At 46.5% G+C, this 72,089-nt stretch overlaps 1 protein-coding gene across 1 annotated transcript; it reads right to left on the minus strand.

Moving 5' to 3' along the window:
- Nucleotides 1-828: 828 nt before the first annotated feature.
- POU2F2 (POU class 2 homeobox 2) lies at nucleotides 829-38,389 on the minus strand. Its single transcript, XM_060275619.1, has 16 exons — nucleotides 38,304-38,389; nucleotides 26,096-26,161; nucleotides 23,372-23,406; nucleotides 23,193-23,249; nucleotides 17,854-17,973; nucleotides 17,142-17,342; nucleotides 15,637-15,742; nucleotides 13,525-13,616; nucleotides 12,533-12,694; nucleotides 10,867-11,008; nucleotides 9,757-9,905; nucleotides 7,920-8,096; nucleotides 6,728-6,794; nucleotides 4,132-4,303; nucleotides 3,747-3,820; nucleotides 829-2,068 (listed from the first exon to the last, which is right to left on the minus strand). Exons 1-16 carry the CDS (start codon nucleotides 38,329-38,331, stop codon nucleotides 1,716-1,718), a joined length of 2,001 nt encoding a protein of 666 aa, XP_060131602.1. The 5' UTR covers nucleotides 38,332-38,389; the 3' UTR covers nucleotides 829-1,715.
- Between the last annotated feature and the right edge of the window lie 33,700 nt (nucleotides 38,390-72,089).

Consider the following 72,089-nt stretch of genomic DNA (forward strand, 5'->3'; position numbering starts at 1 on the left):
TTTCTGTAGTGATGTCTATCAATTTTTGGTTTTTTTCTGGAAAATGTAAAGAATGCTGAAATTCCCGTTTTTTTGTTTTGTTTTGGTTTTTGTCAGGCACTGGAATATGAGTATTATTTTTTTCAGAACACAGATATAAAAATAAAAAGAATAAGAATAAAAATTACACATCCCGTTTTCAGAAAAATAACCCCTGATACTAACCCCAAGGCAAAAATCAATTTAGAAAAGAAAAGCTACAGAAAAATTGAACACTGGTGAAAGAAAGAAAAAGCTGATAAAACAAAATGTACACGTTTAGTGCTGCCCATCCTGAAACAGTTGAAGGCTGAGACTTTCAATAAGGCTTCTTGTCTTGCAAAGACATGAGTATTTACATTTTGTACCCTGTGAGTAACCCAGGTGTTACTAATAAGCCTACTCCTGAATGGATGCAATTTATTCCGTCAAAGTGGGGTAACGGAGAGGGCAATGCCTAGGCTCCTCCATCTGCATTCAATACACTAGATCAGGATGGGGAAACTGTGTCCTTCCAAATGTTCCTGGACTCCAGCTCCCATCAGCCCCAGCAAGCATGGCCGATGCTCAGGGATGAAGGAAGATGTAGTACAGCAACCTCTGAAGGGGCACAGAGTTCTCACCCAGGCACTAGATCCTCTGGCCTTATGATGAATCAAAATCAGAGATAAGGAACTAGACAGGCAGCAGTTTCCCCACCACCAGCTCTCCTTTCAAGCCAGAAATGGCTATATATATGTAGGAATGCATTGGCAAGCAAGCTGGTCAAAGGATGCTGTGGTCTAGATGGGTTTTTTTTGGGGGGGGGGGTAGTTCATTGCAAGGGTGAGTCAGGTAGAAGCAGAGATGCAAAATAATAATAATCATTGCAGGACATCAGTTAGGAAACCATCATGGGAAGTTGGTACCTAATTCTCATTATTGCCTTTTGAAAATCCTAGCCTTCGTATCTCATGAGAATCCCTCTAAACTATAAAGTTTGTTCCAAAAAAAAAAAAAAAAAACACAGCAGAAAAGGATATTATTTTAGCATTTAAAAGGGGGGGAATATTTATAGATTCTGAAATTAAACCAATATACCCCCACCCTGTCCAACCCTTTCTGGATCCCAAAGAAAAGTAAAAGAATAAATAAGAATAAATAAGAGTTTTGAAAGACATTCGACCAGACACAGAAGTTAGAAAAGTCTGTAAAAAGCTTTGGGTGAAGCTAGGACTGGTTATTTTTGGTGTGAGATTCATTTTCCCCTTAAGGATTTTAAATGTGTTTTTGCTTTTTTTGCTTTTTCTTACAAAAAAAAAAAAGAACAACCGATCGCCATTTATTTGTTTCCTTTCTGAAACTGTCCAGGAAACTAGCGAATAATAAAAAGAAATCAATGAAAATAATTCAAGCAAACAATTGACAAAGTCACCTTTTGCAAGGCATTTTGTTCTGAACATCGGAGGGGAAAAAGAAAAAAGGAAAAAAAATAAACACTAAAAGTTTGGGGAATTCTTTTTGGTTTCTTCCTTTGTCCCTTTTTGCTTTGCTTGTTTGGTTGCTTTGGGTTATTTTTTGGTTGGTTTTTCGTTTGGCTGTTGCTGACAATTCTTTGTTTGGTTTCTCTTTTTTTGGTTTCACTCGTTGGTTTGTACGTCCGCTCCTTACTACCCCCACGTGTTGAGAAGGTAGGGAGGATGCTCCCCCCTCAGCCCTCATTCCGTCTTGGCATCCGGCTCGGTGGATCCGGGACCAGCCTGCCCCAGAGTCTGCGCCACTTCACTGGAGGAGCTGCATGAGGAACAGGAGGAGGAGGAAGAGGAGGAAGAAGAGGAGGAGGTCAGGGTGGGCGACTTGCTGGGCATGGAGGCAGCCACAGCAGCAGCTGCCGCCGACACCAGCCCCACGCCTCCCGGGGCAGCACTCAGCAAGGGCAGGCCTGCATGGTTGAGGAAGAGCGACGAAGTCACGATGCTCTGGCTTCCAGTCGTGCCTCCGCTGGTACTGAAGACCAAGTTACCACTGGCATCAAGGCTGGTAATTGGCAGGCTTCCACCACTGGCCAATGCTGCAAAGGAGGAGGGGGAAAGAACAGCAGTTAGGGCGCATGTGCACCAGCATGATGCCAGTAGCTTCTGGTCACAGAATCGTAGAAACATAGAAGTGTAGAGTTGGAAGGGATCACGGGGGTCATCTAGTCCAACCCCTTCCAATGCAGGACTCTTTTGCCCAACGTGGGGCTTGTGTGAGGAGCATAAGAGCTGCTAAGGGTCTTTTGACTGAGCTATCCCAGCCTCTAGCATGCAATGGGCCCATAGGAACTGCATTAGCGCTATTGCTCTCCTCTTGATGTGTTGATGTGGGGGTCATCTCTCATCAGACCACTCGTTATTTTCTCAGGAGCCTCCAAGGCCCCCCCACCATGACAAAATGGTAGCAGCACATTTTAGCACAGCCGCAGTTCAAACGACACCTTCTCCCAACCACAGCTCCACATCGCTGTCTCCCTCCCCCAGCACATTTCACATAGAAAAGACACATGGTGTGTGGAGAGAAGGGTGAGCACAGATGATTAGCAGGTGCAATGTTACAGACTGATGTTATGAAGTAGGATGCTTTTTACCATAGGTAAGCTAAGGAATGGGATGGAGAAGAGACCTCAACAGGAATGAGATGAGGTTGTGAGGGACTCCACTGACCTGTTGCACCCATGCGCATCTGCACAACATTTGCACAGCAGCTCACACACACTTTCACCTAGACTCAAATGTTTCATGCTTGAAATCAGAGGGGGAGGCCTGCACATGGGGATGGGCCCGAACTCAGTGGTAGAACGCATGCCTTGCCTACAGAAGGACACAGTTTTAATGCCCTGCACCTCCATCTAAAAGGATCTCAGGGTTGAAATAACCCTGTTTGAATCCTATAGGAGCTGCTGTTGAATAGACAACCCTGGGCTAGACAGACTAGGGGTTTGATTCAGGGCAAGACAGCTTTATCTGCTCAATCTGTGACCCATCAAGGCAAAACACAGGCACACCAGTGATGCGCCATGGGCTCGACAATCCCATTTTTGTAGTTTCAAGTAGGCGTTAAAAACTGGTTTCAATGAGTCTCTGATAAGCCATCATGCATGATGGCATTGGGCATGTTGGGTAACCAGTTGTACAGGCTGGTTTTAGGCACTTCTACAAGTGTGAATACTGGCTGGTCACTGTGGGGAACAGGATGCTGGACTTCAGCCTTGGACACAGAGTTTTACATCACAGACCCTGTGGCATATGATGACCTCAGTGAGCAGACAACGCAGGTAAACCAAATGAAGTGGGCAGAGAAATTCATGGTTGGCTCAACGCTGCCACCTGTTGAGAATAGGAATGAGTGAATATCTCAATTTCTCTGTCTCTCATTTTCCGAGTTTCAAATTCAGTTCTCCACATTAGTTTGTGATTTAGTTTTTTTTTAAAAAAAAAAATCCTCATGAAAATTCACCAATGTTTTTGTGTGAATTTCTCCTAATATGTAATCAGCTTTGAAGAATGGCTGTGTTTTGGGTTTATGTATTCTTTCTGTGTGTATATGTTCACATACACACACTTTTTGCTTCTCTCTCTCTCTCTCTCTCTCTCTCTCATACTCTCTCTCTCTCTCACACACACACACAAACACACACACAGTCTTGTACAGACAGGCCAGTGGAGCAAATGGCAGTGATGACATCATGTCTGATCTTCTTTTTCACAAACCTTGTATGGTGGCCAGCGGGTTGGTGGCCATTAGCGCTGGGTTTAACCCTGCATTCACCCCTAGCACTGTGCTTCTGAAATCAAACCAGAGGCAGCAGGTTAAAGTTGGGGATCTACAGTGCAAACACTAGAGTGTCCCACCCCCCACGATCACCTCTTCAAAATGGATCCAGAAGGTAGCTTAAAATGATGTGTGGGACATTGTTTTATGGAGATTCTATTATTTCAGGTGAGTTCTAATTCCCTTACTGTTTGGGTTATGTCCCCCAAGGCCCCCTCCCTCTTACGATGTGAGCCTAGCCAGGTTCAAACCTCTTCTCCCACAGTCCAACCATTGAGGAAGCTGGGAACCCCCCCCCCAAGATCTCTCTCTCATGCCACTTACCCCGTACTGGGATTCAGGCCTTGCAAGCTGATAGCTGGGTGACTGCTGCTCTGGGGGCTGGGATTTGTGCTGTTGCTTGGGGGTGGCGTGACCGAGTTGAGGGTGGTGCCCCCTGCTCCCACCGCTGTCCGACTGGGGGTCAGGGAGCAGACTGTGGGGGACAAGGTAGTAACTGTCCAAAAGAAGAGCAAAGAAAGTGAAGGAGAGTTGCCAAGGCTCCATTCTGCTGGTGGTCAGAAGCAGGAGCCCACAGGCATGGTAGCCAACCATTATTTGCAGCTGAACCAACTCTGCCTCTCCCCGCAGAGAGGGCATCCCCCTAACGGCACCCAGAAGTGCAAGATCTCCACATGTTTCCCAGAGTCAAGACAAGACTAAGTACATCTTTGCAGAGCACGTAATTAAAATTTAGATCTTGCTACTACCTGATACAGTGTGGCGTGGGGTGAAACTGCCTCAGTTCTCACCGCAGGAGCAGAGACGCTTTCACCCCCAGCGCCTCGCAGGCCGTGACAACTCATTTGTGAGGCATTTTTGCAAGGCTCAGCTGAGGGGCGGGAAGGCTCCCCCCGCAGCTGAGCATTAAACTGCTCCTGCCCCCCCCCCCAGCTGAGCATGCTCTATGCTTCTCCAGCTCAGCTGAGGACAGGTTTAAAGAAGCCAAGGAAGGAACAAGCTGTACTGGCCCGGCAATACAGCTTGCTCCTCCCTCTGTGGTATGAAGGGCAGAGTGATAGCAGATTCCCCTGGCAGTATATTGCAGGTGAAACTGCCGCTGCTCCTGAGTCCCTCTGCTACCAGCAGCCCAATGTTGAAAGTGGCACTGGTAGCAGAGGGATTCAGGAGCAGCATCCGTTTCACCTGCGATATACCACTGGGTGAAGCCACCATCGCGGTCTGCCCCTCATACCAGTCCTGGGTGATGTATCGATATTTTGCCCAGGCCTCATGAAGACCACATACTAACTCCAGTACTGAAGGCAGTATACCTCTGAATCACAAGTGGGGAGGAGCGCTATTGCACCCAGGTCCTGCCCTAAACTAACACCTCCATAGATTGTTTTCCACTGGAGGAAGAGAAGAGCAAAGCAGGAGAGTTCAAGCTGCATGTAATTTGTATAACTATGGTTTGTGACTTAGGGCTTATCCACACTTTCCATGCACAGTCCGCACTTTAAAACTCTGTGTCCAAGTGCACCCACCCACCCCACCCTTTTTTTCTTTCCTTTTTCTTTTTTTGATGCAAAGCGTTCTCTGCAAAAACCTGCTCTTTCAATTGGAGAAAATATAAATCTGCAGATAACCCAAATTGATGTTTGCTTTAGAAAAGTGCTAAAGAGCAGGTTTTCTCAGAGAAAGATCCAGAGACACTGACCTTTTAAAGACAGACCTGTGTCTCCAAAGAGCGGGGCAAAAGGGAAGTGTGGATAAGCCCTCTGTGTTTCATCCAAATACCGTAGTTGGACAGTTTCTCCAAAATAGCTTTTCTCTCTGCAGAATGCCAGATGAGAATTTGCAGGGGTAAACACATTAGGAGAGCTATGGAGAGCTAAGCCAGCTAAGCGCATATGCTTTTGAGCATAAAAATAACCATCACACAAATAGTTAAGATCCTCCTCGTCACATGTCACTTGTCTGCCCAAAATTGCAGCTTCCTAAGACTGTTTTTCATTAAAAGAAAAAAAGTTTTTGTTGGATGTTGTTGCACATATTCATGCGCTAACATGTCATTGAATATATCAGCACTAGCTCAGGTTGGACGGCTTCACATTGGTTTGATGCTGTGGTGTAACCAGACAATACAACTGCCATCACCTGTTGATGGAACATTGGCTGAGCATCACCCCAGAATCCATGCTGCAGATCTCACCAAGTTCGACACAATTCCTATGTCTGCATCTGCCATAGCATTGCCAGCGGCATTACAAGTGCCAGGTCATCGGAGACAATTTCCCAGTGTGTGGGGTACGTGGTAGCAGCAGAGGGAGCAAAGCACAACTTTCTTGTGCTCTTTTGGCCTCACAGGCACTCCAAGTCTTGCTTCCAAGTCCCCTTAAGCATGTAGCAAGAAGTTAAGTTTTGCAGAGCTAAAAGGAGAGCATGAGAGTGTTGCACTGTTTCCACACCAGGTATGGGACTGGGACAACTAGCCCCATCAGCTCAAGTGAATAATATGTGCATAGCAGCATTTTCTTACCTGGTAGTTCCAGTCCTTCCCTGACATGGAAACATGCTCTCCTGGGGCCTCTGGAGCACCTGCTGCCTTCTCTGCCATTGCCACCTCTTGCTGTGCCAAGGTAAGGTATACAGGTCAGGGCTAGGGAAGGAGGTGGCAATGGAGGCAGCAGGTGCTTTGAATGACACTAAGCATTTTGAAAGTGCCCAGAGTGGGTCCTCAAAAGCGCTTGGGCCTTTGGAAGTCTAACATCAGGATGCATTCTCACTCATAACCCAACAGACTGCTCTTGTGTCATTCCCACAACCTCAATACCTTGAGCTCTCAGCAGCCCACCACTCGACAGCTGTGCTAGAAGGAGGCAAAGGAAAGGGGAAAGGGGGTCCCAGGGAGAAGGGAATGTGTCACCAAGACAACTACCTGTTGTGCTCAGACTACTGGAAGCCTGGGAGAGGGGCAGACTTGTGCCGGTGCCTGGGCTGGTCACCTGGAGGAGATGCAGCAGAGAAACGGACTGTCAGAGACACAATGGATAAAATCCACATAAAGACCTTTCTCCCCTGACTGGGGATCATATCTAAGATGCCACTAGCAGACTAGGCTGGGGCAACACTCATGAACGATTTAAGTATTTTAGACACAAATTCTGTAACGTGAGCAATAGGAATGTACATTCTTTGAAGAAGTTAAGGTAAGAAGCCTAGGGACCTGGAAAGTTTGTACCATGTAAGGTTTTATCAAATGGGGTGGCAAGTGGATTGGTAAATGCAAGCTCAGTGAAGTTGCAGTGAAAGAAGATCAGGTAGGCAGGCAGAGTTTTGTATGAGCACATGTAAAAGGATATATCAAGTAAAATGATCCTTTTACATAATGTAAAAGGATATATCAAGGAAGGAAGCTATGTACTGTATCATATGGGGGGGCAAATAATGTAGGTATTGTCCATTAGGGGGAAGTAGTGGGGGTGGGGTTCACACTCCAAACTGTGAAGCTAAATGTATGATTAAATGTGCAGTGCAGAGGAAAACAATACATGTATTAAATTTTATTCATTTTTATTTATTAAATGTCTATTCTCTTAAAGGAGCCCAGGGCAGCAAATTCAGAAAAAGTAGCACTATTAAAGCATCTTACAAATAATCCTGACACACATGCAGACTTGGATAAAGGCCACTAATTAAAAGGCTTGCTGGAAGAGCAAAGTCTTCAGTAGGTGCCAAAAGGACGAACAGAGCTAGCACCTGTCCAATATTTAACAGGTAGGTACCACAACACCTCTTACTATTATTTTAGCACATCACTGGTTTAATTTTTTTGCAAGTTTTAAACACTTGCTTTTATCTTTTCTTTAAAGCAATAAATTTTATTGCTTTTTTGTAAAGGGCTTTGAGGATTTAAAACAAAAACAAAAACAAAAACAAGCAGCATATAATTTTACTGAAATAAGTAAGTTCTAAAGGCCAAATTCAACTATTGTGCAGAATGGACACCCTGATAAGATGGTATCTGCAAGAGGCCCTCACTTGCACAGCACAGAAGGCATGTTCCATACAGGCATATTCCATGGAGTTTTGTGCAGGGGGGTGGGGAGTGAACGTGTGTAGGCACGTACCATGTGAGGGCTGTAGCCAGGAGGCTTGCCCTGGGCAGGCAACATGGGAGCAGAGCTGCAAGGGTTGATCCGCTTCTCTTTCTGGCGGCGGTTGCAGAACCAGACGCGAATCACCTCCTTCTCCATGTTCAGTTGCTCGGCAATAAGTAGGATCTCCTCTGAGGTAGGCTTCTGGTTCTGCAGTTTGGGGGAAGGTGTTGGGGGGGGGAAACAGGATGGTGTGACATTGGGGCAAGTCACAGCATGGAGTCCCAACAGGAACAAAACAAATCATAGAAACATGTAGGGGGGTATTGTACTCATTCTAAATAATGTTAGATCTGCTGCCAAACTATCACATGAACCTGAAATACAGGCAGCGGATGAAACTAGAAAGGATGAGGCACAGAACTGCTGCTGCTCTGTGTCACTTTCTCTGCTCTTTCTGGTACACAGCACATGACAAAATGTTATCCTGCTGAGAATTTCCCTGCCTTTGCTTCTGACAACCAATAACGTAAGGCTTAGTTAAATGCAAGAGAGGTAAATGAACTCAAAAAACAACCCAGAACACACACTTAGGCTGTGTACACATCTTGCATTTAAATACACATTTAAAGCACATGGTTTTTCAAGAATCCTCGGAACTGTAGTGCTGTGAGAGGTAAACTGCGTCTGCTAGGATTCTCTGGGGGAAGTAATGTGCATTAAATGTATGGTGTGGACACACCTCCATCAGCTGGAATCAAATGGGAAGAGTCAGTCATTCATTTGGGAGATCTGGGTTCGAGTGGTAGCTCAGCCAAAGACTAGCATAAAGACTTTGGGCAAGTCATACTCTCTCAGCCTTGGTTTCCCCTTTGTTGTAAAATAGGAGTGTCATTAATTACCTGGGCTAAAACCAGGAGCCCTTGGCTCTGTGTGAGCTACCAGAGCAGCAGTTTGGAGCACCTTCTAGGTAGGGCAATGAAGTCTTCTCAAGCTCTTCCTAGGATGGCCATTGGGCCCTCCTAAATAGGAAGAGCTATAGAGGGCTTCCTGTTTGGGTCAGGGGTTTGCCAGACCAAAGTGGATTTCCTGGCTCTCGGGTTTTCTTTGATTCTGACTCATGCCTGGTCCATGGATGAGAAACCTCAGGATCAAGTGCCGAATGTGAGCCTCCATGCCACTCTCTCTGGCTATGCCTCCTTTCTCCAGGCCACATGCATCACTGGCCTTGATTCTCACAAGTGTTTTTTGCCCAGCAGGAATGAGTCACCACAAAAATGCCTCTTGCTTGCCTGGGTTGAGGTTAGAGAGGTGTGTATAGAAAATTGCCTACTGTACAAGGTTTATTATGTACATTGATTGCCTCACTCACTTTTGCCTGTGGCCCCACCCACCATTAAGGTTGCCCTGAAGGGAATGTGGCCCTTCCTTTGAAAAAGGTTCCCCACCCTTGCTTGGTTCCTCAGATTCCCATTCCCTGGCATAACCCCTGTTTTTCTTGCAATTGCTGCCAAGGGCAGTAAGAATGCATTTTTTTCCCAACAGCTTTTCCCCATGAAGAACTAGAGATAAGGAAAAGTTGCTGAAAGCCTTGGGAAGCAATATATAATCTAAATGAACACATTGTAAAATTGCTTAATTTTGTCTTTATTCATTTACTTATATGTCACACACTTCCTGAGAATAAAACCGGGGTGGGTCATGCATGGGCTTATCTGCTTCTGTCCTTACAGCAGCCTTGAGATGTGGGTTCAGTGAGGAACTGTACTAGCCAAGGTCAGAGTTTTGCAGGAGAACAGGAATTTGAAACCTGGCTTTTCCATATCACTCTGTAGGTACATGGGGGGCTGGACAATGGGAAATGCCTCACCGCGAGAAAGCTTTTTTCCAATGCGAAGCGGACATTGGTCTCAATGCTGGTCCGTTTCTTGCGGCGCCGGCCTGGCAGCCCATCAAAGCCCATGTTGGGACTGCTCAGCTGGTTGGGGCTGGGAAGTGTGGAGTCCACAGACATTGTCTCTGAAACATGAGGTGTGGGGGGAGCCATTTAGTTGCCTTGCAAACATCACCACCCAGTGTACAGCACCCTACCTGGTGTGTCACCTCCATCCTGTGGCTTGATCCAGTTTCGCTGTCTTCATCCTTCCCTCTACTGGGCCTAGTTTCCACTTGCTTGCCTTGAGAAGTGACACCACTCCCTTGCGTCTCTGCCATCTCCTTGTGACTTTAGAGATGGTGCCCTCCAGATGTTGTTGACATTACAACTCCCACAAGCTGTGGCCACTGTTCATGCTGGCTGGGGCTGATAGGAATTTAGCAACACCTGGAGGGGGCTATGCTGGAGTCCTGCTTTAGAGAGTTCACACTAGATTGGCTTTTAAGCAGCCTGTGTAACAGTAGTTTCTCAGCTCAAAAAAACAAAACCTTTAAAGATCTATCTTAGTAGCAGTCAAGGGGCAATTTTAAAGTTGAAGGTATATGCTGATTAAGCAAATGAGAAAATACTTTCCCATGCTCTGCCTTACTGGAAAGTAACCTGCAGAACTTTGAGCCCATAAAGTGAATTTTCCTCAAGGCCTAAAGTGAATTTTCCTCTGTCCTTGGAGGCTTGGGCCAGGCCCCCTGTCCACCCACCAGCTCCCCAAAGGCCTGTACAGGCCTATCTGACACCTGCATTAAACCAGACATGTGGGGACCATTCTTAGATAATGAAGTCAGCCTTTTCTATTCTGTTATGATCTCCCCAGCCCTGACAATGATTTCCCTCACACCTGCTCATTTCCACATCTTTCCTCTCCACCAACTCAATCAAGGCTTAGCTTCCTCATCAGAAAATATCTCAGATCTTGAGCTCCACCTTCCTTCTATTCACTTGTTCCCACCCACCCCAAAAGCTCTTTTATTTTTGCCTCTAAGAAGCCTTAACCCCTCCTCCAGCAGACCTCAGCTTGTTCCTGCTCGCTTCCTCCTCTCCACTTACCAGCGTCATTGAGCCATTTCTCCAGTAGAGGTTTGAGTTTGCACATGTTCTTAAAGCTGAGATTGAGTGCCTCAAAGCGTGAGATGGTTGTCTGGCTGAAGTCATTCCCATAAAGCTTCCCCATGGCCAGCCCCACATCACCCTGTGGAGGAGAGGGACAGAGGTGGGGAGAGGCGCTGTTACCGAGAGCATACAACCTGCCAGGGCATTAAGGTCCTTCTCCAAGTTCCATCTCTAGCAGAAATACACCATGTATAAACATCAGAGGGTGCCTCAACTGTAGAGAACTCCCCTCAGAGAGGTAAAGGTGACACCAACATTTTCTTCTCTTCGGTACATGCTTAAAACCTTTTTCATTTGCCCAGGTCTTTTAGATTATGGAATTTTCAGTTGGCTGGGTGATTTTATTCCTCTTCAATTTTATTGCATTACTGATATTGGGTTGCATCATACTCTGAATAGACCCACCGAAATACAAAACTAACTACAGCCCACTGATTTCAGTGGGTCTAATTGCTGAATAAAACCCACTGTTTTATAATGTATTACTACTGTTAAAAAATCTTTAAAATATTACTGGTTTTGTACTGTGGATGCTTATAAACTGCTTAGAAAGGCATATTTGGCTAAAAGTAGTAAAAAAAGCCTGTGTATTAAATAAATAAAATAAAATACTTTAGGCTGTGCATTTAAACTTTGCTTGATCTCTGCCTTACTCCTCAGGTTGATCCCAAAGAGAAGGTTGTGTTTATGGCAACAAACCATCACATTCAGGCAAGTTCAGGTTGCATAATTAAATGTGATTTGGAGATACTGATCAACATGACCACCTTCTCAAAGATCAACATGATCTAGCCTCCCTGTGAACAATTAAGAATGAAAGCTAAATCACTGAATTATAGAATTGTAAAGTTGGAAGGGTCTCCAAGGGTTCTCTAGTCCAACCCCCTGCAATGAAGGAATCTCAACTAAAGCTTCTAATGTCTAACAATGTCTAACCACCCCACAAACCTTGGGCAAACAAATTGGAATGAATGTTCAATAAACAGGTCATCTGGAAGTGACCTTAGTCTCTTTTTTCCAGGAAACATTGCCACCTCAATCCCTGATGCTTCTTTTATATGAACCAACTTGGACCCTGCGATCATCATCCGAGGCTCTTCTTTCCTGCATTGCAGGCGGTTGGACTAGATGACCCTTGAGATCCCTTCTAACTCTACAATTCTATGATTCTTTGGGTGCCTCCTCCACAATAGCTCTGGAGGGTGACAACAGGAGAACAGGCCTTTTCTGCATTGGCTCCCCACTTGTGGAATGCTCTCCCCAGAGAGGCTTGCTTGGCACCTTCATTACATATCTTTAGATGCCAGGCAAAAGCATTCCTCTTCTCCCAGGCCTTTGGCTAATTAAACAATTGAAGGCCTTTTAAACTGAGGGGAGAGTTCTTATTTTTGTTTGTTACTATGTTATGTGTTCTTGTGTTTTTATGTTGTAAATCGTCCTGTGGTCCTTGGATGGAGGACGGTATAGAAATTTAATAAATGGAACAATAATTTCACAGCAGAAATGTTCACAGGGCAACATCTGGCACAGCCCCCTAAAGGAAACCAACAACATCCCACTCTTCCATCGTGGACTAGCCTAAGCCAGACACCTTGGCCTGTACCTGTGTGAAGCCCAGCTTGATACGCCGCTGCTTGAAGGTGCGGGCAAACTGCTCCAGCTCCTCCAGGTCGCTGGGCTCCTCAGGGTGTGAAGGGGTCTCCAGGCATTTGGGCGGCTGTGAGTGAGCGAGGTGGGACTCGGGGAGGCCAGGCCGAGTCACTTGCTGGGGAGCAGAAAGAAGACATGGAAATGCTGAACCAAGATGCACGAAAGCACCAAACAGAAGGCATAGAATAATGTATGAACAAAACCTCAGTGAAACAGCTTGGGGCTCGTCCACACTTCCACCAGTCCCATGCCTAGAAAGCACGGGGCCAAGCAGTTTTCTGCTTGACCCATTCCTTTCCCAGGGAACCCCTGCTCTCTAGCTCCAAATTGGAGCGAATCTGGAGAAAACCCAAATTGCTGTGTGCTTCAGTTGAACACTAAAGAGTGGTTTCCCCCTCCCTGCCTCCCGGGCCAAGCAGTGGGACAAAAGGACACTGCTTCCCCGGTGGTATCCATATTACCATATGACTTTTATCCCATTGTTAGCTCTGGTCAGACATTTCTGCAAGTCTTTGAAACAACACCTGGGAAACTGTTTAAGTAGAGGCAAAGGTGAGATGACTGATCACAACCCTCATAGTCCCAGGCCAGGGCACAAGATACAGAGCCACCATGCTGAAGCTAAGCATGAACAGTGCCTGGTTGGAAGACTGACTGGGAAAGGACCCCCCCTCCCCAATGCACACCACCATGAAGTTCCATAATGGAAGGGATGTAAATGTACTAAACAAATAAACAAATTCCTGATCGAAACTGCCTTCAAGGGTCTGACAAAATGATCATTGCATTGCATTAACTGTGGTGAAACAGTCTTTTCTTCAAAGCAAGATAAACTGGAGCAGACAAGAGTACAACCTTAAAAGATTAAGAATGAGACTGCCAGACCAAGGCTGGCAATCTCTGCATTCCCACTGAGTATTTTACGCACTGAACCCACTCACTCACCTGTGCTGGGAGTCCTGCACGAGGCTGGTTCGGCAGGAGGCTCCCTGGGTTTTGCTGAGGTAGCTGAAAGAGATTTGGTGTCGAGAGCAGCCCTGTGAAGGAAAAGATGTAGTGAACAGCTCAGCTTCGCAAAATCAAGCACCACCTTGTTCCACTGTGTGAAAAGTTACTGATCAAAGTCAAACACAGAATAAAAACATGCCAGTTTGGTGCCATTCTTCAGGCCCCTAAAAACCTCCAATGTTGTTATTTAAGCAAAGTAAAATCCTACTCCTTATTGGCTGAAGATAAAATAAAAATTCACAATTGCAGCTACTGCTGAAAATGTGCAGACAAGAAAAAAGCCTAGCTGGACACTGCAGCATTTAGAAAATGTGGCTTTTCTATTCTTCACAGTCTTTTCTTGCAGACTGGGGAGGAACTTGAAGGTGAGCCTATTTAATTCACACTTTCTGAAACAATGTGTACACTGAAATACACTGAAACACAGCCATTTGTTGAAATTCATACTTCTCCAAATTCTGCAACGCAGTTCTCCAGCTAGGTTATTTAGCACTAAGATTCATATATGAGAGTAAAGGCTGCATATAAAATCATATATTTGTGAAAATAACATAGAAATGTAGCGTTATATTAAGAAAATTGCTCTGCAAAAATATATTTATTAGGATAAATTCATACAAAAATGTTGATGGGATTTTCATGAGGACTGTTTTTAAAATTGCAAACTGGTGTGGAAAATTAAGATTGGAAAAATGAAAAACTGAGAAGAAACAAACTTGGCAAATCAACTCACCCCTACCATCCAGCACATGATTCTAACTTGAGATAATAAAATGCTTTATGCTGAGGCAAAGTGGAACAGATTTCTCCAGCTAATCTGCCTCTTCATTCCAGAATGGGAGGAACAAGTGGGGAATTATGTGGTGAGGGAAAACTACTTTGAAAATATTCAGACACATAATTTTATCAACTCTCAGGACTGAACATAATTCCTGGTAGACCTGGGCTTGGTGAGGGTGGGGTAAGCAAATGCAGACTAACAGTGAACCCTGGTTGTTGTTGTTTTTTGTCCAAGGCTTACAGCAGGGATGAGGAATGTGTGGTCCTTCAGATGTTGCTGGACTACAACTCCACCATTCCTGACCATTGGCCACATTGGCTGTAGTTTGGTAGATCGAAGAGCATCTGGAGGGGGGAGGGTACAGATTCCCCATCCCTGCCTTACAGTGCTTCCACACTGGGTGCTTACTATCCTCAAACTTGGTTCGCTCACTTTTTATAGGGCATCTACATGACATCATCAACTCATTGTCTCCCCCCTGTGTATTCTCTGTGCTGCTTCTTCTGGTTTTCGGCAGACCACAAAAAATCTAAGTTGTTGTTGTTGTTGTTGTTGTTAATAATGATGATGATGATGATAAAAACACTAGTGGAATATTTACAGGTGTAAATCACCATAGTATTGTTACTCTTCCATTTTCTTTTCCATCTGGTTTAGGGAGGTTTTTAATTTTTAATGCTGTGTTGTTTTTAACACTTGATTGGGAGCCGCCCAGAGTGGCTGGGGAAACTCAGCCAGATGGGCGGGGTATAAATTTATTATTATTATTATTATTATTGGCATCTGCAGGGATGCCTAAAGCAGCTGAACCTATTGCCATTTCACCTACACTGTTATTTTTCAGTCAGCGTCATTTCATTACATTGTTGTTGATGTTTTTTAAAAAATGTTTTAATTAACACTGAAAATGCCTTTAGAACCATTTTTAAATATTAAAATATTCATGCCGTGGCACTTCTATGAAAGAGTATTATAGCACTGATTTTCAAATGCTGCTATCTTTTCATCCTGTGCCAATGTTTGATTTTTCAGATTTATCACAACGTTTTAGAATGTTTTTCTTATACATCTCAAAAGTTGTTGGGAAAGAGCACTTCATTGAGCTTTCCCCTATCGGGGCATAAAGTCAATGGCAATTTCATCTGCAGCTTACAGCGGAAAAACAACGGCTCGTTGCACTAGGAACTGCTTGCCTGCAAATACCCTTTTGCCAGGAGAAGCGAAGTGTGGCCTATGCAGTCTCTTTTTCACACACAAGGCATTCTTACCTTGCTGTCCCTGCTGGGCCTGTGGCAGCAGGAACTGTGCAGACGGCTGGAGGTGGTGCCCTGGAACGAGGACTAACTGCTGGAGCTGGAGCAGCTGCTGGATGTCCTAGAACAGAGAAGCGAGTGGGAGGAAGAGTGTGGGTATATCTACCATGCAAATTTATGCCAGTTTAATGCTGGGGACTGCAGTCCGGTAAAGGTGTTGAGGATTCTCCTACAGTTGACCAGGGTCTGTTTTGGCAAGTGGCAATGACTATTACACCAGTTTGTTTTGTTGGTATGGCTAAGCTATGCCCTACGGCTCAGGATTCCCTTGCAGACAACGCAGTACCTGGAGACAGGAAATCAAGCCATGTATCCATAGCATTGACCAGAGGAGGAATGACTGCTGGGAGGAATGCAGAGATGTGGAATATTTACAATGCAGTCAAATCAACAATGTGTGTTTGCTAGAAAGGCACACACAGAGGAAGTTGGATCTCACAGGGTCTACAGAAAATCCTCCCTGTGAGAGCCACTTCCAGTGTGTACAGCCAGGTAAAAGGGGCACAGCCTATATAAGCTTGTCATGTTCCCAACCTGCTCTCTCTCTCTGATTCCTGATCTCCGATCTCTCTCTTCTCTTCTCTTCTCTTCTCTTCGATGCCTCATCAGTGACTAGGGACTAGTCACAGCTCAAACTCCATTTTGATCTAAACTACTGTATATGTCTGCAACAACATTTTCAGCCTGCCTCAAGACTGCTACTGTGAAATGTGAGCGAGTAAATCTATCTTTACTTATAAGAAGACTGTTTTGCATGTCTATTGTTTTTAAGGGGGAGAAAGGGGGAAATAACAGGAAATCCAGTCTGCAAGAAAGCATTCTGGATTACTAAAACTAAAGGTTAAAGCTAACCTATCAACAGATTCCTTATTTTTTGCTGACAAGGAAGGATAATACTGTATATTCCGGCGTATAAGACGACTGGGCGTATAATACAACCCCCAACTTTTCCAGTTAAAATATAGAGTTTGGGATATACTCGCCGTATAAGAAATATGACCCGGCGTATAAGACGACCCCCAACTTTTGAGAAGATTTTCCTGGGTTTAAAAGTAGTCTTATACGCAGGAATATACAGTATCTAACAAACACATCCTCTCCTAGTTTCTATACACATCCCTACAAGAGAGAAGAAATGCCGCGGCGCATCTGCAGCAGCTTAACTGAACGCCTTCACCTATCCCAGTTGCAACAAAACATGTCTCTCCCACATCAGTCTCTAGAGCCACAGCAGGCACTGCAACTTTCCAACAGTTTGACCTCGCCCAGAAAGGTGCACCCCTCCACTGTCTACCAAGACAGATGGATGCCAACCATGGATCAGGCCACATCTGCATGAGCAGCCTGTCGTGTGCTTTAACTTCTGCCCTGTTCTCTGTGTGGTGGTGAGCGTGTAATGCTGGGCAACCCATTCTGGCCAAACCCCCGGCAAGCTGTGCCTCCCGTGCACAAGCCCTTACCTGTGCAGTGAGCTGGATTGGCTGCGACAGGGCAAGCTGCGGTGTCTGGGGCTGGTTCTGTGGCGCCGTCAGCTCAGCCCCAGGTTGCTGAGAGGAGGCTGCGGCAGCTGCGGCATTGGACTGCTGCACGGCGGCTGCCAGGAGCTGCGCTTGGGCCTGCTGCAGAAGCAGCTGCTGTTGGGCAGGCATCAGGGCTGTAAGCTGGGTTGGGGGAAGGCAGAAAAGAGGTGTACCAAGGGCAGCATAGCAAATGGCAGGCCAGGAGGGGGTGACCAGGCAAAAGGGGAGTAGAGGCGAAAAAGGGAAGGAGGAGAAATCAACCAGACAGAGAGAAGGAAGAAGCTGGTTAGTTGGGTCCCTCTCCCACCCAGGCCATCAGCAGAGGTATTAGAGCCCCAGCAAGCAGAGAGCCAAGCAATATGTTCCTCTTGGTTGGCAACTCCTTTCCTGACGGCAGTGCCTGTGCTTATAATTCAACTCAATAGGACAATTTCACTAAGCAGATGAGGGCTGTTGTTCTTTCACATGATGTTCAGGGACAGGAAACCCTGTGTGTGTTGAATTTCTCCTTATCCACTGGGAAAGGTACAGGAGAAATGTAGAAAACTGGTCATGGAAACAGCCCTTTGTTTGTATCCACCTCCCTGCCACCCCCTGGGCCACTTAAGCCAAACTCCATAATCTATGTCTGCCCACAGGACCTTCTACTTACCCCAGCCAGCTGGCTGCCAGCTAACATAAGCTGGGCCTGGGGCAGGTGTGGCTGCTGAGGTGGGGGAGCTTGGACTGGGACTGGAGCTGGAGGAATTTCTGTTGGGTCTTCAGCTTTGATCTGGAGGGAGAAAACAAGATGAAAGAGAATCACTACGACTCTCTCTCCAACTGTGTATGACAGACATCCTTCTGCTCTTGTTGCAGCTCAACATCGCTTGTTTGAGACACAAATTTGATGCTGTCCACCTTCTCCTCTCATGCTTCCTGACCCCCTCTCCTGTGCCCCATATCTCCCCTTCCCTCACATCTGAGCTAACAGCCTGGAAGAAGCGCTTAAACAGGAAGCAGAGCTATGGCAATGGGTAGCTTTCACAGGGCAGCGCAAAAGGATCAGGTTTTAAAGCTATCATTGAAAATACGGAGTCCTATCTGTGACACTGCAGGGAGAGGATGATGGCCCAATGGAACTGAGGAACATTGTCCAGGGTGCTAGGTGCTGCTAAGAAACACCAAGGAAAACAAAAAAATTCTGCAACTTGAATACATTATGCTACGTAAGCAGCTCTGCACGTGTTTAATTCACTCTGCTGCTGCAAGCGACTTGCTGAAGGGACAAAGAGCAACACAAGCACCAAAATCCCAACAACTGGAAGCTGATGCTATCTCTCTGACTCATTGCTAGGTTGGCTTCCTGTTTTGCTGCTGTGCCTGAGGCACAGGGAATTTCCCGCAAAACCAAACTTGATTCATGAGTCTCTACCACACTGACTACAAAAGTACAAAGCTGCCCACAGTTCTGACCCACCCAACCTTCCACTCAGCTATATATATTATACAAAAAAAAAAAATTCTTCGGTTACTCAGAAATCAATCACCTGGGGGGTGGGATACTGAATTACTTCATTATTCCAGTCCTGGTACAAAGTGGGTTTTTCAGGTTTCTGTTATGCTTCAAAACACAGCAACATTTGTTTAACCAGAAAATATAGAGGGACCCAGAGTTTTAAAGCTAAGTGGGTACCAGGAGGTCTGTGACCTGATGGGAGGACTAGCCTGAGGGATCTATAAGTTGCTTTCCAAATGAAGACTGGAATAGAAATGTAGTAAATAATACTTCCATGGCACTTTTCCTTACAATTCACTCATCTACAACCACCATAGCTGGTTCTGGGGTAGGGATGGGGAACCCGTGGCCCTCAGATGTCATTGGACTCCAACTCCCAGAATAATGGGAGTTGCACTACAGCATTTAGAGAACCACAGGAGATCTGGAGGAAACAGCAGTCAGCTAAGACAGATAAACACACAGAGGTGGAGAACGTTTTCTGGCCTTTTCTGGCGAGTGGGTCAGATCCTTGTCTCGCCAACCCTGCTGGACCAAATTTGACAGATGGGTGGCAGGTCATGCTACCCTCTGCAGCCCCAGTTATTGGGATTTCAAAGTACTGCACATTCGAAAATCATTTTTGTAAAAAGGCTTTTAAACAGCCCTCTGGACCACTAGTCTTCAGAGAATCAAGGAGGAGCACTGAGAAGGAGAATGGAATGGAACAGTACGTAAAGGAAACCTTTCCCCCCAGTTGGAGCACCCCCCCATCATCTGATGGGTGGTGGAAGCATGCATTGTTCAAGCAACAGAATGATTGGCAGCTCATTTTAAGCTCCCAATTGTTCCTCTGAAACTCCACCCTTACTTGCCCCACACCTACATCAGGTGCAGGGCAGGAGGGCATAAGGTAAAGGTAAAGGGACCCTGACCATTAGGTCCAGTCGTGACCGACTCTGGGGTTGCGCGCTCATCTCGCATTATTGGCCGAGGGAGCCAGCGTATAGCTTCCGGTGGCCAGCATGACATGTGGCCAGCATGACAAAGCCGCTTCTGGCAAACCAGAGCAGCACATGGAAACGCCGTTTACCTTCCCGCTGTAGCGGTTCCTATTTATCTACTTGCAATTTGACGTGCTTTCGAACTGCTAGGTTGGCAGGAGCTGGGACCGAGCAACGGGAGCTCACCCCGTCACAGGGATTCAAACCAAGGGCGTACCCACCGCGGGGCAGGGAGGGGCCGCTGCCCTACTCTAGAGGCAGGGCCGGTCGGGCAGCTGCGGGCAAGAGTGGCGCTGCCGGCGGGGCTGGTGGGCAGAGGCGGAGGACAGCCCAGCGGAGCGCGAGTTCGGCGCCCGCAGCAGTCTCTTGCGCCCGAGCCGTGCGGAGTCCACACAGCCGCGCTGTGTGGGAGGGGGCAAGGGCTGACGCTCCCGACGTTCGGGAGACCTTTGTGCATGGACTCCGGCGGCCGCCGTGCAGGGCGCATGCGCACAGCGCGGCTGTGCTCAAAGGTCTCCCGAACGTCGGGAGTCGTTCAGCGCCTGCCAGACCGCTGCAGCAACGGAGCCTCGGAAGGCTTCGCGGAGGCCGGGGCTTTGCTCCAGACCTCCGCGGAGGCCCCGATCCAAGCCTGGTTCCCTTCTCTCCCCCCCCGCCCACCCCCAGACTTCCCTCTTCTCCTCTAGGCGGCCGCTGGTTTTCTCCCCTTCGCCGCCGTCGCTTCAGGTTCACGTCCGCCTCCCCCCCCCACACCATCAAAGCATTCTTGACATATGGCTGTCAAGCCTCTGCTTAAAAACATCCAAAGAAGGAGACTCCACCACACTCCTTGGCAGCAAATTCCACTGCCGAACAGCTCTTACTGTCAGGAAGTTCTTCCTAATGTTTAGGTGGAATCCTCTTTCTTGTAGTTTTAATCCATTGCTCCGTGTCCGCTTCTCTGGAGCAACAGAAAACAACCTTTCACCCTCCTCTATATGATATCCTTTTATATATTTGAACATGGCTATCATATCACCCCTTAACCTTCTCTTCTCCAGGCTAAACATACCCAGCTCCCTAAGCCGTTCCTCATAAGGCATTGTTTCCAAGCCTTTGACCATTTTGGTTGCCCTCTTCTGGACACGTTCCAGCTTGTCAGTATCCTTCTTGAACTGTGGTGCCCAAAACTGGACACAGTACTCCAGGTGAGGTCTGACCAGAGCAGAATACAGTGGTACTATTACTTCCCTTGATCTAGACGCTATACTCCTATTGATACAGCCCAGAATTGCATTGGCTTTATTAGCTGCTGCATCACACTGTTGACTCATGTCAAGTTTGTGGTCCACCAGGACTCCTAGATCCTTTTCACATGTACTACTCTCAAGCCAGGTGTCCCCCATCCTGTATTTGCGCCTTTCATTTTTTTTTGCCCAAGTGTAGTACTTTACTTTTCTCCTTTTTAAAATTCATCTTGTTTGCTTTGGCCCAGTTGTCTAATCTGTTAAGGTCATTTTGAAGTGTGATCCTGTCCTCTGGGGTATAATACGCAAGTGTGGTGTCAGTTCCCAAAGGTCAACAACTCTGGGGACCCCTTCCTAAAATATGTGATCAGTTTGCTGTAGTTTTTACTGTTTATTTTGATTTCACCTGGGCTCTGTAGCCCCGCCCACATTCCCACTTTGTGGCCCCTCCCCTCCCGTGCCTTGGCCCCGCCCCTTGCCCCCCCCTAGTTTTGATCCTGGGTACGCCCCTGATTCAAACCGCCGACCTTCTGATCAGCAAGCCCTAGGCTCAGTGGTTTAACCACAGCGCCGGCATCATGGTCCAACTGGGCATACCTGGCAAGACAAATTTGGCTCATGGTCTAGAGATCTCCCACTCCTAGATGAGAATTTAGGACTAAAGGTCTATCAAGTCTGGCATTCTCACACTGATGAACCTGATAGCTATGGAGAGCCCAGAAGCAGGGCATAAGCGCAGTTGTGGTCTCCCACTTGCAATCCCCAGCCACAGGTATTCAGGGGCATTTTGCCTCTCATACTGGAAGCAATATAGTCATCAATAGTGACTACTGGTAGCCTTATCTTCTATGAATCTGTCTAATCCCATTTTCAAGCCAGCTAAGTTTGAAGCCATCTTCAAACATCTTTGGTAGTGAAGTGCATGGTTTAAATACGTGTTGTGTGAAAAAAGTACTTCCTTTTGTCTGTCCTGAAACTTCCAACATGTAGCTTTATTGGATGACCCTACTGTAGATTTTAAGGAGATCCCAGGTGGCGCTGTGGGTTAAACCACAGAGTCTAGGACTTGCTGATCAGAAGGTCGGCAGTTCGAATCCCTGCAATGGGGTGAGCTCCCGTTGCTGGGTCTCAGCTCCTGCCCACCTAGCAGTTCGAAAGCACATCAAAGTGCAAGTAGATAAATAGGGACCGCTACAGCGGGAAGGTAAACAGCGTTTCCGTGCGCTGCTCTGGTTCGCCAGAAGCAGCTTTGTCATGCTGGCCACATGACCCGGAAGCTGTCTGCAGACAAACGCTGGCTCCCTCGGCCTATAGAGCGAGATGAGCGCCGCAACCCCAGAGTCAGGCCCTTTACCTTACTGTAGATTCTAGTATTATGATGGAGGTGGGGAGTCCACTCTCTTCATACCATGCATAATTTTATACCCCTCTATCATAATAAATACTTCGGGAATTTATTCTTTCTGAATTCTGATACAAGCTGGCTTGATTCGCACCTCCCAAACAACTGTGAAGATCAGAATGCGGCTACCCTCTTCATGAAGGGCACCGCAAGTTGATGCAGTGCTCCCTCTGGTGGCAGCTGCTAGTGAACATAGCTAGGTATCTCAACCTCCTTTTTCACCCAAATGCTCCCACTGACCCATGTTGTTACTATTTTTTCACATGTGATATGATAAAGCATTATTGCAGAGCCAAGGTCCACATTACCTGCATTACAAACTGCTGAGGTCCACATTCCAGAACATACACATGTACAACTATGAACATACCTATTAACATATTTTACCATTATTTTTTCCTATTAACATATACACACACACACATTTATTTATTTATTCACACACACATACACACACACACACACACACACACACACACATCCATTCAAAAAATAAGCAAATCTCTCCTCCTCGTGCAAAATTGGATTAATATTTCCTCATTAATATTATAACCTGCAACCTAATTTCTTCCCTCTCTGACCTCCATTCTCCTAGACTTGGCTATGGTGGTTGCAGATGAGAGGTGACATTTTTAGGTAGATGGTACCTAGAGGATACTTAACTTTGTTCCCCATATCAGGGAGCACAAAGAAGCACAAGAAAGCAGCCCTGCAAACTGTTGAAAGATGGTCCCTACTGGTGGAGACCACTGTTATTACAAGCATGTACTGTATGGGAAACTATCTCCCCTTTTGAGTATGGTGAGAACTGACAGAGAAACAATGTCCCCCGCAGTCATGCTAGTGGAAGCTGCAAGTGGGTTGGTAGAGGATGCCACTTACCTTGGTGCCGGTGCTGGTTGGGGATGGGGAGAACGGGGAAGGTTTGCTCTGCTGGGTCTGCAAGGGATAAAGAGAAAAAGGAAGTCATCATGGACAGACAGAGAGCATGCCCCCTTGTCTGCCACAACAACATTTGTGCCACTACTTTAAACCTCCAGCTTCTGGCCAACTTTTCTCACCTGGTGGTTTGTGTCAGGTCCATTTCTTTCTGTATCTGAAACCAAAGGAGATAATTGTCATAAAGCTTCCATACAAAGCCATCGCTTCAATAATCCCCATTCCTTGAACCCTCCTCCCAAGGCCTATGTGACGAAACCAGTGACTTTGCCACCAATCAATATGCGACAAACCCAGTCCCGGCGTTGTCACTAAACTTGCTGCCACCAATAATGTGACGAGATGTCCTCCCTCTCTATTACTAAAAATGTGCCACAGGAATCCAGGGGTGAAACCACCACCCCCCACTTCTCCTGCCGCCTTAAAATAAACCCCTGTTACTTGGGTTCCTTAGTAAAGAGAGTCTTCCAGCTTACGTGGCCTGGTATCATGAGAAACTCTAGGCTGAAAGACGGAATAACCTCCTACCTACAGTAAAGGGTCTCACTCAGTTTGATTCCCCACTGTAAAAGTTTGCCCTTTCCACTCTGGCAACTTTGTAGCACCCCAGGTTATCCTCCTAAGCCTCCTCAGTGTAACTCTAGGACACAAACCGTTGCCTCTATTCCCGAGGTAAGTTTTGTCCTCTATTGAGCCACCACTTCTGTGAGTTTAGATACCCAGCTGGAATAACTAAGCACATCCACTAACATTCAAGAAAGCTTTATTTAGACTAGATGACTTTTAAATGCGTAATGGTTTCATGTGTACAGGCTCTTAGATCATATTCTTAGTTTCAACTAACAATGGCTAGATAATATAATTCAATTAAACTCCTCAGAACACTTTTAAGATCTCCTACTCCTACCCACACTCTCCCTCGCTCCCACAACCCTCTCCACCGAATTAACTGCCTCCCATTCCTTTTAAACTCCTGGCAGTCCCGCCCCTCAGGAATGGAATGAGTCATTTATCCAGGAGGTTGGGGTTTAACGCTCTGCACCCTGGAGTTCTTTTGCCCACCAGGCCAATCCGTCACAGCCTACATTCCCAAATAAGAGTCCCAGGGGCCACATCATGTCTGCCATGCTTGTTTCTTCTTCACCTCTCCCCACAGGTCCTGTGCCTGGCTATGAGGTTTCTTATGGTACTGTACATGCCCAAGTGTACAGTACAAAGTGTACAGTACAAACCATACACAATGCTGGTATAGTTTTAAAGAAAGGGATTTAATTACATTTTTGAAATGAGTTGTTATTATAAAATAAAGGCTAGGTGGTTTTGTATGCAATATTTGCATTCATTTCTACATTACAGTAAATTCTAAAGACACAATCTTTTTTTTCCTGAATGTTTAATGGATTGTACATTAAGCATGTTTATAGATGTATGCCAGGCATCCCCAAACTTTGGCCCTCCAGATGTTTTGGCCTACAACTCCCATGATCCCTAGCTAACAAGACCAGTGGTCAGGAATGATGGGAATTGTAGTCCAAAACATCTGGAGGGCCAAAGTTTGGGGATGCCTGATGTAGGCAAATAAGTTGTCTTTTGTGCGCCTCTGAGGTCTCCCCCCTTTTTGTCTTCCCTTTTTTTCTACCAAGGGGTAAGCTGGCCCACTAAACAGTTAAGTGGCACAGCCATGTACCAAACATTGGCTGCTTCTTTCTACCCAGCCTTCCTTCTGCCATTTATTCTCTGCTTCATTCCTTCTGCTCCCCTAAAACAATCACTTTCAGGACTTCTCACTGCTTCTCTTCTCAGTCCCCATGACACCCCACATGACCATTTTTCATCATGCCTACCTTTGCCTCTCTCCCCCAAATTTGCTTCACTAAGACTCATTCAAAAACTTGCTAGTGCAAAGCATATGTTATCTTAGTTGCATAATTATTGCTTAGTCTAATTTATTGGGTCCAAACAACTTTTTAAAATGCAGAACATTGGGAGGATTTATTGTACAATAACAGGGGGGAGGAGGAGGAGGAGATGATCATCCCGGGGCAGTTTACAAAATAAACAAGAAGTGTACATATTCACAAAACATGTGTTTCATATACAGTCATACCTCGGTTTAAGTATGCTTCGGTTTGAGTACTTTCAGTTTAAGTACTCTGCGGACCCGTCTGGAATGGATTAATCCACTTTACTTTCTTTTTCCCCCCCAAATCAATTTTTATTAAATTTTTCACTTACAATCCAATCCAATCATATTTTTTATTCCAAATTATACAAATGCATATCAATTGATCCCAATATTATGCCAAATTATAAATTTTTTCACTTCCCATGCTTCAAATTCTGAGGGTTCTGATCATCGATGAATTACTGCCTTTCTAATCAGTTATAATCCAAATCCTTTCCAATCACTTTCCATTACTTTTAATGGGAAAGTTCGCTTTCAGTACGCTTCAGGTTAAGTACAGACTTACGGAACCAATTGTGTACTTAAACCGAGGTACAACTGTATTATATGAAGGACAGTTCCTAAGCTTGTCGGTTTGTCACATTCCAATACGACCAAAGAATGGAACTCGGGACAGAGCAATGCAAATGAATGCTGAGGCATGATCTCCCTGCAACTGTGGGGTTATGGGACAAAGGAAAATGGCTTTTGGGCACCGTTGTTGGGTGATGGGGGGCAGAAGTCTGTACTGAGGTGAGGTCACTCTAGAGATCACTGTGCACATCACAGCAGTCTCCCATCCCTTACCCACTTTTCATAGCTCATAATGACAGATATTTTGCTAGTTCATCAAAAAAAATGAACGAATAAATCCCCATCCCTTCCCTCCAGGTACTGCTACCTGTGTGCTCCTCTTGCAGCTCCAGCCGCGCCTTCTCCAGCTCCAGGGGCTTAGACATTCTTACTTCTATGAGAGAAAGAAAAGAGGGTGGAAAGAAAATGGGGGTGAGCACTGCATCAGATTGTGACGGTACACCAAGCGGCAGTGGGGGGAATCAGAGCAGAACACCCAGAACCTAAGTACTAATCTAAAGCATTTAAATATCAATACAGTAACATTTACATTATATAGAATTTGAAAATATATGCCTAGTTGGATCAGGGATGGGCAACCTGTGGCTCTCCTGCGTTATTGGACTCCATTTCCCCTCATCCCTGACCATTAAGGCCAGCCTAGGTCATTTTGCTGCTTGAGGCAAAAGCCCTAGAGCTATCTCCCCTCCTCTTCCCCCTCCTGATCTTCATCAGTGCTGGGCATCTACTGCCCAGTGCTTGGCGCCTGCTCTTGCTCCTCCGCTGCTGTGATCATGCCTCACCACCACAGCCCCCCATCTATCCCCACCTCTCCACAGCCTGCACAGCAGACCACCTGCCAGCCAAGCAAACCAGAGCTTCCCCAGGCTGTCTCCATGCGGCGTAAGAGGAGACGCAACAGTGGCAGAGGAACAGGAGGAGGAAGAGGTCACTCAGCAGCAATGTGTGCCCTGTGGGCAACTGGAGGTGGCATGCAGTGGGTGCACAGTGGCAGTGGCGCCACCCTCTGGAGCCTCCGGCCCTGCTGACTATTGGCCCTGCTGGCTAAGGCTGATGGAAAATGGTCTAATAACTTCTGGCAGATTCCCATCTCTGTCTTACTATGTCTTGACCAATATAATGGAAAGACATTTCAGTGGCCAACACTGAAAAGCAGTTTATTTTTTGGTGAGCAAGAGGGCAGAACACTGCTTGCATGTTTTTCGTAGTTATCTCCTGCAAGTAAAAACAATAGTTTCTTTCTCTTTTTAATGGAAGTGGAAAATTCAGAGGAGGAACCTGGAATATCCATGAGAGGACCAGGCCCCTAAAGGCCACTTATTCTCCCGTCCAGTGCTCACTGCAGGAGGTGGTCCCCCCCCATCATTCAGCCTGGACACTGAGGTCCAGCTCCAAGGGTCTTCTGACAGTTCCCTCCCACAAGAAGTGAAGTTACAGGGAACCAGGCAGAGGGCCTTCTCAGCAGTGGCACCCGCCCTGTGGAATGCCCTCCCATCAGATGTCAAGGAGATAAAGAACTACAGTGGTGCATCGCAAGACGAATTTAATTCATTCCACGAATCAATTCGTTTTGCGAAAAATTCGTTTTGCGAATCGCGGTTTCCCATAGGAATGCATTGAAATTTTTTTGCCCATAGGAACGCATTAATTAAATTTCAATGCATTCCTATGGGAAACCACAATTTGCAAGACGAATTTTTCGCAAAACGAATTCTTCTTGCGAGTCACCATCAGATCGCAAGACCCATTCGTCTTGCGAAAAAATCATCTTGCAGGGCATTCATCTTGCAAGGTACCACTGTACACAACTTCTAGAAGACATCTGAAGGCAGCCCTGTATCAGGAAGTTTTTAATGCTTGAATTTTATTATGTTTTTATGTTTTTATCTTTTGCTGGAAGCTGCTCAGAGTGGCTGGGGAAACCCAACCAGATGGGCAGGGTATTACTACTACTACTACTACTACTATCATTATCATCATCATCATCTCATTTAGCAATCTTACTGCTATCATATTTTTCATTTAGTTCTGTTGAATTTTTTGATTCTCCTAAATAATTTGGCCTGACTCCCTCCCTGCTTTCCTACACCCTTATTTATACATAACTGGGTCCAAATAGAAGGGGTGGCATGGCAGAAGGTGCAGAGATGAGGGCTAAAGGTTGCTTTTTTTCTAACATGGATCAGGTGCACAAAATAAATAAAAAGAGGCATACTTTTGCTTTCCAACATACGCTACATCTCTCCTTCCCACCACCTCCCAAGCTACACTACAAAGGAATAAGATACTGCACTAAAAATGCTAGATCCTAGTTTGTGTGACTTTAGCACTACGAAAATCTATTCTATAGAACACTCTTTGGAAAGGCCCAATATGTTTGGGGAGACCCCAGCAGCTCAGATCAGAAAGTGAAACCTTTCTAAAGGAGGGCCTAGGCAAGCACTCACCCAGCTTCACGAAGTTGAGAAGTGAGGAATAGAAGTAACAACAACAAAAACCCTTCCACAGATTGTTAAAACCACAAAGTCATCCATTCCAGCCCCCAAGATCTCCACAAATCAAATTACCTAATCCTGCCCTTAGTGAACGTGCTGCCAGCCAAACAAGGCACACACAACACTGCGAGGTACCTGGGAGGGGAAGGTGTGATTTGGATGCAACTGGGGAGAGTCAGAGGGTGGACTTCCCCACCCTGGGCACTTTTTGTCCCAAAATGCTAGAACTGCACATATCTTAGCTTGAAGTGGGGAAATCTTTCTTAATAACAACCAGCACCAGCTGAGGAACACGACTGTAACCATTTCGGGCACGGCTGGGCCTACATACTATGATAACTGAAAGTGATCAAAGTCAACTCTCCCTCCACCCCCACCATTCACAATGGAAAGCTTTAGTGAGCAGGTTTTACACTGCTTTTCTCGCTCCAGTCTGGCCTAAAACCAGCCTCACCCCAAAAATTTTTTAAAAAAGGAATGCCTTCCTTGCTTCCAGGTGCTCTTTTGCCCTATCCTGGCCCTCCAGCTCCTACCTGGACCAGCCCTGCAGTGCAGGACAGGGATGGGGGGTAGAGGGTTGCCTTCCTCTTAAGCTGTCTTTTCCGTTTCCCACCCCCAAGTCTGGAGCCTTATCACCGGCTGTTCCTGTCTGATTTGCATATGCTTAATGAGTCACACTCTAATAAGGAAGCCCTGTTGAGCTAGGCTAGACCTCAGCATGTGATGTGGGGGGCAAGTGACGGGTGGAGAGTCCAAGAAAAAGTGGGGCCGCCCCCTGAGTTGGCTCCTCTCATTAAATGAATAACATCCACTGAATTGTAGCCTAACCAAAGTGCGTGTGTAACAGCGGTAGCTGCCCATTAAGTCCATCACAGGCAACCATTTTGCTACCTTCTGTGTGGCAAAAATTCTCCTGACAAAACGATATACAAACGATTATACGTTTCCCAGGGTGCAGTTTGGTCATCTGTATCGGTGCCCTGCATCATCCTGTCAAAGGCTGAGGAGAATTTTACCATGCTTATTTATTAGTTATATTAGTCACCTCATAAAACACATCCTCTAGGCAACACGCAACACCATATTCTGCACCTGAGCAGAAATCTGGGGGGAGCAGCTGTGGGGATGGCAGAGGAGGGCAAGGATTCCTCTTGCAGCCAGGCAGTGTGGCACAGAGAGTTCGTGCCAACAGGCAAACTACTCTGAGGCAAGCTCTCTCTCACCTGGATTAGTTTGATTGCCTAACTTCACCAGAAAGGACAATTTTTGCCTTGCATGCGTTGGAAAACATGAAATCTCACCGGAAGCTGCCACTGCAGCTGTCATGCAACCTTGTGGGAGTGCCGCCCTGCAGTTTTCTGTCACCCGAGGCGGTTGCTTCACTCTGCCTCATGAGTGGGCTGGCCCTGTGCACTCATGTGTGTAGGGCTGGGGGCTCTGGGAGTCCCCAGATGTTGGCCGCTGAGTCGCACCAGCCGCAGGCATCTGCCACATTCACACCATACGGTTTAAGCACTTTAAGCGGCCACGGCTTCCCCCGAAAAATTCTGGCAAAAGTAGTTTGTTAAGGGTACTGAGAGTTGTTAGGAAACCCCCATTTCCCTCATGGAATGACAGTTACCAGAATTCCCTGTGGGAAGGGGTAGACTGTTAAACCACTCTGGAAATTGTAGCACTGTGAGGGGACATGGGGGTCTCATAACAGCTCTCGGCGCCCTTAACAAACTACAGCTCCCAGAATTCTTTGGGGGGAAGCCACGAATGTTTAGAGTGGTACCATAGTGCTTTACATGTATGGTATGAATGTGACCATCGTTGCCACTGATTGGGGATGAGAAGTGCTGTAGGGCTTTTCCATATGTGAGCATTGCTTAACTGTAAATCCACTTCTTCCCTGCCCTGCATTCGAATCAGACCAGAAGAGTCCAAAATCCACACATTTTCAAATTTGTATATGAGGAGCAGTTTTGGTTTTTCCCGTTCCTACCAGTAGGCATTCCCTTTTGTGTTTATCCTTGCCTTCTAATTTGTTGATTCTACTATGCTGATTAAGCACCAACAGTTCTTGCAGCTATGCACACAACTCATGTTGTGGTTTTAAACCCTGCCCACTAAATGATAAAACTGTTGAAACCCTGTCTATCTTGCAGCTGTAAAAGGCACAACAGTGCCAATTATTAAGGGTGAGAGGCATTAGCAGACTCCTATTCCTCTCACAGAGATACCATTTCCAGAGCGGTTCAACAATCAATCCCTGTTCCCAGGGAAATCTGGAGACTGTAGCTCTGTGAATACAAAAGGGTCTCCTAACAATTCTTAGCACCCTTAACAAACTATGGTTCCCGGGGTTCTTTGGGGGAAGCCATGACTGTTTAAAGTGGTATGATACTGCTTTAAATGTACAGTGCGGATGGGGTCAAATACACACCAAGATTCCCCAAACTCTCCTTCCTGCTCTGCTTTCCACCACCTGTCAATTAGCCCCCTGCTGAGAGAAATAAGCAAAGTATTCTGGGTAATAAGTGGGACATGCAGCAAAATGTTGCAGAGCAAAATGCTCTTGTTTCAGGATTCCAGCCAGTCATGCTATTTTCCTGGATACTTGATTTCATCCCCACTCCAATGGACATTCAAAATTCTGTAGCTACCAAGCATGCTGTTCTGGGGTCTCCCCCCCAAAAAAAAACTACTTTTGCAAAGCACAAGATGCCTCCAAGCTGGCCAATACCCCCTTATGGCTGTTTTGGCTTCCTAGGGAATGGCACTCATGAGTTCACTATTAGTAGGTATGATAACAATGTTATTGGTCGCTTCCAGGCAACCTTTTTAATGAGCTCTAGGCTGCTTTGTTTGTAGAAAGATTAGACCATGTTGGCTATTTAATAAGTACTCATTATGATTTGGTTGTGGGAATATCAGATGAAGCTTCATCAAGTGAGCGTTATCCCACATATTCCAGTGCACCTTCCTCATTTCTTCCGTTTGGAGCAGGTCTGCTTGGGAGGGGTCAGTTTCCGAGAATCGTATGTGCACAGAACCAACCCCTTCTCCTTGGTTGGACTACAACACTGCCCCAATAGGCACATCAGAGGCATTGTCTTCAACCATGAAAACCCTCTTGAGCCTTCTTGATCCACGGAAAAGATTTCCCACCTTTGAGGCAGTTGGTCAATGGCACAGTGAGGCAAGAGAAGGCATAATTTGTGAACCCCATGAGATGCTGAAAACCCTTCTTGGTTCAAGGTGGCTGCTGGGTCAACCCACACTATGCCTTTCCTGGGTCCATCTGGGTTGCGATGGGGATGCTGCGGTACCATAGACACAGTGTACGGACAGTGTGGTGGTAGCTTGCCAACCTCTTTCTTGCAGGACACATCCTGAAAGATGGCATACTTGGCTGGTAGTTTGTCCATGTTTCCTGTGAAAGGGGGCAAGGTGTTTTCAGGGGAAGAAAGCACAGGGGCTGTGGCCAACACATCCTCTGTTTTCTTGTAGTACTGCTGATAGAAGTGAAAATGCCAAGGACCGCTGCCCCCACAAGATGCACAAGTTGTGCTGAGTGCACCAGGGCACCCCCCAGCATAATGGGAAGGTATGGTGGGGTTGCCAGGTAAAATGTCAGCTCTTCTTGGGGGTCCAGCAACTTCAGGAGTAGTAGGTGCAGGTGCAGTCTCCCACATGATTGTGCCAGGCACCATTGCTCTACTGTCAATGGCATCCATGAAGCTCACTGAGCTCCCATGAACCAATGCCCTGCTGATTGGCAATGTCCCAATCCAGGAAATTGCTAGAGGGTCCTGAGTTTATCATGACTCAAGTAGGCACCCCTTTCCCCAAAGGGGTGTGCAAGACAGTAGGCACGGTGATGGCTGGCTTGGATGGTCATGGAGCTTCAGGGGCCTTCTGGGGACGTCCACACTCCTCCTTTGGTCCCAGCTCCCAGACTACAAGAGCTAGGATTTTGCGTTTTCTAGTACCAGAGTCTTGACAACCACCTTGGCTGAACACACCATGGCACAGTGCCTCACATTCCCACAACAGAGGCACACACACTTCTTTCACCTTCCTGTCTTCTCATCCTCCATCAACCGGGGACATGCTAATCCGAACTGCATAGGTTCCTTCCCTGAAACTGATGATGTTCACACACTACAATGGGAAATGTATGCCTGAGCGTGGTACTGGAACTCCAGGCAACCTTCAAGTCTACCACCTATTTTCAGGCACAGCTGAATGAGGGCTAATCAGATGCCAGGCAGAGCTGTTTGCCCCAATTCATCAAGGATCTCATCATTTAGCCCCAACTGGTACTGCACCATATACACCTTGGCATTCCAATTCCAGTCCTCGGCCTACAGTGTAATCACCCACTGATTTTCTCCCTCGCCTCTGATTTTGAAGCCAAAGTGTGGGTGTTTCCTCCTTCTAAGGGTGCTGGAAGGACTGGACCATGGTTGCAATTAAGTTGTCCTAGTTGTTGCCATGCAATTATTGGTCACCAGTCTTGATGTGAGGTCCGGGCTTGTAGGGGCTGGATCAAACTGTCCAGGTCCTCACTGCATGCAAATGGGCTTCTTCACACTGGCTTGATCTGTCTGATGTCATGGGGTGAAACAAACCTCTGCCAACCCTGCCCTGGATCCAGCTCTCCACTTCCTAGACTTCTGACCTACTCCTCAGACTCAGGCACATCTCAGGGTCCCAATGTTACATTCCCCATTCCGCTAGCATGCTCCCCAGGGTCATCCATTTCCAACTCCCTGAGCTTCACCCATTCGTCCTCAGAATCCAACCACCCCCCTCCATGATATCTCCATGGGATTCATGACAATCAAGATATAGAAGGGGGTGATGTAGATGTGAAGCAACATCACAAATTAAAGAAGGTTCAAAATGATACCGAGGAATATTCACAATTAGCTTGCCTCCATGAAAAGCAGAAATAAAACAGCTGAACCTTTTTTTCCTGCTGTGTTGATGAAATGATGGGCAAAAGTTCACCTACTCCATTTCAGAGTGTCAAACTGCTGCTAGAGGCAGGGGAATAACTGCAGAAGGAACAGTTGGCAGCGCTGTACACAGAATGATCAGTATAAGTGGAACTCATTGCTGCAAGCAACCTACAGTAAGGCGACCGACCAATTGCGAGAATGATAAAAATCAGCAGTTTCTATAACCTCTGATCAAAGATTATGGGGAGGCAGTAGGTATGTATAAGAGGCAAGAAAGTTGGTTTTGAGAAAAAATAAAAAGCTAAAGGGTTAAGTTCCCCCCAAGACACACCGACACATCGAAACTCGCCTTTGAATGTTGTTAATTCAGTACTAAAAATGGAAGAGCCATATTTTCAAATTAAATGCACCTTCCCATCAATGGGCTCGTTCATTTAGTTTACAAATGCAAGAAATTAAAGTACCATTCTTAAACCCAAAAGGATTAGATTTTGTTGATCAAACCCTATCATGAAATGGCATGTGCACGCACGCACACACACACACACGCATACGCACGCACACACACACACACGCAAACTCCTAGCAAGACTTCTGTGACAAACAGAAAATTTAAATGGCAACATGTTTTCTGATGTGGATAGGAAAACCCTTCTGTATTGAATTTCTGCCTGTCAGGGAGTTCTGGGATCAAATATTACAAAGTAATAACAAATGTTAAAGACGCAGGAGCCCAGCAAGATGTGGCAGCCCTAAAATATTTTCACAGTGGTTAAGAATTATGTCAGTTTCTCTGTTATTTATTTGCAATTACTTATTCAGCTTATGAATTACTTCCCATGAAATCATTTCGAAATAATTAACCATAAAAAACATAAACAGTTAATAGAAATTCAAATACTGTAGGTATATCTACCATCTAAAAATCTTTGCTTAAAGCGCTTGTGAAAAAAGGAAGGCGCTGAAAAAATTAGATGCCGAAAAGACAAGAGAAATGACACTTGTACAAGGAGGTAGTTCTACAGAGGTCTTTCTCACTGGGGAAATACAGTCTGAGCGCATAATACCAATCCTGGCCCAACTGCACTGGCTGCCAATTAGTTTCCAGGCCCAATTCCAAGTGCTTGTTTGATCTATAAAGTCTTATGTGGCTCAGGACCCCAATACCTCAAGGACTGCCTGTCCCCATATGAACCAACCCCGACCCTGAAATTGAGGACCAGAGGGCAGCAACAGGAGAATGGGCCCTGTCAGTGGTGGCTCCCTGTTTGTGGGGTGCTCTCCCTGGTGAGGCTTGCCTGGCACCATCATTACAATTACATTACATTACATTACATTACATTACATTACATTACATTACAATACCCCCAGGCCTTTGGCTTTAAATTTTCTGTAGCTTTGAGTGGGTGGCATAGGAGCCAACTCCTGGGGGTTGTGGGGGCATTGGCCCCCACAATAAAATATTTTAGGGGGCCAGGCCCCCATAAAGTTGATGAGCATTCCCATTCAAATGGTGTGTGTGCAGTGCATCATGTTATCAATTTTGTGGGGCGGGGCTTACCTGGGCCCCCACAATATTTTATTCAAGTTGGCACCCCTGGTGGGTGGGATGTTTTAATCTAGCTTTTTTAAATATATATAAAAAAGATCTGCCTTTTAGATTTTTCTTTGTCTATTTATGCCAGTTTTCATGAATGTGTTTGTTTATATACTGTAGGTTGCTTTGGGTTGCCTTGGTAAAAAAGTGACCAATATATTTTATTTAATAAATAAGAAATATAAAAATAATATACGGATCGCAGGAAAAATGTGTTGCGATCTGCAAACAACAACAACAAAAACTCTGTCCTACTGCAAAGGCTTCCCATACTGAATTTTTACTTTTCTTGCAAATTCTGTACAAGGCCTCCTAGTACTCCGCTGACACTCAACCAAACTGAAATAGCAGCACTAACAGTGGTAATGTGTGCACATGCGAGATGCTTGGCTGTGTGCATCTATGTGCATGAAGTGAGTAACAGGTGTGTGTGAAAACATATTGTTTATGAACAGGATTGTTTGTATCTGAGATGTATTTTTACACTATGGCTATCAGGTTACAGCCCAGAGATTCTACCTTTTACTTTTTAACCACACAAAAGCAGTGAAAGCGTGTCCAGCTGCATCTCCTGTCCCAGTCAGTCCTCTGTTTGCCCTCCATCCTCCTTTCTCATTCTTTCAGCAGCAAGATGTGGGAAGGGTTGGGGTAGGAGGCCCAGAAGCAGCAACTTCTTCTGCTACATGAGTATGGTTTAAAGCAGAAGTAAATTCTCTAGGTTACAATCTGGCAGTCCTGTTCTTTACAGTCATCTCAGCTAGTGTCTCTTGTACCTGTAGCATTCATAGAATCATAGAACTGTAACGTTGGAAGGGGCCACAAGGGTCATCTAATCCAACCCCATGCAGGAATCCTTTTGCCCAATATGGGGCTCAAACCTGTGACCCTGAAATTAAGAGTCTCATGCTCTACCAACTGAGCCATCCCACATTCAAAGATGCTTCAGCACTAGTCATCAAGCGGTGGGATTGGTACCCACAAGTGAGTTACTGCACCCTCACCTAAAGTTGGTCAGACCACAGGCACCAAAACTCTTTTGCTTACTGTCTTTTTTAAAAAAGGAAGAGAAACACACAGAGAAACAGACAATTGGAGAAGATAAGGGGAGAGAGGCAGAGAGATGTTGCTTCCAAACAATATATTTACTGAGCAATCATCTTGATCTGTTTGCAAGGAGGTTAGACTATGCCAGCTATTTATTGAGAATTCATTCTGATTTGTTTGCAGGAGACACTGAATCAAAGAGGGATTGGGTGGGATCTGATTCAGTTCTTATTTAAAGGCGAATTTACATACTTTGTACTTTCCAAAACAATACACAAACCAAAACACAGCCATTCTTCAAAATTCAGTTCTCTGAGTTAGGCAAAATTGCATACAAACAGACATGTATTAGGCAAAATTCACACTAAAATGCTGGTGAGTTTTTGTAAGAGCTTTTTCTTCTTCTTTAAATTGCAAGCTCATGTGGAAATGTGGAGAATTGCATTTAAGACTGGAAAAATTAGAAACTCAGAGAAACCCAAATGGGCAGATTTTGTCATCCCTATTGTCAAGCGGATGTCATCCTACGGTTTCCACTTTGCTTACCACAGAAAGTCTGCTTCTTTGGGGAAGCAGGTTTGCTGAGCAAGAACTCCAAATTGTGCAGCCTAAATGTGTCACTATGCGATGGAATCCCATCTGAAGATGTTGACGCTATGGAAGAGCCCAGAGATGGCGAAATACAGAGGGAGAAGAAAAATGTACAAATGGCAGAAAATTGAAGAATGGGTCTGAAGTTGCACAGCAGTGTGAAAAAGCGCATCCTGAATCTGAAAATGCCCAAGACTGCTGCTTTAGGGAAGTAGGTCCTGCCCCTGTGCCTTTAACAGCAGCCAGACATACAAGAATTTCTTCAGGAATCTGCTGGTGAAAGTTTTATCTCCACATCCGGGAAAGCTTCACCAGCTGAATGTCTGAATCTCGAGTTACTGGTATAAAGATACAGGAGCAGGGCCTATTTTTTTAAAGTGGCAATTTTACCAATTGTCACGTCACTCATGAAATAATTTCAGGAGTTTCCTCCTCACTATGGCTCTTAAATTTGCAAATTTTCTCTCTCAGGGGAACCCGGCAGCTACAGCTGGACCTGAGAGATGATGCTTCTCCAGCCTCTCCCCTCCTCCACCTCAGTCCTCCAAACTGCCGGCCACCCTTTGCTGGCTTTCACTTCTGCTTCCCTTTCACATTTTTAGATGTTTTAAAAACAGACTCCAATTTACTGAAACCCCAGCTAAAAACAGAAGCCCAGAAACCAGCCTCTGGGCAGTGCTCCTCCTACCCCTAGCAGCTGGTCCTCATTCTCCTGCCTTGGCTCTCTACAGCACCCTCTGCAGGAAAACAATGGGATGGAAATAGCTAGGGTAGCCAGATAACAAAGGAAGGCAGAGCTCTGAGCCATTTTAGTCATTTTGCAGGAAAGGGAATCTGTTTTCATTCCTGCACAACAAACTGCACCTGCAAAAATAGCATGCAAGCAGCTATGACAGATACAGGGACAGTGTCTTCTTTTGTATGGGACAGCCTGCTGGATTTCAGGAAGCCTTGCAGGAATTTGGAAGCCTGGGGGGAACAGGGAGAGTAAACTGGTTTGTTTGTTTCAATCTACAGTTATGCAGCAATGATGGGGAAACAGTGACTCTAGCTCTTGTCAGCCCCAGCCAGCTCGTTCAATGGTCAGGGTTAAAGGGAACTGTGGCCCAGCAACATCACAAGGGCCAAGGTTCTTCATCAGTACACTGCAGGATAGAAATAAGTTTGGGACTGACACTCGCAGCCAGCTCCGTTTGCATAGTGACCAAAGCCTGTGCTTTTAACAGTACCTCGCTCTGCAGAAATCAGCAAGTGAAACTTTTCGCAGCAAGGAGATAAGCATCACTTGCTAATGGCTGTACATCAAGTTGTTGCTGAAGGCACGACTACTGTGGTTGCTTGCAAAGTTGGAAATCTTGGCCTGTGCTCTTAGTCAGGTTGCTACCTTTTTCCCAGCAGGGCTCCTGTGACTTTAACAGCAGAAATTAGGTGTGACACTTCCCACCATCCCACCTCCAAGCCCACATCTATGCAGGGACAAAAACATTCTAGCTGGGCTGGCTTTCTGCCTGGTAGGGAGCTCTTGGGCACAGGAGCTCCACTAGGGAAAAGCTAGAATGCTCCCCCCCCCTGTTTCAAATACCTTTCATCCGTAAGTCCCAGTGTGCTTTTGCTGCTTATCTCCAACTCCATGCTCCAGCCCTAACCTCAGGCCTACTGGAGTCTCTTTCACCTAACCCTATCCTCTCCCTTCACCTTTGCACTGAGCTGCAGAGAAGACAGGGCTGGCGATAGATAATAGTTTTCAAAAAAGTGCTGAAAGTAGGGTGTGACAGGGGCAGCATCGTTTGTGGCCCATGCACTCAATTTGGCACCAGTATATCCTCTGGCACTTACCTGCCGCCCACAGCCCCGAGTTCACCATGGCAATGATGATTCTGGTGTAGGAGAGAGAGCATTGGAAAGCCCTGCCTGCCGCTGACAGCCAGTACCTCTTCCAGAGAGGGGAAGAGCGGATGGCGGGACAAGGAAGGGCCTCTGAGCTTGGGGCAGAGCTGGGGGAGTCCCCTGATGCTTCAGCAGCAAGAACAGTGAATGTGGCAGGAAGCAGCTGGGAGGAAGAAGCCATAGCAGTATGTTGGGGGGGGGAGCAAAGAACACTGCAAGGACTGGCACACAACAAACACATGTGTGTGGACATGTGTATTACCTGCCAATTACCCTTGTAGCCCACAGGTGCTGCCTCCTCCCCCCTTTTGTGCTTGCCATACCCAGGGCTCTGATGCATACACTCCTGGACACCCAACATAGATGTGGTGTGAAGGGTTCGTGCAAAATGCACACACCACGGCACCACATTCTCTCACACATGCTTTACTACATACCTGGGCATGAGCACAGACAAATTTTCTCTTGAATTTGAAATAATGCCCAGCCCCAACCCCCAACGTGAGTGGGACCATTTGTAAGGACCATTTATAATCTTTCTGGCATGCTAGCTGAAAGATTAAATCAGCAACACAGTCCCTCTCCCCAAAACACACACCAAAACACACACACACAAACTGTATTCTGCTCTGGTCAGACCTCACCTGGAGTACTGTATCCACTTCTGGGCATCACAGTTCAAGAAGGATACTGACAAGCTGGAACGTGTCCAGAAGAGGGCAACTAAAATGGTCAAAGGCCTGGAAACGATAACTTATGAGGAACGGCTTAGGGAGCTGGGTATGTTTAGCCTGGAGAAGAGAAGGTTAAGGGGTGATATGATAGCCATGTTCAAATATATAAAAGGATATCATATAGAGGAGGGAGAAAGGTTGTTTTCTGCTGCTCCAGAGAAGCGGACACGGAGCAATGGATTCAAACTACAAGAAAGAAGATTCCACCTAAACATTGGGAAGAACTTCCTGACAGTAAGAGCTGTTCGGCAGCGGAATTTGCTACCAAGGAGTGTGGTGGAGTCTCCTTCTTTGGAGGTCTTTAAGCAGAGGCTTGGCAGGCATATGTCAAGAATGCTTTGGTGGTGTTTCCTGCTTGGCAGGGGTTTGGACTGGATGGCCCTAGTGGTCTCTTCCAACTCTATGATTCTAAGATTCTATGAAACTACCGTAGATCCTGCAACTCCAGTCAGTGTGCAGAGTCCTACATCCCACCTCAAATACTGCTTATAGCCAATAGCTTGTCAAGAGCCTTAGGGCCTCCCTTGGATATACAACACATTTCCCATTGACCTCCAGCTTGTCACTGCCCCTGACACCTCTCAATGGACTTTAGACCTCTTGGGTCAAGGACTTGTTCATCCAGACAATCCTTAAAACCTGGCTCCCAGGCCTACTAGGCACTCCCTCTGCAGCTGCTGTCACAATCCCAATCTATTGGTTGGCATGTCCTTAGCAGCAGAAGCATGTGTGCTAATGTGGGACTGGGGGAAAAGGAAACTGAACCCCTTTGGCGGTGGCTGGAGAAATGCTGTCCACGGCTGTGTATGCACAATCCTGTTTGCACTGCATCCTGTGTGCCCTCACCACTGCTTTGGGAAGCAGCATTTGCAGTGGGTTGGTCACAATCCATAGATATTCTGTATCTGCCTTGTCATTTCTTAGAAAAAACTACATTTTTATGCATTCCCCACCCCCACCCCAAACCAGAACCAGCTTCGATCTGATTTTTTTTTGGGGGGGGGGAGCAGCCTAACTGTGTTTTAAGCCAGTAATGTGTACACAGCCCTAGGCAAGTGCATCGGGTCCCCAGGTGGTACAGCAGGACTCAGACTGTCTGGATGATAAGACAGAGAAACAGCCCTGAAATGGTAAATGTGATCTCTGAGGGTCTGGACCTAGCAATCCTAATCCCATCCTACCTCTTACAGGAAATCTCATAATGATGGTCTTCTTAACTGAATATCCTCACAGCTCATTGTGGATGAATCAAGGTGGAACTTAATATGTTAAGATGGTGAGGCATCTACTCAACCAGGTTTAGTTATCCCTGAAGAGACAAGAACCACCTTTCTGTCTGCACAATTGGGGTGACTGCAGACTGATGAACCCTGAAAACCCTCCCCAAACATCAGAAATGTGGGGCCTGGCTGTGGTGGTGAGAGAAAGCCACTCTGTTTATACTCAGAGGCAGTTTTCTTATTGCATCATATGCTCTAGGGCTGACCTCTGGCATTAGAAACAGATTCTGGGGCTCAGGGTTTATCCACACTTACCTTTCCTCTGCTCTTTCCAGGCACGGTACGTACTTTAAAGCTCCAAGTCTGAGCACCCCTTTTTTTGACCCAGAGCTTTCCCTGCAAAAGTCCGCTCTTTAGCACTCAATCAGACACAGCACTTTAAAGCATGGACCTATGCCTGGAATGAGTGGGGCAAAAGGTAAATGTGGATAAGTCCCATAAAACCCAAGTAAGTAAGACAACAACAGATAGCTGCTGCTCGATGCTAGCAGTTGGTTCTGCATTTTTGCCTACTCACCACTGGGGGGAAGCAGCATGCCACCAGTTCTCACACTCACCTGTGGCGATGTGGCCTGTTACAGTCTGAGAGACAGCACGGTCCCACCCAACGGCTCTCCCTTGCATATGATGACCATCACATTCGCTATCGGCAATGTGACACACGCACACATGCACACACACACACACAAGCATCAGTGCATCCACTACTACTCACAGTCTCACACATTTGGACAGTCAGGAGTACACAGAGTTTTGCTTTTTTCAGAGGAGTAGCTGTGCGAGTCTCTTGCAGCAAAAACAATGAAGCGTCTTGTGGCTCCTTAAAGACTAGTACATTTATTATGACCAAACCTACAGCCCACTTCATCAGATGTATGAAATTATTATCTGGAGCTGCAGGTAAAGATATACATGGCTTTGGATGGGGTGAGGGGGGGGAGTTGTTAAAAGTGAGAAGGAAGGAAAGAAAAAGCAGAGAAATACAGACAGTGATAATTATGGATTTATCATTGGCCAGAGGTTTTTGTAATGCAAGTATTCTGACCTGAGATCATTTATTTACTACTGTCATACCTCTGGTTACGTTTGCTGCAGGTTGCATACATCACGGGATACGAACGCACCAAACCCGGAAGTACCGGAACGGGTTACTTCCAGGTTCGGCGATTCGCACATGTACAGAAGCACCGAATGACGTCACGTGCATGCGCAGAAGCACCGAATCGCGCGGCGAGTATGCGCAGATTCGGCGCTTCAGGCTGCACACTGCTCAGGTTGCGAATGGGGCTCCAGAACGGATCCCATTCGCATCCAGAGGTACCATTGTATATGAAAGTTAAGAACGTAAGAAGAGCTTGCTGGATCAAGCCAATGACCATCTAATCCAGTATCCTGTTCTCACAGCGGTCAACCAGATGCTTCTGGGACGATCGCAAGCAGGACCTGAGCACAAGAGCACTCTCGCTTCCAGAAACTGGTATTCAGAAGCATGACTGCCACTGACAATGAAGAAAGAGCACAGCCATCATGGCTAGTAGCCATTGATAGTTTTATTCTCCATGAAGATGAACCCTTTATATGCAATGTCTACGTGGGAGCAATCCCACGGGTCAGCAGCTAGTTCTGCCAGAGAGCCACTCTGGACTAGATCAACTCTTTATATAAAGACAGCTCTATATACATGTTCACTTAAAAGGGCCCAGCAGCTTGTAAACAGAAGCAGGAAAGCATGGATCAAAACAAGTTATTCGTTGAGAGGCCTTAAGCCAGTGATCCAATGTCAGTCCCTGATACGTAAAATGCAAATGGTGCCCTGCCTCACAGGGTCGTTGCAAACAACAACAAAAAACTGCGAAAACAGTTTTGCAACTTTGAAAGTACTGTACAGCTCTTGCCCTGCAAAATAGGAACACTGCAGTTGTGATTTTGAGAGAGGGGATCTATCACTAAAACTAAACTAAACTTCAGCAGTCCAATCCTAAACATGCGTACTTGGAATTATGTCCGACTAAATTTAATGGGAGTTATTGCTTAGTTAGGAGGCTTGGGACTACAGTCTAAGCAACCAAGGCTGTTTGACATACAAAACAAAACATGTGTGTGACAAAACAACAGAAGTGTGTGATGCCAATGCATTGATGCAGGATACAAGACTAAGGCTGAAGTTTGCCCTCAAACTAGGGTATCAAAGTTGTGAGATGTGCACCAGTTTGGGAATGTGATCGCAGACAGGCTTTCCTTTGACCTAAGGTTTAGGGCCTCTGAACATGTACAGAGCAATCTCACGACGTCTCTGGGATTAGATCCTCAGGCTTTCAGGTCAGAAGAGATGCCCACTCCCAGGCCACCTAGAGTATTAGGACCTCTTTCTGCTGGAGTGGAAAGCTACAGGTTGCAACTGCAACACACCAGCCGAGCTGTTCAGGGGGGCAAAGAGATTCATTAAGGAGCCAGCCATGCTCCCTACCCCCACCCCCAGCTCACAACCCATGCCGTCTATGAGGAACCTGTGGCTGGAATAGCAATAGGCCTGTGGGTCAGCATTGAGGGGCAAGAGCAGAGTCGCCCTGCCCGGTCCCTGTCCCCGCGGCTGGCTGAGGCGGGCGGTAATGAGAGGAGACGGCCGGTGTCGCGGGCACTCCCCCGGGGCTGTGGTTATTGTATGTGACGCGCCGGCTCCATCGCGCTGCTCATATTTCTCCCCCGATCAATACTTTTGACTCCCTACAAGACAATAATCGCTTGTCCGCGGCCGCCAGTCGATCAAATACATTATTAGAGTGCGCTCCCGGGGGAGCAGGGCGGGGGAGGGGAGCAGCAGGCGGGGGGAAAGTACAGGGAATGGGGCAGGTTTTGGGGGGGGTGAGGTGGCAGAAGGCACGGCAAGTTATGGGGTGGGGTGCAGAGAGAGAAGGAGGGGGGTCTGTGGTTCACTACTATCTCTCCCCTTGCCTATACAGGCGGCTGGCAATTTCCACACGAATGCTTGCAGGTACACTCCTCTAATGAAGCCTGGGTCCATGGCACGGGAGTATTCAAACCTCTGCTGTAGATTGTTACCAGTATCTACATTATTTTGCTGGTTGTGTCGAAACTTCTAGCTTTCCCGAGATTTTCCCCCCAGGCGTTTCGCCTGAGGAGAAACCCCGGAATTTCCAAGCTCCACATTTTACTTTGAATGAAATGTGGTGGCAAAAGATCACTGCGAAACGTTGTTTGTCTCATCGATGCCCTTCTGAGTTCCCTTGGATGTTTCACCTCCAGAGGAACACAACGCGTGTTTGCCTCGAATTTTGATTCAGGTGAAATTTCAGTGGCAACCCTAGCCCTAGGTCTAGGCCTGAGGCCTTCTTGGCTGTTCTGTCCTACAGAGAGGTCTTTCCCCTCCTTAAGCTCCTTCTCTTGGGACACATCTTCATGTTTCTTAGACCAGAAGGTGTTGACAAGAGGACATTAACGCAAGCAAGCGGCCCTGCTTGTCCCCAGTCTGTTCACAGTATCTGCATTAATATCTTTGCTCAAGTGGCAGATTTATTTGTTTTTTGACAGGCCACAAGGCAGGGGCAAAGAAATCGCATGTGCAGAGTGTGTGTCTTATAAAGCCAAGTGCACACACGTCACCATGGCTTCACATTGGAGATAAAGGCAAAGAAGGGGAAAACAATATTGTTGGACTCCGACTCCCATCAGCCCCAGACAACATGGCCCAGTCAGGGATGATGGAAGTTGCTGGAATACAACAACATCAGGAGTGCCACAGAATCCGCATTCTTGGATTAAGGCTAAGGTAACCAGATGCGAAGTAGGAAAGAGAGCTCGTGTACCTTTGAGACAGGGCTGGGGAACCACTTCAGGGTCAAATTGTGCCTGAAACCATTAGCCATGTTTGACAGATGGGTGGGGCTGATCCATGGTGCATGGGCAAATCACCCAACCCTAGCTGAAGTAGTGTGGCTTGCATCAGACACCAAATTTAACTCTGGCACACACTGGCACACTGGCATAGGAATAATCAGAAGCTTTACTGCATCCTCCCTATTATCCCTCTGTGAGTGTGGCTCACACTTGGCACTCTTTGAAAAGGGGAGCTGGTGGGATTTCTGCACCTTTAAAGAGTTGATCAGAAGGGAGGGGAAATATTTAGAACTTACCCTCGGAGAATTTCAGCATTAAAACATTCCATGAACAAATTTGAAGAGTCATTGTTACAAGTGCTGCACTCAACATTTAGACCCATTGCTTGCTGTAGGCCAAAACCTGCAACCTGGGGGTGTCCAGGTGAAGGAGGCAGTGGATTTCTACACAAAAAGTGGTGGAAATGGCAAGCTCAAAGTTACTGTAAAAGGACCACGAAAACTGGAAGAACATGCTGTGCAGAAGGACCAGGGTAATGGGGTATGTGACTTGAGTCCTGCCCCGCTGTGCCACATAGGTACATGGTCTCCATCACTTTGGAAAAGCAGTGTATCCACCACAGCCCAGTTAAGGTAAAAATTGAAACAGAATTCACAAGGGCAAGTAATGCTCTACTATGGCCCCTTTGCAGAGGCGGCTGGAACAACTCTGAGAGGATTTACTGGCCTTTTGGGCTGAGGTATAAAAAGGGGTGTTGGCATTGCAAAGTGTGTCGATGTTACATTGGGATGTGAAGTCACTGATATTTTTTCCTTGATCTATTGGTGAGATGTATGCTCCCTTAAATGTTGATGTATTTTAAATTACTGCGTTGTTGTTGTTTTTAGCATTGTAGCTATATTATACTTTTCATTATATTATTGTATTACTTATTTAGACTTTTCTTTTATGTTAACTGTTTTTGAATGTTTTTACACAAACCACTTTCAGCATTGATGTAGTTGTGGAAATGTGGCAGGCAAATAACCTGACTATTCCCCCACCCCCTGCATGACAACCTGATCCTTGGTTAAAGATAGAGAAGTCCAATCCTTCACTGCATTCAGGCCCCTTAGCAGTGGAAAGGCAGAATTCAGAGGCACTTCCCAAGGCATATGTGCAATATAAAAGGCAAAGGAAGCCAATGTGTACTTTAATATTTGTAGTTATAGGTAGGTATGACAAACTTAGTTGGTCTCTAAGGTGCTACTGGAAAGAATTTTTTTATTTAATATTTGTGCAGAACGGGGATTTTTCACAGGTCATGCAAGGAGTCACCCGAGTTCAAAAATGAGAGGCTTGGGTTCTGGCATTCCCTGCTGGATCTTCCCAGTCTTGGAGGAAACAGTTTGGCCTCTGGGCTTGAGAAGGAGCCATTTAGGGCAAGGGTGCAGATGTTGCTGAACTACAACTCCCATCAGCATGGCCAATGGACAGGGTTGATGAGAGTTGCTAGGGATTCAATCTGGGACCCTTTGAGTCACAGTCCCTCCCTCAATGCATTCATACAACCACTTGATATAAGGCAGGCACCGCTTTTTCATCCTGAGGTGACCTTTATTTCTTTACCAATTTCTTCAGACCTTTTCACATGTCTCCTTCACAAACTAGGTGGTTGTCATTCATCACACACCTGCATGACCATGTGAATGCATTGGCAGATACCAAAAATGGATTCTAGCCAATGTTATGTCTGAATCACAATCCAACACATCCTAACTTTGCCAATTTTGAGCAGCACTGTGTGGTTCATGTTGGGATTTCACTGTGTAAAACCAAACCAGAAATGGCTGTGAACTAGCTACAAACCTTGAAGCACTGTAGGCAGGAACGTATGTGCCCCACTGTTCTGCAACCACATAGGACATCTGCAGAAATTGTGGGCACAGATTTTGGCATTCAGATAATCTTAACATTCATCTGTTTTAAAAACTGCAACTTTCTGGACCGTTTTGCTGCAAATACAGAATTGAAAGTACTTGATGAAATCTCAGAAGCTCCATAGATAGCATAGAAGGGAATGCTTTTAGTAGTTAGGGTGTGAGGCATACATGAAAAAGACTTGGTTACAGAATAACAGAACTGTAAAGGTGAAAGGGTCCCCAAGGGTCATCTAGTCCAACCCCCTGCAATGCACTATATGTGAGCAAAACTGGAAGGATAACTCTATTCCACCTTGCTTGTGTCTTTATAGCTCTCTGCATTTACACTCGTATTCCAGCTGTCCACATTTCTGTCCTCATCTTTTTTCATACTCATTTGCTTCTTCACATACACACAGAGTCCTTGTTGTGAGCACATTTTTACTATTTGCACTTTCATACTTGTCTCTCTCTCCTTTTACAACAGCAAACTGTTTATTCTCAAATTTTGTCTTAAGCACACGTGTCATACATGCCTTATGTCAAATAAACATTCCTCAACACACTAGTGCTAGTTTCCAGTTTCCCAAAGCACTCATATCTTCACCAGCTCCAGCCTCCCTGCACATGCAGAACCATGTGTGCAGAGAAATCAGCAGCCGTGGGGATGGTCTTTAAAAATGTGTGTAGCTGGGACAGAAGGGAATGTTTTGATTTTGCTATCATCTTTTCCTTCCGTTTACTCTACTCCGAGTGTGCTCCCACTGCTGGTTTGGGAAATGGTGTACACACAACATTAGCCAAAATCCATATCTCTCCTGTCGTTTCTTATGAAATACTGCGTTTTGATGTGTTTTCCCCCAAAGCAGCTTCAATCTGAATAGAGAAAAAGAACCACTTAGCGGAATTTTTAACTGGTAATGTGTACACAGCCTGGAATAGCTCTTTCCTATGTGGTCCTATTTGGTTGTTGTTTTCCTTTTAAAATACTTCTCCTTTTGCTTTTTCGTCCTTTGATATCTCTTTTGTTTTTATAAATCTTAAAAAATATATAAGGGAGAAAGCGCAGGGGGCATCAAATCACCACATTTGTACGAATGCCTTTTTAAAAAATATATTCTTGTCTCCCTCCCAACTGTGCCAATGTGCCATGCCAACAATTACACCAGAAGCATTTGGACCATTTTAAATTTCTGTGTGGCACTTCATTTATTTTATGTACTATAACCATCACTGATTGCAAGGAAACGATCTCTGTGTGAGCATATTTGCATCTGTAGTTGTGGGATGTGTGTAGAGGGGTGGTTTTAAAAAGGGCTTGTCCACACAGGACCAAAATGTGGATTTGCACCTGCCTCTCTCCCCATTAATGTAGGGGCATCCACATGACATCCTTCCCATCCCAGTGCTGTCCTGAACATTTCCCCTTTAAATTGTGATTTTTCCCCCTTCTTCAAAAGTCCAAAAAGCCCAGAACTGAAAAACCCTGCACTTAAAGGAGGAAAGGTCCGGACAACAAGACAGGATCCACATTTTGCTTCGATGTGGATAATCCCCTGATCTAATCAGAGCCAAAGCACTCTTGTTTCAATGCCTAGGCTCAGTAATGCAGCTTGGTTCTGATCATGTGCAAAGTGCTTGTTCTAGCACCGCTAAAAAAAGCCTGAAGCTCCCTCTAAATATCTGAGTTTAGAGGGCAGGGATTCAAGAACTCAGCCACACCAAGCAAATCCCATGCCCATGGTAACAACATGCCAAAGGCCCAGGTAGTCCACAGTGGGTCAGGGAGAAATCATGGACTCAGGGCAGGAAGCAAAGTCCTTGCAGCAGAATGTTGTGCACACCCTCTTGCCCCGTAATCATGCATTCTTCCTGCATTGCTTCATATGCTTTCAGTTATGTGCCAATGCTGTGCCCTCGTCTAAACAAGTCCTTCATGGCTTAGTTGGTTAGAGCATGGTGCCGATAATGCCAAGGTTTCAGATTTGATCCCCATATGGGATAGCTGCATATTCCTGCATTGCAGGGGGTTGGATTAGATGATCCTCAGGGTCCCTTCCAACTCTACTATTTTAAATGCTCGGTATCTAACATCACTTTTTCAAAAGGGGGAAAGGATCCTCCTTACTCATTCAGGCATGCATTTGTGCTGATGTTTGTAATGGCAGCTTGGGGTGCTTAATATTGAGTAGCTCTGCTAGCTGATTTGAAAATGCAGGAAACTCCTGTATGAATATGTGCTACAAAGATGGTGAAACTTTATTTAGATGCAGGCAGAAATGGGCCATGAAAGACAATTTAAACTGAATGTTTGTTTGTGTGAGTGTGTGTAGGAAAGGGGGGGCAAGCCTTTTCTGCTTGTGAAGTTCAGTTTGATTATTTATAATTTGTCCTGCAATTAAAAAGTATCATCAAGCTGAACTGAAGCGCCTGTGAAGCAGAGAGACATACACAAACAGAGAGAATGTTTGCCAGTTAGTATTCAAGTGTAAAAGTGTGTTTTGATTTATGGGGAGAAAAGCTAGGGTGAAAAGGCCCAGAAATAAAATTATAAGGCACAAGCATGTGAGATGAAGCATTGATTCATGTTCAGGATGACATGTACACAAATGAGTGGAGTTAAACATGAAAGAATATAGGATAATGAATAAGGAGTGTGGCTTAATACATATGCCTGCATGTGAAAGTAGAAGCACACATCAGAACTGATTCATGCAACTGCTTTATTGCTCATTTGCGATGTGGGAAGCCAAAGCGAGCTCCCTTTGCTACATGACGGAGCACGCTTATGGGATTATTTCAACATTCATTTCAACAACTCAGACTCTGGATCACTTGGAACCTTTCTGAGGATGAAGGAGAGGTGATCTGGAGATGGGGTGGGAATAATCACACAATCCTCTCGTCCTGCTGAGAAGTCAGCTGGGCTTCTAATCACAAATTAGCCAAAAAGTGGTTGCATCGGCCCATGTTATGTATCCAGGATTGTGAGAGAGTAGCTACCACAGAACCCAGGCCACCTCCTCTGTATGTGCATGGTGTACAACTGCACGCTTGAGTATTTCCCTTCTCCTTCTACTCATATCTCCAGATTTCTCCTTATGAAATGTTTCAGAAAGCTTCTGTTCCCTTCTGTCACCCCCAGTCTCGGACACAAGTCGTGATCCAGCACCTGAATCCCAATAAATGGTCCAGCACGATAAACCATCAGTTAGACTATGTATAATTCTCACTTGGACTGCGATCAGGACAGAACGCCTGGCTATATATGGTGGGGGGTGGGGGTACATATACTGGGACTTTCCCTCAATTTTGATATGGGTTTAGTAAATTTGGAATTATTCCCAGACCCCAGACCCATGCTCACGCCACCCCCAATAGCACTGAAAATCACATTTAACCCATAAGAGTACATTGAAAGGGTGAAAAAGAAATCCCGTCCTCTTTGCCTCTCTTTAACAGTCCTGGCTGCGAGTAAGGAGGGATATCTAATGTGTGTTAAGGGGTAACTAATCCATGTTAAGGGATCTGGAGTATGCCCCCTATGATAAGGGAAATTTGAGAAACGTGTGTGTAGGGGGGGGAGCTTCCGATGAACAATGGTCCCCTTCAACAAACTACAAAGAAAAGAAAGGGTGGGGGACAGGGGACAGAAAAGGAGAGGGAGAGGAATAGGGGACACTGGAATTTGCAGTGAGATATTATTTTGGAGGGATAAAACTGAAGCAGGGATGATAAATAGGATTAATATGATGGGGCGTGGGGAACCAGCCCCCAAGCTGCAGCATCCCTTCCCATCCCCCAGCGGCTGCGCTTTGTGGGGGGGGGGGCATCCGTCAGCCCAAGCGCCTGACAATGAAAATGGTTTCGAGCCACGGCTGCCGATCGATACTGTGCAGGGGGAGAGAGGGGGGCTGGAGCTACGGCAGGGCCAGGCCTCTCGCTCACTCGCTGGCTCTCTCGCCCTCCCCCCCACCTTTTCCACCCTACGATTTCTCCCTTCTCCTCGCTTCAGACGCATTTCATTTTCTTTCCTATTCCATTCCCTGGTTTCTGCGTTGCAGCAGACTGGGGGGTGGTGGAATGGTGGGGGGGGGCAGGTGACATCCCCACCCTGTCTAGTCTCTCTCTCTTTCTCCTCTCCCTCTCTCTGTGTCACGATTTCGCAGTTCTCAGCATGCCTTGGCAAAGCTATAATAGTAATAATAATTTTTTTCAACAACAAAAAAGCAATAACAGCAGCAAAACCTGGGGGAACAGCTGGACTTATTTCCTTCCCCCCCCCCTACACCATTAAACTAAAACCTGGACCAAGAACCAAGAGGTGACCAAAATCCCTTCTCTCTGGCTTCCAGAAGCCACTTACAAAGAGGCAGGTACCTCCACCGCCATCCTCAACGGTGCAGGTGGGAGGAAGACTCCCTGCCAAGGTCACACAAATACAATGGCTGAGCTGGAAGCAGCGGCACAAGTCCTAATTCCCACCCCTCTCTCTAGCCCCACACTGTGCCACAGACCCATGGGTTTAGCTAGCCCACTGAAGACCCCATTCGTTCTCCTGGAGCTGGGAACAGCCCCCAAAGGTCAAGAGCTGAATCCCTGTCTCGGATGGGGACTAGGCCAAATTCTGCTTCCTTAGCAAACCCACCCAGCTTACCACAGAGTTCTCCACAAGTCGTATTTGCCCAAGAATCTGATGCTGTCTCTTCTCCCCTAAACCCCCTTTTCCATCTTCCTACATATCTGATCTTGGGCACCTTTATCTCCTTCTCCATCTCCCGTTCCCCTAATGCCTAATGCTACATGTATTCCTCTGCCTTCAACTGCACACCTCCTCTCTCTATATATATCTATATATAAACCCACTTCTTTTCTTTCTTTCTTTCTTTCTTTCTTTCTTTCTTTCTTTCTTTCTTTCTTTCTTTCTTTCTTTCTTTCTTTCTTCTCTCTTCCCTCCACATTCCACCTTCTGCCTCCCTTTGTCTTCAAAGCATTTCCCTAAGTCCATGTCTTTCCACTTGAGTCTTCCCTATACAGCTATACCCCATCCTCACAAGACATCAGCCAGCCCTTAAACTCACCTCCTGCCCTTCCCAACAAGTGTGTCTGTGTGTACACATTACATGCTTGAAAGGCCACGCTTTGTCTCAATTCGGATCAAAGCTGGTTTGGAGGAAATGCATCAAATATGGATAATACATTCCATAAGAAATATGGAATGTGGCTAACATTGTGCATATACCACTTCCCAAACCAGTGTGGGGCGGTGGGGGTGTGTGTGCACTGGATGCAGAGTAAATGGGAGGGTGTGCACAGACTATATTGGTACACACAACATTCCCATCCTCACCAACAACCTTGTGAGGCAGATTAAGCTCAGAAAGAGGGCTTAAGGAGACAGGTAGGTGCAAATGCACATTCTACTCTTGTGTAGTATGGACAAGCCCACAGAATCTTGCCCGCTTCCAATGAGTTTTGTGGCTGAGTAGGCATTTGAACCTGGGTTTCCCACATCCAAATCCACTACACCACATTGGTTTACTCTACAGTAGGTTGAAAGCTCTGTACTGTGCAGCAAGAGTGAGCAGAAGATAAATTGGGATCTACTGACAGGCGTTTTGCAGTAGATCAGCAAGTGTTTCTGGCTCCCAGTTATTTAACAAGAGCAACAACAAAATGAGCCCCCCTTCCCACAGTTGAACTGCTGAAATGAACAAAGCTTGGGGTCACTAGGAACAGATTTTTGTGTGGAAGGAATGTGAGTTCACCTCATTTCTGGAACTCAAAAGAAATCCATTCGCTCAGTCGTTGTTCAGAGGCACCATGTTCTTTAATTCTACATCTTCTGCACCTTGTTGCAAAAGGTAGCTTTGCAGCTGCTAGTAAAACGCAAAGTAGATCCCATAAGGTTTGCCCTTCCCTGTTGTCCAGCACCCAGGACATACTGCAGCAGAATTAATATTAATGTCAGCTGCCCACCTTCTGCTTTTGCCCACCCACCCTGGGCCTCAAACCTCTCCCCGAAAGAATTTTGCAATCGCAATGGCGGGCTGTTCACAACGCTGGAGCCAGCAGGCAGAATGTGTGGTTTGGGGAAAAGGTGGCTTCTTCTCTGTTGCCTATTGTGGGTTCAGGTGTTACCCCTAAAACAGGCTCACAACAACATGATTTCAAGCAAGCACCTCTTCTCTCAATTTTGTTTCCCAGCTGTAAAATGGGAAGAGCGGCAACCCATCTCACATGGTTGTTGATGTGCAGATTACAAAGGCTGCAAAGTACTTTACAAATCGTATCACAGCCACCAGCCACTTCCTTCTTTTCAGCCGGGGACAAAACACAGCAGAAAAGTAAAGATGGAGACATGGGAACCACAGGAAACCGAGGCGGGTCCAGTAGCGCCATCAGAGGCAGAAGTGCACAGGAGTACCAAAGATGCAGCAGGATCTGTTTGCCACATATCAAAGTAAGTGAAGCATTACCAGCTAAATAACTCCCCTCACCATTATAGAAGAAGACCATGAACTCTAGAGTCTAAAAATCCAAGCCACAGCTCAGTGGAATCTGCTTGGCCTACAGAAGGTCCCAGGCTCAATCTCCGGTGTCTCCAGATAGGGCTGAGATTGTCCCCTCCCTGAAATCCTGGAGAGCTGCTGCCAGTCAGTATACTGAGGTTGGTGGGCCAATGACACCCATGGATTAACATGGGGCCCACAACCCACTGAGGAGATCTCCAGCACAGCCTCATTTAAAGGAACAGGAGCTGTGTAAGAGGACTACTCACATTTTATTTCAGTTGGACCTAGGTGAAATAACTTGCCAGCAGATTTCCCTGTCACTCTGCCGCCTTTGGTGACATCCACATCTACCACCTAAGACAGTCACTTAACAGGGTTGTCCTTCCTTGAAGCCTGTGCCCGTTCCCCAAATTCTCCCCATGTCCAATCTCATCTGTAGGTACTCGTCACGCAATGCACTCAAGAGGAGACACACCCTTGCACTGAAATGCATCTGCGCCCCGTTTTGCAAAGGATGCCAAGACCTGGAGGGTGCTTCTGCCAATGGAGCATATGCACCAAATTCCCTGTGTACATGTGATAGTGAGTTTCTCTGTGCCAAGACAAGGACCTGCAAGGCACTGGCCCTCACTGGCTTTCAGCGACTGGGCCTCATGCTCCACCTCCTCCACACAATTTGCCCGATTGCCAGACCTGTCCGTCAGGCCCGCGTCGGCCGCTAGGAGCCATGCTGCGAGGTGGGGACGCTGCGCCCTCAGGGGGTCGAGAGTAGGGTCGGGGGGGTCAAGGCAACCCCCCCTCCTACAACAAAGGGGGAAGTCCTATCTCTCCCCCCACCCCACCCCGTGTCAGAACAGGGAGATTTCCAATGTCTCTGTCTTGGGGTGGAAGGGAGGAAACACCACACCTGCTCTAACCACTAGGAGAACTACCCTCCACACAGAAAACCATATAAAGTGAACTCTAACTCATGTCAGACAGAGCCTGGATACAGCCCAGACATTATATATGTGTGAAGAACAGATGCAGCAGGAAACAAACCTTCCGTCCTTGACTAGGGGGGAAGGCACACAACTCTCTGGGCTTATGGTTGCCATCTCCTCCTCGCCCCTTTTCCTGGCTCTGCTCCCATGCCACTAAAAGCAGGCTGACACACAACACCTGCAGCTCTACCTAACACTCATCTCTATACCAGATGAAGCTTCACCTGCTATATTTCAATGTATCAGGTTGCCATGAAATGCACAGGTGTAGCAACCAGAAGAAAAGGTGGCAATCCTGCTCAGATTCACTTCCCATCCCAATGAACCAGCAGTTTCCCTTTGACTTTGGGCTGCGAGCAAAGCCCACCTCCCTAAACCTACTAGTTCTCATTCTCTGCATTTTCCAAGGCAACCGCTGAACACCAGGTGCTTGGTCCTGACAGAAACTGACCCCCAACTGACAATATGTGGGGAGAAAAAGGGGTACAAAAGCAGAGCTTTCGGGAAAAGCAGAGCCACAGCAATAGCCTCCCAGCCACAGAGTCACCGCTGTTTAATGGGAGTAGGAAGCAAGAAGCAAAGTTGGGGCTCCCACCAGTGCTTCCACCTCTCCCCCCTGCTGCCGGCTGCCCAAGATCCAGCCTTTTTTCTGAGGCTGGCAAGGAAGCAGCACCCCCCATCACTCCTGCAGGCGGCTAGGCCCTGTCCTAGTAGAGCAGGCTCTGAGTTGCCAGTAATTAAAACCCTGTTAAACTTCATTAAGCAGCTCCACTTCCGACCTCATTAAATGATGATGAGGGGGGAGAGAGAGGGAGAGGGAGAGGGAGAGGGAGAGGGAGAGGGAGAGGGAGAGAGAGAGAGAGAGAGAGAGAGAGAGAGAGAGAGAGAGAGAGAGAGAGAGAGAGAGAGAGAGAGAGAGCAGGAAAGAGCGTGTGTAAATGTGATCACTCTCTAAACCTCAGCTTGATCAATTGTTTATCTGCTCGCTTTTTCTTTCTTTCTTTCCATTTCATACCTGGGTCCTTTATTTTGTCCCCCTCTTAATACAGCAGCTAGGAACCCACATGATCTAACCTCATTGTGTGATGTAAAGAGGATTAAAGCTTCACACAATAACTGAGTATGGGGTGTGTGTTTAAATAACATGCTGTAGTCTAGAACAGGCATGGGCAGGATTAATTTTGGGGTGCGGGGGTTGCCTAGACCCCTGCCCCTAGTGTCGACCAAGCAAAGCCACCTGTGTAGTGGCAGCTCAGCTTCAGAGCCTCTTAATGATCCATGTCACCCCTTACATTGGGATCTGCTGCCTACAGAATCAAAAACCTACATCTGAGCTACTAAAAAACAGAGATTTTAACAGCCTGTTGGGTTTTGTTTTTTTAAGTATTTCTTCATTGTTCCTGAGTCATAAACCATTCCCAAATTACAGCAGATAATCCAATGATTTACCATTAAGGTCTGTATGGGAGCATTTCAAAACTCCACAGTTCTTCACAGAAGCCCTCCCACCCACCACTCCCAACATACTAGCATGAAAACGTTCCAGCTCCAAGATTCTTAACCACGAAACTTCCCAAAGTGTTAGATTCCAAAGTTCTAAACTAGGGTAGACAACTGGTGGCCAGGAATTTAATCTGACCCCCTGAAGCTTTCCATCTGCCCCCCTTTGCCAACACAAAAGAGTGAGTCAGTAGCCCTCTTCAGCCTGTTCAAAGGACACTGTGGAAATAAACTATGAAGGTCCTGGGCACTAGCCCTGCCCTCAGTACTGCAAGGGTGGTGTGGATTTTGGCAGACCAGCACCAGGTTCATTTGCAGCAGAGAACTGTAAAAGCAACTGACTAGTCTTCCCTGTCTCTATCCTCATCCCCACTTACTACATACCCACACACACACACACCATGGGATTAGTTGCATGTTTGGCTGAACACGCAAAGAAACCTTCTGGCAATCAGGAATCCTCTGCATGCAGGGTTCCCAAATCACAATCCTCACAAGGAGGATTCTAAGCATATTCAGAAAAATGCATGGAGACTCTGGTGAGAGTAGAGCTGGAGGGCATAGCCTTACACACACCTTCCGTAGCTGATGCCCACATATGCTCTTGCATGGCTCAAGAATGCTACAAGATAAGAGCCAGTGTGGTTGGCCTTCAGCTTCCACGCCTTAATTCAAAATATATTCAAATAATCAAAAAATAAACAAATCCAGCATTTCAAACTTCCAGGCCTTGCATCCAAAGAGCTGTGGCTTAAGTTTACCCTTTCTGCACTCAGACCTTTTTGGCCTGAACCTTCCAGTGATGGTTTGCATAACGGTGCCAATATTCTATCCCAGTGGTCAGCAAACTTTTTCAGCAGGGGGTCGGTCCACTGTCCCTCAGACCTTGGGGGGAGGGCGGACTATATTTTGTGGGGGTGGAGAAATGAACGAATTCCTATGCCCCACAAATAACCCAGAGATGCATTTTAAATAAAAGGACACATTCTACTCATGTAAAAACACGCTGATTCTCGGACCGTCCGCAGGCCGGATTTAGAAGGCGATCCGGCCGGATCCGACCCCCAGGCCTTAGCTTGCCTACCCATGTTCTAGCCTTTCCATATACTACATTGGTTTCCTGTCCATCCTTCTAGGAGCACAGGGTGGTTTGCAAAAGAAACCATGAGCTGCAACCAAAGTTTGTTTTTGGCTTACTGCTCAGAGTTTGTTTAGAGGAAGCAAACCATGAGCCCAGGCTTTGGTGAAATGCTGTGCCAAACCATGGCTTAGCACCTAGCAGTGTGGCAGCAGCAGAAACAGGTGAGTAGTGAAGAGGAGACACTGTTTTCTTCCTGTGCATGAGCATGCTTGGTTTTTCATGGTAAGTCATTGTTTTGCTTATTGTGGCGTGCCAACAAAGCCGATGATGAGCCCAAGGTCACCCAGTATGGCTCATGGATGTTGTTGTTGTTGTTTAGTCGTTTAGTCGTGTCCGACTCTTCGTGACCCCATGGACCATAGCACGCCAGGCACTCCTGTCTTCCACGGCTCATGGATGAGAGGGCTTTAAACCTGGATCTAACAAAGCCAATTGTATATCCATCACACCACTCTCACTATTTCTGTACTCCCCTTTCCTTGACCTGTAGAGTGAGTTACAGCCACGCCTGTGCTAATTTGCCCTTCCTGAGTAAAATTTTAACTACCCCCAGAAGAACCACCTGATTTGTTGCACCATGGAGTTGGGAACTTGAGTCCCTCACAATCCCAGTTGGGCTCTCATAGTCCCTGGCCATCAACCATGCTGATAGAGCAGGACCACAGGTTCCCCAACCTAGCATTAGCCTGCAATACTAGGTACATTTTACTAGGACGTCGCTGAAATTAAACCAGATTCGTAAAGCAAACAAATTTCAAACAAAGGTATTCTAATATTTGATACTACAGAACAGCCTTCAACAACCTGGTGCCCCCCAGATAGTATGGATGGAGTTGTAGTCCAAAACATTGGCAGGTGAAGAAACCAGGCTGGCAAGGGTCCTGTAGATATTTATATGCACCATTTTTCCTGTGGAACCTTCCCCTTCCTCCCTTCCATCCCCCATCCTTGATCTTGCTCATCACTGCAGCAATCTTGTTTCACACCTACACAGCTAGTCATTAGGCATCAATGGTAACCACACTTCAGGAAAAACAGAAGCGTTGCCATGGGGGGCAAAGAAGTTGCGTCTGTGAATGAGACCCTTTGCTTCAATGATTCGACCATAAAACCTGTCAACCTCACAAGCCGTCTGCAGAACTTTCTAGCCTTCAAGCAAATCTCTAGCCACATTTTGAGCATTTGCCTCCCAGTTTCCCACTTTCTACACACAAATCCCCGCCTTCTGCCCATAAGATGGTATTTGAAAGCCCTGCTCCAGGCACACAGGGATTAGGCAAGTGGTGATCTGGGGAGGGGCCTTCTCTGTGATGGCTTCCAGACTGTGGAATGCCTCCCTCAGAAATATTTATTTACCATCCTTTCTTCTGCCCTTTCAACAGGAATTAAAAACAATTTTCTTTGCCTGGACTTTTTGACAAATGACGATGCTCTCTATTTTAGTTGTGGCTTTTATCAGATTTTATTGGCAGAGTGTTTTGATTTTGGGAAGCTGCATTGAGGTTCTGATAGTAATGGAAAGAGCCAGGATATAAATGTTTTAAACAACTGATGTAATAAATCCTTGCTGTTTCCATCTAATGGGCAAGGTACAAAGTCTTAACATCCTCCACTGCAGCTTTCTTCCCTAACTTCCCTCCTTTACATGTCCATGTAAGTGGTTACAACAGGGTTGGGATGTGTCACAAGAATAGTACCAACACAGGTATGGTTTCACCTGAAGGCAAAACACACAGTACCAAAACTAAATTTGCTGAAGTAATACAAATGCAGGGAACACACTTATAGGGAGAATCAGTGGATAAAGCAGGGGGTGCATCTACTTTACTTTGTTGTTTTTCCTCTACCTGTTGATTTCCCCCTCTGCAAATGAGTCAATTTTCCCTCCAGGCTCCCAGAGGCCAGCTGGGAAGGGATGAAGGGATGCAAAAGGATGGAAGCAGCAGGAGATCTCTGCAGAAGAGAATCAACAGGCGCAAGAAGTGTTGAGCACCCCCCTATGCGTGGATTTTCTCCTGCAAACATCCTTTCCCCCTTTGCCTTGCCAGGCAAACATGAGAATTCTGTGTCTGCTTCGAAACATGGAGATCCACCCAAAGGCAGCAACCCTACGCATGCTTATCTGAGAGTACAGTTCCACTCTGCTAAGTGGGATTTGGCTCTGCATAGCATTGGGCGGAAAGTGTCTATGAAGAAGAACAGGGGTTCTGGAACATAAAAGCTGTTCCTTTTTGCCCACCTGCAGAGCAACCCATTAGACTAAGTGCACCATTTACACTACTACTACATGCCTTACACTCGACTACCTGAATTCCCCAAAGTGCTCCATTCCCATTTGGTCACAACGCTGCAATATGGGACAACTTGGTATTATAGGAATTATTTTCACTCATTGTTTATGCAGGACTCTTAATGAGCAAAGCCAATCTTCATCTATTCCACGTTCACAGCGCCACTCATGAGACAAGCTGCTATAGCTCACAGTGCACAGATGCTCAAGCAAAAGAGGCATTTGTGCATGATGTGAGAGTGGAGACAAAAGATGTGCAAAGAGGGACCATGCACACCTTTCCCCCACCATGTGTCCCCTGGAGGAAGAGAAGCATGCAGATATAAAAGCCAGTTCATGATCAAAAGAAGGGGAAATCAACCTTTTTTTCTGTCAAGGGCCACATTCCTTCAGGGGTAATCTGTCAGGGGGCATCTGCTGGTGGTGGGTGGAGCCAGAGCCAATGGTGGAAGGAGCCAAAGACAAAAGGGATCTAACTAACCCAGGATGGAGGTATGCCTATGTAGGCAAGCTTGGCTTCCTCTGAAGAGCAGGGAGCAGAATTAGCCCCTATCCCAGTTATTATGCCTTGATTCAACTTCTTGCTTTCTCCAGCACACATGAACAGCTGCCATTCACTCCCATAGGGGATGAAGGCGAAGGCGAAGGCGAAGGGGAGGAGGAGGAGTTTAGATTTGATATCCCGCTTTATCACTACCCTAAGGAGTCTCAAAGCGGCTAACATTCTCCTTTCCCTACCTCCCCCACAACAGACACCCTGTGAGGTGAGTGGGGCTGAGAGACTTAAAAGAAGTGTGACTAGCCCAAGGTCACCTAGCAGCTGCATGTGGAGGAGCGGAGACACGAACCCAGTTCCCCAGATTACGAGTCTACCGCTCTTAACCACTACACCACACTGGCTCACTGTACTTGGGGACAGTTCTGTGTTGAGGGCAAAAAGCCCTATCCCCTTGCTTCTGAGTGGCCTGGCCTCCAACAACAGGGAACCCATGGTGTGTACACATTACAAAGAGAAGCACTACTATCTCCCATGAGTCCTTACAATATGCAAGTCCTCTCTCCACACAAACACACACGCCACCTGTCATAATGACTTCCTAGTAAATAAACAATCACAGTGTTATCTACTGGACCATACTGTCCCTGACTTGAAATCAAAACAGACAACCCTATAACTATTTGCCGCAGGAACTCTATTCAACTAAGCAGTCCATACTTGTTCCCACTCTTGGTGGTGATGTGCAAACCCACAGCAGAAATTGTGTTGCAAATTTCTCCCTTTGAGTTGCAAGCCACCCCAACTCTACCATAAAGACCAGCACATGTAGCCATGCAATCATCCAACAGTTGTTCTGTAACCATCGGCAGGCACAGGCGGTTCCACCAGAGGACCTTGTACATTCAATATGGTTTTCCAGCAGCAAGTGGCATCGGCAACCGGCTGTCCAATAGCCATTCGTGCACATACTCAACCCAAGAGACTCAGCCTACAGTGCACAGCCACCCTTCCACAATGCTCAAGGAGATATCCCACACATGCCACACGTGTTCTGCAAGAATCTGTACAAAGGATTGTATGTGTTTTTGTACTCACAGAATCCCATGCAATCTGTGGTCATGCAATCACATATTCCTTCCATTTCCTCCAGAGCTGGAGTAGGCAGACCTCAGACTTGCTTGCCTGCTTGCTTTTTACCTGAAGTTCACCAACTAGAGCCTGGCGTAAAACTGAATCTCAGGTAGGCAGGCATACAGTAAGAACTGAGGAGCAGGGTGTCTCTGAGCATATGCTCAGTCCAAGAATTTGCAATCAGTACCTGAACCAATCTGATAAGTCCACTCACATGAAAACTCACTACTGGTCAAACCCACCCACCTCTCGTTTTTGTTTCAGCAACGTAATTAGGGTAAGGAGGTGGGAAGCTTTTTAGTTACTGCTATTCTTAAAACAACTGGGAGTCTTGCTAGTATACTGCAAATCACCAAAAGATCTACCAGAAGATCCTGAACTAATTTCTGCCCACCTTTGCTCTAGTCTAGAGCACAGTTAGATCCTTTCTTGTTTTAGAAAATCTATTGGATGTATGCACAGAGGACCCACTGTGTGAATCAAGTCCCCCCCCCCCACACACAGCATGCTATGAGCTTCATGGAAGTCCACACAACTCATTTCACATGTCAGCAATTTGTAAATGATTCAGGCAATATGCATCTACATGAATCCTACCATTAAGACACATATGCATCAAGTTCTAAAGGACAGACTATATGAGCAGCCATTCACTGCTATGGGGAAAAGGAAAGCACTGCATTTGGGTACAGTTTTGCAACTTTTTCCTCAAAACACACTCGTAAGACAGGCCACTATGATACAGTTTGGGGCGGGGAGTGAAACTAAGAGACAGAAGGCCCCTCAGGACACCATTTTTTATAATGATTTGGGCACATGATGGTATCAGGGCAGTTACACATGATTTCAATACTGTTTGCACCTGCAAAAGTTTTGTGATGGCCTTACTGCTTTCTTTCCAATCAGTGCATGTCCTGCTGTAATATACCACTGAAATCCTGTAACTTTTTATAGCACAAATTTTCTAGGGTTTGGTGTCGGGGTTGTCCCACTTTTGTGCAATATAGCCCCTCCAGCTAGCAACAATGCGGCAGCATTGAAGAAGTATCACAGAACACTCAATAAAGAGGAACAATGTGTGGATGGTGCTTTGTAAATCCACCACTAATGCACTGTTATTGCATCAACAACATGTTGCAGAAGACGCTGGCCGAAAAACAAACAAACCACGAGTCTGTCTAAAACCAGGGTATGGGTATCAGTCTCAAGCTGGCTAACCCAGTAGCTGCTCAATGTGCTTATCCATATGCTGCTCTCACTGCCACTAGAACACACACCAACCTAGTGACAGCTCTCATGCCCACTGTTGTTCACATCAGTACAGCAGCCATTTTACCTTAGCTATCAGAATTAACCTCCCCTGTGTCCAGCCTGTGACAGGGCTGAAGAGAGAAAAAGAACAGAAAAAGGGGGCTACAGGGAGAGTTTAGGCACATGAAAATTGCAAAAACTGGTGAAGGAGACCCACCAGGCTGAACAGAAAGAACTGCAGAAAATTGGAAGAGGTAGCAGGATGGGAAATGCAACCAGATGCTGAGATCAGATAGGGTTCCTGACTCTGGGGTGTGCTGGGGTGTGCTGTCAGCAAGGCACAAGGCAGTGGGGAAAATTCAAAGTGGGAGAAAGTATTGGTGCAGGCAAATATCTGCTCCTGGTGATTTCCTGGGTGAGCCATCACCCTGAAGCAACTTGCAGCTACTGCATTGTCGTCTCTCGCTTGCTCGGTCAACTTGGCAGCTTCCATGCAAAATGTCAACAACCAGGCACACTTTGGGGCTAGGTGTGGGTGTTTTCTGTGGTGCTGCATCTGTTCTGAAATACTGTAGGTGTCGCCCCTTAAATATAAGGGTCTCTAGAAACCTTTATTTGTAGCAGCACAGGAGTAAGGGGGAACAAGCTGAAACAACTCCAGGGTAAGGGGAGAGAAAAGCATGAAAGCCAAGATATTTGGAATGAAGAGGAAAGAACTCAAGAGATGAGAAACTGATGCAGCTGGCAGGGTTGCACGTTCGGGCAAAAAAGAACAAGGGAAAGATCTGGGGACAAGGAGAGTGGAAAGGCATGTACAGTAAGGAAGGCAGATGAAATGGGAAACATAGCGTGGAAGTGTTAGAGATGAGCAGGGCACTTTACACCGGCCAGGAGGGCAGAATATTACCAATAGGTTGTGAAAACTGTGTAAGGTGTGCATGGGGATTGCAGAAGTGGGGAAACAGGTGCACCCTCTGCAACACTGGCCTACATCCCAAAGCCAGCACAATTTTTAGTGACACCAGGTCAACACATATATGTGTGGGTGACTTCAAGGTGCACCCACCTCACGCAGAGATCTTCTCCGGGAGGAAAAGACAAAAAGAGATATGGATGGAGGAAGGTGGACACAGACAGCAAGAGGAAGAGAGGAAAAGAAGCAGGCAGAGGCTAAGGGGTCAGGGACGGTGGAAAAGCTGTCTCTGCAAGAGAAGGTTTTACACCCTGCCCTCATCTCTCCCCCCCCCCATACACACAGGCACACACATATGAGCCTCAGCACTGACCCCCCCATCACCAATGGCCAGTCCCTTGGGAGGCCTGTCCTCCTCCTCCCCTCCCCAATCCTGCTGACCCTGGCGCGTGGCTGTGCCCGGAGGCTCGGCTGGAACAAAGGGCCCAGAGCTCGGCCAATCAGGGTGTGCAGCTCTCCTGCCGCTGACCTTTTTATGATTATTATTTAAGGGAAAAAGCAGAGGCGAGGAGAGGAGAAAGGGGGGGAGGCAGCAAAGGGAGGCGGGGGAGGAGGGAAGAGGAACGGAGCTTTGCAAAGACAAGCCGGCCCTCCTGCAGCCACTGTATAGAAATACCCCCACATGCACTAATCATCTCCCATCCCCCTTGCCCAGGCTCCTTATGAATCCATATTGTCTGGGATCAGCTAGGGCACAACCCAGCAAGGGGCACATCCCTGTCTGCCCGTGCGTCGTAAGAAGAAGTCGCTCCGCCCAGGATATGAGCACAACTGGATCGAGAGGTGTTGGAAATGACATGGCGATTCATCCCCGGACACCATAGGAGAGGGAAGACACTATCAAGCCCAGTGCCATGGCCATCACTTGCCCGCATACATAACCCCCCGCAGAATCCCCACCGTACCACATCAGTTTGACTGTCCCATCTCACCAAACATCCCACTTCTAAGAGAGGACCATTTGCAAGGGCTTCTAAGCAAAGCTACCGAGCCTAGAGGGAAAGATCTGCCCACGCGGAGGCAGTAGGAGATTTAGGTATCGTATACAGCCATGCCTTTTTTTGACAAGTTTAAGCAGTTGCACCCTCTGAGTATGGATGTTAGTGTCTCCTCCATCTGTTTGCCTATCCCTCTCTTTTAACCCAGTTATCTGGCGGCAGACATTCATACACACATCATAAAGGCATGTACCATGAGCTAGTACCATCAGTTGTGCATGGTTAAAAATAAAGCGCTTGCAAACATACTATGTCCACAAGAACCAATTAACTGTGGGCATGGCAGACCTGAGTTTTGCACTCACCTTAACCACAGACTTTTGGGCCAAAATGGCATGTAAAAATCACCATGAGGAAGATGCCATGAAATTCCTGTGATGTGAATGGTCTACTCCAGGCATAGGCAAACTCCGGCCCTCCAGATGTTTGGGACTACAATTCCCATCATCCCTAGCTAACAGGACCAGTGGTCAGGGATGATGATAATTGTAGTCCCAAACATCTGGAGGGCCAGAGTTTGCCTATGCCTGGTCTACTCAGCTGACGAGCTTCTGGTCAAACAAATAGCTATATATCTGGTTTGACCGGATACATATCAGAGCATTGATACAAGGCCTCTCACCATGTCAAAAAACGTCAAATGTTTGGTGGTTTCACGATGCACTCCTTACAATGAAAATGGCTACATGCATTGACTGCTACCGGCACATCCTAAACAAGCTATTGTCCATCCACTTTGGTGTTTAGGTTCTCAATATATGAAATGGAAATAAGAGCAAGCTCCAAAGTATTTAGGCAGTAAACTAGAGATTGCATAGCACTTTATGGCATGCTATATTATAAAATAATAAATTTCAGTCCAAAATAATGCACATTCATGGAATTTTTCCTTCCTTTCAGAAACTTTGTCCTTGAAATCCACACTCATTGAGGGCCTAGTTTGCTATTAGCAAATGTATTACTTGCCAGTGTCAACTGGGTATATGGGAATTCAGTATATAACTTGAGCTCAGATTTTTTGACAGGTGCCTGCTTTGATTTTAATCAGCCCACAAAGCAAACTAAACGAGCTCCCAGCTACCAAAGCAATGTAGCCCGAATCAAAGTTTAGCCAAATGAAAGATTCAAAGCTGAAGTTCTCCATGGGTTTGAATCAAATCCCAAAAGCCATCAATAGGAATGGATGCTCAAGTCTGAAACAGAATCCAAGATACACCGTGGAGGCTCAGGGTTAGCTTGGGGGTGGCTTGCCTATTGAGTTACAGTGCCTTTCCGAATTTTGCCATCCTGCACTGGGTGATATCCAAGTCATAGTCAAAGCAGAAATGATTGAAATGATTGGTCTTGGCATTCAGGACAGACAAAGGGAAATATTTCTTCACATTTATTCACATGGTTCAACGTTGGAGTTTTCTACTGTAACAGCCAACTTGCATGGGTTTTTAAAAGGTTTAGATGAATTCGTGGAGAATAAGGCTACCAATGACTACTAGTCATGGTGGCTGTGTACTACTGGTACAACCAGAATCAGAAGTGGTATGCCTCTGAATACCAGTTGCTGGGGAGCATAGTTGGAAAAGGTGTTGTTGGGCTTGCGGGCTTCCCATGAGCATCTGGCTGGCTACTGTGCAAAAAGGATAATGGTTTATTTGGCTCTTTGGTCTAATCCAGAAGGACTCTTCTAATATACTTAAGTCCACTGATTTCACCAGGTCTACTCTGTGTATGACAAACACTGGATATCACCCAATAAAATCATAGGAACCTTCATCACTGCCAAATTCTTTCTCACCTTTCTGGCACTTAATATTACAAAGACTGGTGCCTACTGTCTGAAGAACAGCTCTGACTAGCTCAAAAGCTTGCAACCTTATGCTACCCCCAAAACTGGTGAAATGAAAGTATTACCTACATGGATCTTTAAAGTTTCCAAAGACAGCATTAAAAACTAGAAGCAAAACACTAAAAAGGCAAGTTCTTAAACCTTAAAAAAAATCTTTTTCAAAATGTATTCTTTTTTTGAATAGAGAAATCGCAATCTGAAATGCACGTTCTATCTACCATGGATTTTTTATTTGACTTACAGAGCTAGGTAATGCTAAAAATGCAAACACAGCCTAGATCACAGCCTAAATCACATGCAAAAACATGAATCGGAGTACGTGTCACTGTAAACAGACCAGAAGACACTAGGGATGCAGAACCTTGTGTAGAGATACCAGTGGCAAACACTCCTGCAAAAAAACACATTCACACATTGCATGCAGGAGGGCATGGTATAACTATCCTACAGCCACGGGATGCTTGTCCAACCATCTGGGCCTCTGCCTCCCACTCAGCTGACCAAGTATATATTATCAGGCCCAGAAAAGGAAAGGAAAACTCTTTTCCAATAACGTTAAGTTCCCCTGAATTGAACTTAGTACCAAAAACCTTAATGGCTGCCCCATGGAGTTTTATTTTATGATTATTTTGCCAGTGCACAACACAAATGTAACATGCCAAGACAACGTCCACAATGTGCATTTCCCCCTTGTGCACAGCTATCCAGGTTCCACACCCACCACAACAAGAACTTTGGCTGGCTTTGTGACATCCCACGACACCCCACATCCAGACCTAGATGTGGAAGGCGCCAGGGATGGAAGGATGGACACACACCAAACACACTGACTTCTCTGACCAGAGAGAGGGAGAGAGAGAGGGAAGGAAGGAAGGAGCATGAGAGGGTGGAGGTGGGGGCAGTTACTACAGGCTGGAAAATCGATTTCTGCCTCTGAACAAGCTTCGCTTCCCAGATCTCCGGGTTCATTAGCACGGACTGGGCTTGACACCAATACAATTTCCACACCGCGCTGGCTGCAGCAGAGCAGGGGGGGAGGGGTGTGCATGCAGGGCCAGCTCTGCAAAGCCACTTCTCTGAACCTCCACCACCCACCCGCCAGCCATAGAACGTGTCAGGAACAGATTATAAAACTGCCTCCTGTCGTTCCCCCCCTCCCTTTGGGTCGCCCCTTTCTTGCCTTTACCCTTTCTCAGGGGTTGCTTCTCTCCCTACCCACTGATGCGCCAATGCCTACATTTCTCTTCATGCCCTGACCCTTCCCTATCCCTGATACTCCTAAATCTCCAGCTGTCAGGTCTACCAAGGAAAGGAAGCTCTCCCAGAGTACAGTTGGTTAGAGTAGGGGAAATCAGTCATCAGGACGCCTGGGTTCTCTTACATGAGGTGGGGAGCAGGAGGGGAAACGGAAGAAGGCGATCTACCAGTCAGCGGTTATTGCTAATTTGTTCATTAATAAGCATCCACATCCCACTCCAAAAATATCACTGCCGTCCCAGTTCTTACACAGATTCTTACCCAGCACATCCCAAATAATCCACTGCCTCATAATTTTAGGAGGCAGAAGAGAATTTCCCCCCAAGGTCACCTAGAAAAGCCCTTCATAGACCTCAGGAGCCCCAGCTCTGGAGACAGCCCTCCCCTGCCTTCCTTCTCTAACTACTAGACCCCCATGCACCCCCCTCTCCCTTGTTCTGAAGGCCCATCACTTCAAAGGAACACATCCCCACTTATCTTTTGAGTTCACTGTCCATAGTCTAATGGTCGAGAGGTGCAATCCAAAAGTTTATTTTTAAGATGCGCCCAGACATAATGGTGAGGTGTGGAGAGGGGGGGGGTGCATAGCAGAATGAAATAGCTGGACGGGGGGGGGGGCAGAGGAACTATAAATCTTACTGACAGCAAACAGTAACTAGAATACAGAGGAAATGTCTAAAGATTCGGGAGAGGGGAGCAGTGAGCCACAAAGCAGACCCCAAATGGTGTGGGGTGTAGTGGGGACATAAATTCCCCTTAAACACAAGGCAACAGTCCTGTTTCATTTCCCATCTGAAGCACTCCATCCCAAGGAAGACAGAGAATCTGAACTATTCACAATTCCAGAATTTAACCCGCAGAATTGGTGGGTGGAGGAGGGTGGGAAAAAGCAGACATTGGGGGGGGGCTGGTCAAACTTCAACAGGAGATTATTGTTATAAGCATTTGACTAGATGTGGGGAAGATTTGGAGGGAGGATCTGAAGCATAAAACCAGAAAATATTGGTGAGGTGTTTGGCATGATTGCACTAGACTAGAGTAACCATTTACCAACAGGAGATACTTGGGGGACAATTGATGAAAAGGGGTACTTATGGGAGGCTGCGAACAATTTGACAGAACTGGCTGGCACTGGAGAAGAGGCAGGTGGGGTTATTTGGGGGCACCTTCCCAGACTGGATCTCACAGGTGCTTTCTGCCCACCCCCACCCACTACTTCTCTCTGGGCTAGAAAAACCCTCCCCCACGGCCCACCACCAGCCTAACCCTGAACCTGATTTGGTGTTTCCCATATACCGAAGAGAGGAACACCTGAAAGTGGGGGGGGGGGCGAGAAGAGGAAGAGCCTCATAGGGAAATAATAGCAATATAATAAAAATAACTTGATGATTGGGGTGGAAGCAAAGGCTTCATCGGTTCCCCCCCCCCCACACACCCAGCAAAAGTAAAAGTGTGGGGGGATCTCTCTTTTCTTTTCTTTTTCTCCCCCTTTCTTTTTTCTTTTTTCTCCCCAGGTCTTCTTCCACCGGCGTCTGCGTGCTGTTGGCTTCGGCGGCTGCCTTTGGCTTCTTTTCCCTGCTTACCACCCACCCCCACCGACCCCCACCCCCTCCGTCTATCGACCGCAGGATGCCGGCGCCGGAGGTTCGATACGGAGCAGTGACACTCCGGATCAATACCGCATGAATAAAAACCCCGCTCGCCCATCTCCGCTTTCTTCCTCTCCCTCTTTCCCCTTTTTCTCCCCTCCTTTTCCCCTCTTTCTCTCTCTGTTCTCGCCTGCAAGAGTTAGTGGCATCTCTCTCATTCTCTCTCTCTCGTCTTTTTCTTTCCTCCTTTCCTTTTCCCCATTATGTTCCTTGCTGGCTGCTTTCTTTCTCTTTCCGCCCCCTACACCCCCTTCTTCTTACCGTTTGCAGAGCGCAGGGCGAGCGGCGACTTGAGGCGCCATCCGTTCTCCGGGCCGGCGGATCTTTGGAAGACCAAGGGGACCGGCAGTGGGATGAACATGTCGGGGACCTGTGAGTGACACTCCGCATAACCCCACGGAGGGAAAAAAATATAAATATATATATAAAAGGGTGGGTGGGTGAGTGGAGAGAAAGGGGTGGCGGGCGGGCGAAGTGGGGGGGGACACATACACACACACGCTGGACAGGTGACGATCGACCGAGGATGACAATCAACCCAGGGTGGGGGGGAGTGGAAATCTCTCTCTCCTCTCTCTCTTCCCCCTTCGACACACACTGCTCCGCTTTCTGCACTTACACACGTGCGTGTATGGTGTGTGCACGGGCAAGTGTGTGTGTGTTTGCCCGTGCTGCAAGGACGTGTGAGGTTTGGGCACTACAGCCGGACAATGTGCATCGTTTTAGGGCTTTTGCAGAAAAGGAAAAGGAAAAGGGGGTGCGAGTGCGTGCAAGTCTGTGTGTGTGTGTGTGTGTGCGTAAAACACTGCGTGCCCCCCGATAGTGCCTGTGTGTGTGTGTTGCCCCTTTTCACTAGATCACTGGGGGCCCCTTAGCTCCGTCCGAATCTTTCTCTCCCCCCCACTTCGCGTCGCCCCCCTTTTCCATCACACACACACACACAGCCTACGATTCCCACTTTATTGTCTTCCCCGTTATCTCCCCCCCTTGCTTCTACCTCCCCTCTCTCCTTCCAACCACCCCGCTTTGACAAATGACATCCGAGCCAGCGACTTGCCGTCCCTCGCAATCCCCCCCGCGGGGGGCTCCGCTACCAACATTTCTCTCCCCCCCCTTTCCTTCTTCACTCTTTGCACAAGTACAGTCCACCCAGACAAAAGCAATTATTCCTTAGGTACAAGCTTAGTGTGGGTGTTGAAAGGGGGGAGGGGAAAGAGAGTATGGATGAATTATTGCCCCCCCCCTCAAGCAAATAATATTCCCTCGCTGCCTTCTTTCTCAAAAAAAAAATTAACACACACCCTACACCTGACACTTCCACAATCCCTCTTTTTCCAGGGCTAAAAATAAACCCCTTAATCAGCTTCATAAGGCTCCTCCATCCCCTTACTTAAATTAATGTGTGTTTGTGTGTGTGTGGCCCCAAACCAGGCACTCAGAGCTCACAGCCCCTTCCAGGTTTATTATTAGAAGAAGAAAGATTTACACAGATAATTACTACTAGGCACTGTAATAATAAAGAGGTGACCTTCCCCACCCCCCAAAAAATAACCCATGGGATATATAATGAGGCCAAGAGAGTTTCTGTAATAACTCTTTGAATTCTCTCCACGAGACTCACTTTCTTTTACTTTCCTTCAAGAGGGAAAGCAGAGGCACCTGTCTGTTCATCCCCTAGTCTTTCTCTATAAGGCTTTGGGGAGGGACGTGTGTGAGAAAGCGACCTCTTCTGTGATCACTTTGGTTCCTGGCTCAGGATCACACCGTGCTTCTCTCCCCACCCAGGCCTTATCACCCATTGAAGGACTTGGCACATTTTTTAAAAAATGCACATGCATTCAGATGTTGCTTCTCTAGACAATGTTGGTTTCCTTATTTTTCCTCAACTGCCTTCTCTCCCACTCCCCCAACAGTGTCAGGTCTGTGTAAGTCGCAGTTGGGTCTCAACCCCAGCCAGCGCTGCTTCCTTGGAGCTGGCAGGGTGGCAAGATTTGAGACAGACAATAGTTTCAAATGGGAGCTCACCAACATGGATCGCTAAAGGCTTTATCGCCAGTCATTGACACACAAATTTTTCTTGTACCTACCCTGCTGCCACTGGCCAAAAGGATTTGGTAGGATTTTGCAACAACGCGGGGGGGGGGGGGGAAGCCCTGCCAGACCTGTCTAACTAGAGGACTGCTTTTCTGAAGTGGCTTCAACCCTCTGGAGTGGAGGGATGCGACAGACTAGTTGGTACCTCTTTCTCCTGCTACTACTAACCCTCACTGAACCCCATCCACCATACTTCTGCTTCTGCATTAAATCAGCCCTTGGAGAAACTGTTGTGTGGATGAGCTGTGAGTCACAGCTAGAACCAGCCAAACCCCAAAACTTGAGTCCTGCCCCAATATCGCAGGATATTTCTTTTTTCCCCATTTCCTCTCTGGGTGCAGTTGGATTCTTTTCCCCACCTCCATGCACATATCCCTTATTACTCTATTATGATCTTGCAAGTCCTGTTCAAATGCATTTCAAACAAGTGGTCCAAAAGGAGATCAACAGCAGATACCATTATCTGTGTCCCATTGAACTCTCTTTTCATGTATCATTTGATTCTCCACCCTTTTTATTATTATTATTCCAACAGCCCTGGAATCACGGAGAGAGAGAAAGTAGATAGAGGATGGATGCAAAGATAGAAATGTGTGGGGAGAGAGAGCGGAGTGGAAGATAGACATACAATATATGAAAGGGAGAGAGAAAGAGGAGGGAGGGAGAGAGAGAGAGAGAGACGGAGAAAGGGATGGACAGAGAATGGGATGGAAATATATTACTGAGAGGCAGAAGGAGAGAGGAGAGGGGTATATATGGTGTAATATAGATAGAAAACAGATTGATGGAGGGGCAAATAGATGAATATGCATGGGGCAGAGAGGGGAGAGAGAGGGGGGAGAGAGAGAAAGAAGAGGGGAAAAATAAGAGTTGGTGGGATAGAAAGAGTGCAATTATTTGATTCAGTACAATAGTGCTGAGGTCAGAAATTAACTGCCGCTAGCCTTAAAGTGGGGGTGTTAATATGTTCTCTCTCTCCTTTTCTCCCTGTCTCTAGGTCACAGAAGATGGAATGTACACACACACACACACACACACACACACACACACACACACACACAAACACACACACAAACACACGAACCAACCAAGGCTATTATAGTAGACATTTTCCAAAATAATAACAAAAGCCAAACTGGGGATGGTAGCTGTTTTTGGATAGTGTTTGATCTCACCTGAAGAAATTCTCTTTCTGGAGTGAAGCTGGGAAGAGGGTACATGTGCACCCCATTTCAGCCTTCAAAGGGAAAAGGAAGGTCTGTAGATGCTAATAATAAACCACCATAGGAAAGAGGAGCTGAGTTAATCACAAATCCACCCATCCAAAGAAACAAGGCAGTCACCTAACAGGAGGACTTGGTTCGTTTCCAGGAGAGCTGCTTCAGCCTGCATTGGAATTGCCCACCAAATGTAAATCCTGAACAGACTACCTTGAAAATTACTCTTTTCCACGTTCTAATCTGCATTTAACAACGCTTAAAAGTACTGCTTTGTAGATGAAAGGGAGTTCTTAGCAGCACCAGTGAAAATGCCCTCATAACTGCTGGTCCAATGAGGTATTGTCCCCTCTTCTATTTCATCCCAAACAAACTAAAACAAACACACTGCTCTTTTAAAATGTGCAGCATGGATATGCCATTTCTAGTCTCCACCCTTTCTGCACCAGTATCTACTCTACTGGGCATTAAAAGGATTATTTCAATGTGATTTTTTTTAATATTGTAACTACTCTAAACCAATAGGAATTGGGTGGGGTAGAAATAAAAAATATTCATCCTAAATACTTCGCTAATCTCAAATTTAATTGCTGGCAAAAGTATTTATTGTTTTGTTTATTTATT

Source organism: Zootoca vivipara, chromosome 6, assembly GCF_963506605.1.
Source record: "Zootoca vivipara chromosome 6, rZooViv1.1, whole genome shotgun sequence".
Taxonomy (NCBI): domain Eukaryota; kingdom Metazoa; phylum Chordata; class Lepidosauria; order Squamata; family Lacertidae; genus Zootoca; species Zootoca vivipara.

What these genes read in the sequence shown, in the direction of transcription:
- POU2F2 (XM_060275619.1), bottom strand. Translation starts at nt 38,331, where the DNA reads ATGGTGAACTCGGGGCTGTGGGCGGCAG. An exon ending in CAATCCAGCTCACTGCACAG is followed by an intron (nt 15,743 to 17,141) that starts GTAAGGGCTTGT and finishes TCTCTGTTCTAG; the next exon opens with GACATCCAGCAGCTGCTCCA. An exon ending in CAGTAGTCTGAGCACAACAG is followed by an intron (nt 4,304 to 6,727) that starts GTAGTTGTCTTG and finishes TCTTTTGGACAG; the next exon opens with TTACTACCTTGTCCCCCACA.